The 70,984-nt window shown below is 47.8% G+C and overlaps 1 protein-coding gene across 1 annotated transcript; it reads left to right on the top strand.

Annotated features, from left to right (window-relative positions):
- The first annotated feature begins 11,080 nt into the window (after positions 1-11,080).
- Positions 11,081-67,395, top strand: IGFBP2 (insulin like growth factor binding protein 2). The gene is given in 5 exon segments (XM_030952765.1): positions 11,081-11,099; positions 11,102-11,479; positions 61,797-62,020; positions 63,412-63,552; positions 65,348-67,395. Coding segments are annotated over 5 exon segments (930 nt in total). The 3' UTR covers positions 65,516-67,395.
- The last annotated feature ends 3,589 nt before the right edge of the window (positions 67,396-70,984 follow it).

Below are 70,984 nucleotides of genomic sequence, written 5' to 3'. Positions count from 1 at the left end.
CAGAGTGGAGGCCACTGCCATGCTGCCAGGTGCGTGTGTGAGTCACAGAGCACAACCCCCCCACCCCCAAGTCAGTCTAGACACAGTGAAGTCCAGCTGCCTGCAAACACCCCATCCCATCAGCTTCCCAGCCAGGGCTCTCCTGGCTGGCTCGGGTAATTTGGAAGGATTCCAGCAGAGGATTTGGCAGGCTGATCTCTCACAGTCCTTCCCAGTTCAGACCAATGTGGTGAACTGGTTTACCAAACACTTCATACTGTTCACTGTGCTTCTGCCCTTCTTTGAGTAATGACTGTATTTATTGGCACAATGCCAACAGTCATGAAGTGACACCCCTTGTCTTCATGTGAGAGTTACTGTCATGCTGGAGTGGAAGCATCTACTTGCTTTTGTGGGAGAAAAGTGGGTATAGAGGGCAATGTGGTAATTTTACAAGCAGCAGTGTTGAGTATAGGAAGCCACATGGTTGACCTCTGTCTCTGCCATACCAGAGTGGGTTTTCCAGTGAATTCTCAGCAGTGGGGGATTTTCAAGGTGTCCTAAGAAAGACTCTACCTGCCTGGGAGGATGCAGGCAATATCTCAGTGGCATGTGGATCATGCTGAGCTTGCTCTCAAACCTCTCCAGGTGCTTATCACTGGTGTTGATTTTTTGGACATAAAAAGTTTGTGTAGAGAGGCTGACATTTTCCCAGAGACCACGACTTAAACCTTGTGGGAGCTCATGTGCAGGCTGCTGGTGGTGTGGATATACAGGAATCCTGGCTGGCTTCCATGCAGCTACCTGCCCTGACCTGTTCCATGAAATCAAGAGATGAAAAAGCTATTTCCTAGGAGATCTTTTGTGTTTATGCTCTGCTGGGTCAGGCTGGCCCACAAAGGCCATTGGGCTGGGGTTGTTTCTGTATTGGCTCAGTGGCTGGAGGAATTTGAAAGCTGTACATCTTTTTACAACACCATGTGCCCCCATCTCCTCTCCATGGGGCAGGGTAGTCCTGCTTGGACAGAAGGATGGCAGTATCCTCCTGATAACCTCTTCTAGGCATATTGATGCAGCACTAAAAAGCAGTGGTAATGTCCTTCAGGGAGACAGGTGCACAAATCTTGAGAACCTGAGCTAGAAAAATCTTGTTTCATTGAGACATTGGGCAATTCAAAAGAAACACAAGTGGCAAGAGTTATCCTTCTGTGATTTTTAATTTTTTTTAGCTTGCCCTCCACTAATTTCTGTATCCATTGCAGTTTGTAGCTCTCTCTTCAGCTTTTTCCTGCCCACTCCCATTGCATTCCCAGCGCATGCAGCCCTGCAGAAAGGCAGCACAGGATTGTAAAGAGCTGACTCTACCCAGGAGCTCCTGGTATCCGGCAGAGGGCAAGCGAGCTAAGACAGCGATCCTGTCCCTCCATCCCCCGCAATGCTCCCTGCTCAGGGAAGATCTTTTGGGATTGTTCTGGGTTGTCAGCAGACAAAATCACAGTATCCAACCCCTTTTTCCCCTCTTCACCTGCCTGCATCTTTCCATTTCTCCTGGCCAGTAACACCATATTTTATTTCTTTATACACTGGTGTCCTGATAGGTAGTGGCATGATCTTCTATTCAAAACTTTTAGCTATTTTCCAGTCTGACTAGATACAGGAAGTATTTTTTAATGTTTTTTTTTTTTGTTTCCTGTGTTTATTTCCTGCAGTTTCGGAAGACATCTTCCTCTTTTTTGGGTCCATTTTGGATCACAGGCCCTGGGGTCTTGAAAGCTGATTCCCCAAAGAAGCTGTTGTTTCTCCAGCCTGCAAAAAGTAAGGAGCAGTTCTGTCCAATGTGTGCACAAGCATTACTCAAATGGCTCCTGCTGCTCCTTTACAGCTACAGTACATCCAGACATTCACGTTGTTACCTGTTACTGTTCCAGCTGGCAGCTTCACAGTCCCATGTGCTGCAGGACAGAATCTTTCTAATCAAGTCCTCTCCTTTCTGGGAACGTGCACTGTTCACCCTCACCTGGCTGAGGGTAAGATTTAAGATTTAATCAGCAAATTAAAAAATAAACAAAGCAACTTTGAAGAGAAGCAGATATTCCTATCCTTTATTTTGGGATGCTCTCTCTTTGTTCTCAGCACACGTTAGTGTGTGTGCATCATCAAAGGGAATTAAAATGTGGTTCAACTCTCAAAGGCACTGTGGGAAACCAACACCAGTTGCTGTGCATTTGCTTCCTGTAAAAGGTCAGCACTGGGCTGTACTTGCTGCCAGAGTTAAAAATGCTGAAGGAAATCATATACTCATTTCTCTTTGAATGCTTGTAGTGCACAGGCTCCTTGTTTTCTTAGGTTCTTCTGGAAAATCCCAGTAACGAAGGTAAGTAGGCTTTACTCCAGCTCACAGCTGTTCTGGTAGGTAAAAGAGTGAGTAACTGGTTTATTGCCTTAGACAAGGGTGTGTTTGCTCCTGACTGCTCCCTGTTCCTCCCTGCAGCCACACCAGCAGTGCCCACTACAACAGAGTGACAGCAGGGAGAAGGATGGATACAGCATAGATCCAGAAAATGGATCAGGTTCTGGTTGGGTGAATATCCCAAAAGCCAGGGTATTGCGTAGGGTTTGGGGGGAGGTAGATTTGGACCCTCTGTTCTAGAGCTTGTGGGTGAGGGAGGAGAACCTGTGCTTGCAGAAAGCTCATTAGAAAACAGCTCTCCCTGGTGGGGTGGGTTTCATCTGGAATCTGTGAGAGACAATAAACAGGATGTCCCATAATGACATTTTTATAGAGCTGCTTTGCAGAGTGGGGCTGTGTTTAAAATCCAAATTTAGTTTATTTGAGTGGGAGCGTCCTCAGCTTTAATGTCTGCTTGCTTTCAAAGCAACATGATAGAACTTGGCTCATGCAGCTCAGATGTCCGGGCAAACTCATGATCTGGATCCCTCCTGCTATCTTCCTAAAAGCCCCCTGCCCTTCCACTGAGCTACACTGGTGCTCATATGTTGAGATTTTAGCTGTAATGATTTTGTGAGAAGGGTTAATTAGCAAGCTTTGCTCTGCAGCAGAGATTACTTCATTTTAAGGTTTAGGCATCTTTGTACATCAGGCCAGTAAACTATTCTTGGAAATAGACACAGAGCTATAAACCTAAAATCATGCTCTACTGCTGAATGAGATACAAGAATTTTTAATAAAAGGTCTGGTTAATTACTAGCATGTGATGGCAAGTGATGAAGAGACGGCTGTGTTTGTTCAACGTGGAGAAGAGAGGGCAAGAGCCAATTGCTGTATTTGACTCTCCAAAGGGAGGGTTCAGAGAGGATGGAGCAGGTCTCTTCCTCAGAGAGGCACCACAAATGGACAAGAAACAACAGGGCAAGCTGCTGCGAGGGAAGTTCTGTCTCAATAAAAAGAAAATAATTTCAGAGGGAGAGTGGTTTAGACCAGAGTGGCTGGAGATACTCAAAGCTGGATCAGAACAGATGCTGAACAACCTTTTGCAGCTCTGAAGGGAAACTCTGTATGTCTCTAGCTGAACAGTGTGCTCTGCACAGTATCTCTTTGCTTTAGGTGGGGGATTCCTAGAGCTTTGGTTTGTGGGGTTACTAGGGGACTTTTTCTTGGGATGGAAGGAACATACAGCCTTGGGCAGTGGTGGCCCAACCTTCTTACTTTAGTCATACCTTTTCTTTGGCAGGGTGTCCACATCAGCAAGAAAGTGAAGAGTTTGTTAGTGCAGCTCCTCCTCTGTCACAGCGAGGGTCCAGAGAAGCAAGCCAGAAACCAGCGGTGATGCTTGGAGAGAATGTTGCAGAAGGGGTCTTGCTTGTGGGCTGCATGTCAGCGCTTGTGTTCTTAGGCTGGTACATATAAACATACTGAAGAAATGGAAAGACTCACTGCTGTAGGAGTGTCTCGTGCTTCCTGGCTGTCTAAGCAGGGCTGCACCAGTGCAGGAGGGCTCATTGTGCTACCCTGGGATGAGATCACCCGGATCATCCCCTCCCACACCTGTCTTGACAGGTAGTGTGCTTTAAAGCACATGATTAAATACTGTGAGTTGAGGCCCTGTGCTTTTCTGAGGCCCCTGGACACTTTTCTACAGGGCTGGTTGCTCAGTCTTTCTCCTATGCTGTTGCTGAAGAGGGCAAGGAGTTCTGTCTGGAGGCAGAAGGGCAGAGTTGGTGTTGCCCCAAGGTCCTCTACAAGTGTTTCTGCTACTGAGCAGGGTCAAAGGTGGGATAGAGTTTATCTAGGTCCTGGAGAGCTGTAGGATGAGGACCTGTTCCTGCAAGATGCTCTGTCACTTCCGTTCTTGGCTCCATCTTCCTCTGCCTTGGCCACATATCCAGAAATGAGTCAGGAGAGGTGTAGATCCAGGGCCAGGGAAATGCAACTGGAGAAATTCTTGTTTAAGTTGATAGGGGGTTAAAGGCACTGCAGTCCTGTGTGTTCCCTAGTCCTGGAGTAGCTCCTGTTCTTCAACAGCCAGCAGACTTTTAGTGCTGGGGTTTCCTTTGTGCTAGACATAAAGGTCAGCATACCTTCAAACACTTCTCTTGCCCTAGGAGAGCTCTGTGCTCTGAGTCAAGATCTGAATGGCCTGTCTTGCCCCAGCCAAAACACAACTGTTCCCTGTGTTTCTTCCAGTACTTGTTTTATTTGTCCCCTGAGACGAATAAAGTTACTTCCCTGAGGAGGCTTTGACATAGGCAGCTAGAGACCAGCAGCTGGAGTCCTTTCTTAATATGTAGTCACACTACACTTTTCTTTCCTTCATCCTGTTCCATCCAAGCACTTTCTGTGGACTCATGTAAGCAATCCCTGCTCTCCCTGGGGCTGCAGCCCCTTTCCACTCCATTCCTGCATGCAATGTTGTTACTCAAAGCAGTATCCCAGCATGGTGCCTAGAAAAGAGCTGTTTTCTCTCCTGAGTAGGTTCTCCAAAGCTGTTATTACTTTTCCAACAGCAAATACAAAGCAAGTGGAAATGTTGGCTGATGCTGCTAACAAAATTCTTAAGCATCTATGTGTGCTTTGAAATGCTTTCATCCCACTGTCCTGCTCAAGGGGTACCAGGCACTGATGGGAAGCTTGTCAATGCAAATGTCAAAAGGATCTTTGGGTTCTTATATCTGTCAGGGGGATACTGTCCATTTGCTATTTCAGGGGCTGGGAGGCTGTCCCAGCCTTCTCCAAGAAGCTGGACCCTTTAGCATCTGGACTCACTGAAACAAAGGGATTTTTAATCTACCTTTTATCTTGGGATCTAAATAACCATGGAAACCATGGATCATTGCAAGACTTGGTACGTGTATGGATTGTGGCAGCTCTTACACTCAGGCACATGAGTTTTCAGGAGCATTCCTACTACTGAAGGGGAATCATGGTGGAGAGGTCTGGAGAGGGAAGGTCTCTGAAGCCAAAAGAACAGGTCCTCAGGTAAGGGCTGTTAGTAACTAAATATGAACAGTACTAGTCCCCATTCCCTCTAAGTTACAGCTGGAAATTTGTGATATCTGTAAAGCCACTGAGAATCTAGATCTTTGTAAACAAGTCACCTTCTGCTGATATCCTGAGAACTGCCACTGGGAAACTGTAATTAAGAAGCTGTGTACAGTACTAGGTCCTTTAGCCATCCAAGGCCCACTTCAATCAGATTTGTTTAAAGTAGGAATATCTCTGCAAAGATGCACTGCTACCTTGGCTCTTCCTTCCCCTCCCTCAGTTACATCTCCTTGCCAGGTCCTCTTCCAAGAGCAATTAGTCCTGGTCCCTGCAGAAATCAAGGACAGTCTCCACATAAATCCTCTCTGCTTTTGTTTTATCACCCCTATAAGCCAAGCCACTGTGCCTGATCTGCCTAGGTCAATATTGAACATTTTTTCCTTACCTCCTCCTGCTCAGCTGCTTGGTTTCAAAGTGTTTTAAACACCTGCAACTAATGAAGGCATCTTTGAGGGAAGCTTAGGGATGAGTGAGGAGTGACTATTGGGGTGTCCAAGTGCACAAGCCTCTGGTCTGTATGGCAACTGCAGACCAGACAAACTTGTGACACCCTGCCCCTCTGCCCTGCACCCCTGCAGGAGAGTAGTGGTGCCTGGGACACGGGTAAGTACTGAGCACCTGGCCCCTTAGCATGAGAATCACCATTGCTTTATGCCTTCCAGCTAATGGGTGGTTTCAGCTCTGCTAATCTCTAATCAGTGCTGGAGAAACCTAAACAAACTAGCCTGGACCATTCCTAAGCATTCATAATTACTGGATCAGGCTCAAAGATAATGCATTTAGGGCTGCTCTAAAAACATTTCAGATAGGGTGAATGTAAATAAAGTGGCCTATAATTGACCCTTCTGCTGACATCTGAACCCTGGCTGTGCTGATGCACCTGGGGAAAACAATATAAGGATGGAGAGGGGTGCCTGGGGCATCAGGCAGGCCCAGACCTACCTCTGAGTGTGACCTGTGAAGCAGCAGAGCTATGGGTGTGATCAGAGCTGTAGAAGCTTGTGGGGCACCTGAAACCCTTGCACAGGAGCCAACCAGGCTCCGGAGAACAAGTGCTGATGGAAGTGTGAAACATGCTGATGAGTTTTGGGGGAGAAGATGTGATGCTGGGAACTCATTTCTGGGCCATTTGTTTATTTCTTCGAAAGCTTGCCGTTTACAGTGTGATTGCCTTGGGCAGCAGCTGTGGGGGGCAGGATGTAACAAGAGGGTCTTGCCAGCGCCTCCCTCTTCCCTGCAGAGCCCTGCTGAGCACACTGGCACCACCCCAATTCAATGAGCAAAGCTACTGAACTGGGGTGGCTGAAGGCAGAACAAGATAGCATGGGGCTGGAGCATTGGGACCTACAGTCCTGGGGAGTGTGGAGGGAGGGACGGAGAGCCAATTCCATGGCTGGATCCAACAGCCTGGATTTTAAGGCTTAGTGTTCCTTCTGAGGGGGAGTAAAGGTCCCCTCTGCAGGGGCAGAGAGCAGGGCAGAGCTCCTTCTGCCCCTGCTACTGACTCTCGCCTTGGTCATGTTCCCCTGGCACCCCCTGGGAAGGAATGGGGATGAAGGAGGGAAGACCCCCTGTCATCCCACTCTGATGTGGTTCACTGTGAGCCAGGGGCAATTCCTACCTCCCAGTACCTTTTACTCTTGGCCGAGCTTTGCTGAATCTCCAGGGAGAAAGCAACATTCTTTTATGGCTCTGTCCTTTGTCAGGGATGAACTAGGAAAAACAAACTCACAAACAGAAAGTGGAGGTGCAAATACATCAACCCCAACCTTCGTCCTCACAGCCTCCCCTTTGTCATCACCTGCCCTTCACCATGCCAGCTCTGGGACTCGGGAGACTTTCTCCAGCACCTACCATAAAGCACTTTGTGTCAGTCTACTGAAAAGGAAGACTTTAAAAATAATTAAAACACTGTTTTAATCTTCTTGACTTTTTTTTTCTTCCTCCCCTCTCCTGTGCCCCATTACCCATGAAGAAAAAATGAGGGAAACAAAAAGGCAGAGGGGCACTTTGTTTTCTCCCCCCACGCACTCAGAGCTGTAAAATACTTCTTAATCACTGGTAGCAAGAGGATCTCTGTGCTGGGCCTCCACTTTTTGTTTGTGAGTTTATTTTTCCTAATTCATCCCTGACAAAGGACAGAGCCATAAAAGAATCAACCAGCACGTCTGTGGGAAAAAACTGCCCTGAAAAGGGTCAGAGGAATACTGTAGCATTTCCAAACAATTCCAAGGGCTAAAGCCTGTGTGAGATGCAGCTTCAGCTATAACTTGCCTTTCTAGGAACAAGCCTACATCTGTTTGGCAATGCCATATTTTGTAGGGTAAAATAAACCCTTGAGAACAAACAGGCCAGCTTATCCAGAGGGGTAAATGCTTGGGAACAGAGCTCACTTGTTAATCCTAAAACTGTCAGCAAAGACCCACTGGAGAAATTATAGCTGGCCACGGGCACTCAAGCTGTTTCCCTCTGCCTCCCCACCTCCCCCATCCCCATAACAGCTGTAAAATCTTTATTGTTCTGCTGGAGTTGGAGAGCAGCACAGAGAGCGGTCCCCCAGCCCAGGGCTGCAGCAGCAGGGGCAGGGGGAACATCTGATCCATTGTATCTGCAACGGTGTTATTGCTTTAGTGGCAGACAAAGAAAATGACGGTGATAAAAGGAGAACAGCCCGAGCACCTACTAAAGAGGCATATGAACAGGAAATCCTGGCTCGTTCCCACATCTGAGCTAAGTACGGTTTCTTTCCCTACAGGATCATTATGTTTAATGTCCTTCTGCAATTCAGGCAGCTGAGCCAGCCGGAGCCCCTTCCCTCCCCCTCTTCTCTACCTTCCCTTCTCTCATCAGATTTCGAGCCCTCCCTGTGGAAAAATGATTTGTGCACAAGCAGCCTACACAATGGCGCTTAGAAGGAATTTGCCCTTGCCAGGAGTAATTAATGGCACCCCAGTAAATGCCCCCAGCAAAATGGGCCGCTGCAAGCATCAAGTGCGTGTTGAAAAATCGGGTTTAAATCGTCCCTTGGGCAATGACCTATTGGCCACCTAAAAAACACAGGATTGGTTTGCTGTATAATTAAGTTCAGGCCATCTCTTGTGCTTACACATGCAGAAACCCAGATGTCAGCTTGGTGCGAGTCAAAGTTCTGGGCTCTTTTAAAGCACCAGAAGACAGACTGTGAGGGCATTAACATTTACCACTGGAAGAAAACCTACTTTGAATACTTGGAATATTTAACTGACTGCAACAGATAATTAGCCAAACCCTCTTACGCCTCCAAATATAGATTCATTAGTCATATGAAAATATCTCATTGGAACCAAATGTGAGTCATTAGTGAAGTCAACAGCAGATCATAAAAAAGGTACGGAGAGCCTCCTTCCCGCTATCCCCAAGAAGTTGTAAGGGTGCGGTGAAAATAATTTGCTCCATTTTCTATTGAACATCTGCTGGGAAATCTGTTTAAAAGGGAGGCTTTTGAAGGGCTGCTGGTATGTAGGGCTGTGCATCCCATTTTCCCACTTCGAGATTTGTGGGAGTAACAATTGCAAATCCTCTGCTGGGTTTTTTCACTGCATTTATTTTTCTTTTTGTCTTCTGGAAGAGACTTTCTCAAGTCACCCAGGATAAAATTTGGGTTCTGTAATATAAAAAGATATTTTGTAACATGAAGCAGAATAAAAATCTGTCCATTATTTGTTTGTAATTTCAGGGGAATATGTTGGTTGGTTTGGAATTTTCAGAGTCCCCTGCCCTCAGAGCAATAAGTGCTGCTGCCACAGGGACCCCAAAACCAACTGGATACTTTCCAAAGGGAAATGGGGCTGGTTAACATCAGTGTCCAGCTTAAGCAAGGTGCAAACAAGCAATGGTGTGTTTTAAAAACTAAAGCAAGTGGGTAGCTCCTCTATGGCAAGGTATCTGCAGCATGATGGGCAGACAGAGAAATTGACCATGCTTGATTAAACTCTTGTAAAACCTGAGTTATTGTTTGGGAAGACCCAGGGACTGGGATGGGACTGCATACTCAGTCCCAGGACGTATCACAGATTTCACAGAGCATGCTGAACGCTGCAGTCCATCAACCAACCGTGCAGTCATCAATCTCACAAACAAACATGTTGTTGTATAACTCCAGAGCCGCGAGTAATCCTGTGCCAAAAGTTGTGTTGTGCGAGTTGTCAACAGTGGTGTTCTGCATTTTTCCTAATCTGAAAAAAAATAAAACCAGAACAACAAAAAATTACACCAGCAAATTTAAATGCTCCAAAGCTGTCATTTTTCCTGTGGCTGAGGGAACTTAGGCTGCCTCAGCGCCTGACTTTAACCATACACCCCACAAAGATATGAAATGAGTTTTCCAGCTTCATTAGCTCAGTTGCATTCCCTTGACTTTGTTGTTACTATTTACTACAGAAAACAATGTCACCTCTGTGTAATAACCCTTGTAGTTAAAATCCTCTGTGTAGCCTGTGGTAGTTGGGCAGCAGAAAAAGGAGTGTGATGGGGTTTAAAATGGGCATTTCATACCAAAACCCCAAAGCTCAGAGACCTCCATCTCTGTGCCTCTGGTTGCACTCCACTTTTGGTTACCCTCGTGAACCAGTGCCACACGGGAGGTGCTGAGTCAGCTGCAATTTGATCAGGAGCCAAAATACCCTGTGGGCAGCCAGGCTGAAGACATGGGGCATCCCTATGGGCATGGAGCCCTGGGTCTCCAAGAGGCCTCTCCCAGCTGCAGGGTCCTGTTCCCACGGAGGCATGGTGGCTCCCAGGACCAACATTTGGTGAGCAACTGGGTGTTGGGACTCCCTGTGTCTGGGTGTTGGGACTCCCTGTGTCCAGGTGTTGGCCCCCATGCCCATGGCGGCACCTGGACTGAAATGAGGCTGCTTGTGCCAGGCCTGGCCCTTTTGTGGCAGCAGGGTGAGAGTGGGCCCTCGCTTAACCCCTCAGCTCCCCTCGTTTTTGACGGTGTGGAGATCACCCAGTTCCCCCTCTCGGAGCACCACTGGGTGTTGCTGTGAGGCACGACCCCAGCCCTCTGGTGGGGTGGGATCTCCATCCCTCCCTGTTCCAGGTGTCTCTGTGAGGCGGGTCTTGGCTCCCTTCGTGTTTAGCCCCGCCGTATTCAGCGGGCAGACCCCCATCCCCAGAGGGATACCGTGTCTCCCACTACAGTAGGCCCTCGCCCCGTGTCGGTCAGACTCCCCAGTTCCCCTCTGGGTCATCCCCAATCCTGTGCGCGGCTGGCCCCAGCCTACTCTGGGTCTGATCGCCGCTCCCCACCGGGCGGGACAGCCCCGACCCCCGCAGGGGAACGGGGGCGGGCGCGGAGGCGGCTCTAGGACCCAGCGGCGGCGCGGCGCGCCCGGCCCCACTCAGCTCCGCTCAGCTCGATACCGCGCCGAGCCGAGCCGAGCCGAGCCGAGCCGAGCCGTGCCGTGCTGTGCCTCACCGGGCCGTGCTGTGCCTCGCCGGGCCGTGCCACGCCGCCTGGTTCCGCTCCGCTCCTCTCCTCTCCGCCCCGCGCCGCCCCGCCGGGGGGCCGAGCGGCGCGTCCACCTGCCGGCCCCGCCGCCCGTCAGTCCCGCCATGGCGCTCGGAGGGTCGGGCGCGGCGCGGCGCGGGCCGCCTGGCCGCGGCTGCTGCTGGCGGCGGCGGCGGCGGCGCTGGCGCTGGCGGGGCCGGCGCTGCCCGAGGTGCTGTTCCGCTGCCCGCCCTGCACGGCGGAGCGCCTGGCCGCCTGCCCCCCGGCCGCCCGCCCGCCCTGCCCCGAGCTGGTGCGGGAGCCGGGCTGCGGCTGCTGCCCGGTGTGCGCCCGCCTGGAGGCCGAGGCGTGCGGTGTCTACACGCCGCGCTGCGCCGCCGGCTTGCGCTGCTACCCCGACCCCGGCGCCGAGCTGCCCCTGCAAGCCCTGGTGCAGGGACAGGGCACCTGCGCCCGCCGCCGCGACACGGCCGAGTACGGCGCCAGCGCCGAGCGCCCCGCAGGTGAGCAGCGCCCGGCCCCGGCCTGCGCGAGTCCGGCACGGCGCGCCGAGAGCCGCGCACCGGGGACGGGGCACCGAGCGCTCTGCGCGGCGCGCCAGGGACCGCGCACTGCGCCCCGGGGACCTGGGACTGGGCACCGCCGTCCGGGCTTCGGGCACTGGGGACAGTGCACCGTGCATCGCTCACCTTGGTACCGGGCACTGGGGACAGGTGGGCGCTGGACACCGCGCACTCGGAACGTGTGCCGGGGCAGCGCCGGGACAGCACCGGGGTGGCGGAACGTCCAGGGGACAAAGGAATCCTAAAGGGGGATCAAAGGGGTCCTCCCGGGGCAGAGCGACCCCGCGGGAGGGCAGACATGAGGGATCCCTGCGGGAGAAGGGCGAGAGTAAGTCCAGGGAAGCACAAAGAGGGAGGGAATGAAAGGGGCTGGAGGGGGGACAAAGCATGAGAGCATCCCTGAGGTGGGCATAATGGGGTGTTTGGGGGTGCAGTTACTTCGGGGGTTAGAGAGGTTTCCTTGGTATAGGGCAAGAACCCCAGGGGTGGAATGTAACGAGGTGGGGGGCGGGGGGAATGCAGGGACTGCTCCAGGGGGCAGGCTTGAGGTTGGGGTCTTTTAGGGGAAAAAACCCACCATGGGAGCAGATAAAGGTGAACTTTGGGGAGATGCAGCTGAGGGATGGGGAGGGTCCTTTGGGGAGCAGAGAGAAATGACCGTTCCGATTTGTGTTCGGTGGAAGAGTAAAACCACCCTGAAGGGTGATGGATGCCCCAAAGATAAGGAGAGCGGTGGTGTGGGAGGACCATGTGCTGCCTGGTGGGAAGGGGGAAGCTGAGGAACTGAGGGGGCCCTGCTATGTGAGGAACCTTTTCCCTATGGCCACCCTTCCAGCAGAGTCCACCTTGGAGATGAGGTGACCTCTGCCAACTCCCGTGGGGGTCCTGGCCCCCTCAGGTCCCCCTGCTCCGGGAACTGGGTGCAGGGACAAGAGGAATGCCTCCCGGGGGCACAGCCCCGGGGACAGGGACACCAACAGGCTCCTGACCTGTTGCTGTGATTGCCGTGGGAGGGAGCGCTCTTCGGGTTGCCGGTACAGCCGTGCTGGGTTTTATTAATGCCTCCTTTCCCGTGCAATCGGCTGCAAGCTCTTTCCGTGAGATGTTGAGAATTGACAAATCAGATCTGGAAATAGACACTAGTACTTTCTCCTTTGTAATCACCCCTCCTTGACTTCTGCCGCCTTGCTGGTTTTGCTCCCCTGGCTGTGACTTGGGTTCTTGACCCTATTTGCATGACTAGTTCAGCAGCAGGACTTTGAATTCCCTCCCTTCCCTCTTGAGGCTTGATTTAAAAGCGCTCTGAACCAGGCTGTACCTCTTGGCTTCCCTCTCTCTGAGGATGGGAATGCAGCCAGGTACCTGTGCATGCTCCTCAGGGTACCTGTGCATGCTGCTCCGCTCGAGGAGGAGAGATGGAGAGAGTGAAGGAAAAAGAGCAGCACGGAGAACTTTGCATGTTTCAAGCTGCTGCTTTGCATAGCCAGGCTGTGACGGCTGCTGTCCCCACTCCTGTCCCCTCTCCTGTCCTTGCTCCCTTGCCCAGCTGTGAAGGGCTGTGGAGAGCCAGGACTCTGGAGAACAATGTTAATGCAAAATCTTCCTTGACTACAGAATATAAGTGTCAAAGGAATGAATTTTAGACTCTCCAGAAGAAGCCAAGGGCATTTAGATTTAAGGAATTTGTCACTGACTTCCAGGTTATGCTTTTACAAAAAGCTGGGGTATGTGGAGGTCGTTGCAGTGATGGGCTGAGAGGTGATTTTCTGAGTTAGTGCTTCTTTTTTTTTTCTTTTACAGATTTTAATTCAGAATTATGTTAACTTCACTCAGCATTTTGCTTGATTGGAATATTTTTATTCCTTTACAATGGGTGTGATTTATTTGATTGTATCTCTGTGGATAATACACACACATAAATAGCACACTTTAAGAACCCTCTAATGTATGTGGTGCTCTGCAATATCCATAGGGGGTGAATAATAAAAATACTGGCACATCCTTAACCAGTGTGATGTGAAACATGCAGCTGAAATATTCACAGTTGAGCATGTCTTGGCAGCGGAGCTTGGACATCCAGAAAAGGGTTTGTGCTCTTCAGATTGCAAAACTTTTAACAGGTTATTGTAGCCATTAGGAAAAAAAATCCCAACCAAACCTACAACAAAAACAAAATCCGAATCTGCCAGCTTCACTTGGTACTCTTCCCTTTAGACTGTCATCTTTGATCCCATCTGCACTTGCTTGCTGAACATATATGAGTTTGCTTTTAGTTTTAAGCAGTGACAGGGAAAGCACTCTGGCACCCAAAAGAGCAGGGACTGGAATTTGCTTTCAAATGCTGATGTTCAGCCAGTTTAAAGAGTGCCCCAAGAGCAAGTTTTTGCCTGCAAAAAGCAGGTGTTGAGGGTTTTTTGGTGTGGTTGGTTTTGTGGTGCCTTTTTTTTTTCCTTTTTAAATGTGCTTAAAGGTATTTACCCTTTTTCCCCTTTCCAGCTTGAAAAGGCTCCTTTGGCTGATTCAGGACTGGAATGCAGAGCTCGTGCTATTCCTAAATTAAGAGGTTGGCAAGTTTTTTTGTCCCTGATGAGAGGCAGAAGGATTGCCGAAATGAAACAAGGAATAAAACTCTGCAAATTCTCCTGCTATGGCTCCAGCATTGTTTAGTCTTCCACTAAGGTCTGTAAAGCCAGTGCTGAAATGGTTGTAGGCGGAAAGTAACATAAACCACCATGTAGCTAAGGAGCAAGGGATGTTGCTCATTGCACAAGAGGCTTTGGGTATTTTGGAGATGTTGGGAATGTTGGAACAAAACAGCAGCACTCTGTGGAAATCAGTCTGAGAACTTCTCCCCTCCCTGGGGAGGCGAGTGCATCAACCCCCATCAGTGGTGGCAGTGAGGTGGAGACTCAGCATCTGCAGGGATCAGAGCCTTTTAGGTAGTTTTGGTGCCTCTGGACCTCGTTCCATTGCAGTTTGTTTCAGGTCATGGTGTAACAAATTCCCATACTTCTGACTGGAACCGCCTGACCTGGGGACAGGGTTGTTATTGTGTGTGCGGAGCTGGTCTCGAGTGTGTTTATTCTCTCAGCACCTCAGCAAGATTATGACAGTGTTTTGCAGATGGAGTAAATGATGTTCCCAAGGTCCTCCAGGACACAGGGAGCAGAGTGAGAACTGTCTTTTCATTGTGTTAGTCTGTGTCCTGGCAGAAAATGTCTCAGTCCCTGCAGCCACCCTCTATTCAAAACTGGCCTAAGGTGGCCATATGGGTCTTGTAGACACAGTGTGATTTGAGAGGCATTTTAGGTAGCACTGGGGTCTTTCAAACCCTCCAGTCTCAGCCAGAGGGTGGGGATCCTGCCTTCTGTTTTAGCCATGATGAACTGGAATCAGGGGCTTGTGTGGTGTTGTCCAGCTCTCAGCTCCCATGTCCTTTGCCCTTCCTTCTGCTGGTTCAGCTCTCATCTTATGTGAGAGCAGGCTGGTTCAGGAGATAGTCCTGCTGCAAGCTAGCCCTAAAAAACAAGTGTCAGGTCAATGACCTGAACTGGCTTAAGGTGCAGCAGGGTGCCCAGCAGGATGCCAAGTACTGTTTCCAGGTGGGAACTTATGCTAAGAGGTGGAGCAGGACAGATCTCAATGATGTCAGCAAATGCCCTAGATTGTTTTACCCAGGCTATGAGAATAGTTGAAGAACATATTTTCTCCTAATGGAGACAAGATCCTTGGAATAAAACTTGTTCCACTCTTAAAAAATGTTTCTCGAGCCACTGTTCAAAGCTGACCAGTTGAAAGAATTTTTTTTTCCCTTTGCCAATTTAGTTCAATCGTGTTTGTAGTATTACTTTGTTGTTGGGATACTTGTACTAATTTAGTGGGTTATGTCTCAGAACCCACTGCTAGCTAATGAGTCCTGCTTTGGAATCTCACTTACTTATTAAAACGAATGTGTTTTTTCAGTCCGTGCCAGTGCAAAGTAACCTTTCCAAAGGGAAAGAGCTGTGAAAAGAATGTGGCTGCAAGCAAACTTGAACTTAAAGGTCTGGAGTTGCCTCACTCACCTGACCAGAGTCTCCACTTTGAACTCCCCTGACACAAAAACAGTGTCAAAATAGTTAACTGTTAAAAACACTGCTTGTTTTAGCATCCAACTAAAATCCTTGTTTGGGTAGCTCCAAATGCCACACATCCTTCCTTACAGGTCAGATGTCAAAACCTTCATTTCCCCTTGGCAGGCAGCTGCTAAAAGACAGTTTAATGTATTGCTTGAAAACACAGAAGACTCTGAGGTTGGAGGTAGCATAATGTAACTGGAATTTTAACAGCAACTTGAAAACCATGCCAGTAATGCTATGAATGCATTTTTCATTTCTACTGAATTGCCAAGAAGACTTCTGCTTTTCTCTTGCTTTTATAAGGAAATGAAGCATCCGTCATGATCTGCATGTGCATGTGTGTATCTGTCCTTCCGCCCCCACAACTTCTGACCCTGTCAGTCAAGTGGTGGGTCCAGTGCAGCGGTGGATGTCCTAGAAGTACTGCATTGCTAAAACATGGCTGAGGAGCAGAGGAGGGCCAGGCTGTGAGTGTCACCCTCATCCTGTGCTGGAAGCACATGAGCAAGAGGGAGGTTAGTTATGGGTGCAGCAATCAGGCTTTCAGCCTGGTTTATGCAAGCTTGGACATTACCACACACCAGGGAAGCTGACTACCAGACCCAGATCCACAGGAGTGTCTTAGTATGTCCATAGCCACTACAGCGGCTCTGCCCAGGATAAGCTGAACATCTGCACAGCTCCTTGCCTTGGAAGAAATTATTAAAAGTCAAATGCAATTAGTTACAGCTGTAGGGATTATAGGTGAATGAGAAAACCACACAGTTCATCTGTCCTCGTTGCCTCTGGGGCTTTGCCAGTAGGTGGACCAGGGCTTCACGCTCATCTCTGGCAGCTGTGTCTGGTCAAGAGCTAACCTGGTCATCTTTTAAGTATTAAGACAATAAATAACACCTTTGTGAAGTAGCTTATTGAAAATAATGCTACCCCCTTCCACAGTCCCACTGGAGTTTGCTGTGGTGAGAGTGCTGCTGGTGTGAAAATGGTGGTTTGGAGGGAGAGGGAAGCCTGGGAAGATTTCAAGGCTCTGACCCAAAGCAGAAATGTGTTTTCATGCTGTCCCTTGGCAAATGATCTGTTTCCTTCTTGCCCTTTGCAGTTGTTTCCTTTCCTCTGGATTTCAGGCTTATACTCACTGAGTATGGTATTTGTCAAGGGAACAGCAAGAAGCCCCGTCTGTGAGAAAGTCCATGTCGTTTGTTTTATCCACATCCAGGAATTGAGCTGAGATAAACAATTCAGGAGGCAAAACAGTGAAAACTGGAATGTGAGAGGTGTCTTTGTGTATGGCTCTGTACTAGACCTGGCTGCAGTATCATCTGGGTCTAATTTATCTGCCCAATGGGCAGCTGTCGCTGTTATCCACAAACACAGCTGGATTTGTGAAGGCAGGGTTTCATCCCAGCAGCCAGCGGCATTCCTGTACCTGCTTTTCCTGGTCATATGTTCTGAGCTATGGAACTAGGAGAAACAGTAGTTTCCTTGGTGGATTTTTTGCATTTTTATTTGGATTGGACAATTCTAAGCTTTCTGAACATGGTGACATCTGCCTTTCCTGCTGGGACTCCTTCAGGGAGGATCTTTTGCTCTAAGCAGACAGTAAGAGGAAGGCCAAGGTAGAATATAAAGGTGCTGTATAAAGCATTTCTGTTACAGGAGGAAGGCTGAGCTTGGTAGTGTATTGAGTTTTCAGGCATAAGAATTCCTGTTTTCTTACCTTAAATTGGGGTGAGATATGTAATTGTGATCAAGTGTCTGCTTAGCAGACCCTTTCTGTATTAGAGAGATGCAAATCCATTGCATTGCTTGCACTTCTGCTATCACTTCCCCCATCTTCATCCCGGCTGTCCCCTGGGGAGGTGCTGCCGGAATCGGTGTCCCTGTGAGGGTGTCCTTTAGCAACACATACTGAACACATTGTGCTAGGCTTTCCAACTTGTCCTCTTTGACTGTTTGTGTCTGCCAGAAGGGGCAGGTTAGTCCTGAGGCCTGCATTAGTGTCTTCCTTGGGGAGGGAGCTGTAGTAGATGTGTGCAACAACATGGTACCTCATGGGTGCTGAGTGTGCTTTGGGGTTGGGAGGCTGACCATGCTGCATGGCCCTGCTGTGGACTTGGGAGAGAAGGAAAAATCCTTGCTAGTGGTTCTAACATACTGTGCAGATCATTCTGCTGAGCTGATGTTGTGGCAGCCGTGTGTCACTTTATTCCCCGTGCACATTCTCATGCTCTGTCATGCAGGTCTTGGTCTTTGTTTGGACCCACAGAGCCATGGTAAGAAATTTACCCAACCAAAACTTCACTTTTCTGGAAGGATGAGTTTTCTGCCAATTTATCAGATTTCAAATCTAGTCTTATTATTCTTTCTACAAAGACAAATTACCTTCAGTAGACAAAGTCTGCCTGAAACATCTTTGCCTACTTTCAGCAGTCACTGCCAGCAAGCTGGAAGGTGTTTCTCATTCACAGACTGGCCAAGCGTGACCTCATTAAACGTTGAGTTGACACCTCATTACAAGAAAACGTGATGTGATGGCTATCTTAGGCAAAGGCTGAGGAGAAAAGGGTTAGTGAACAGTTTTCAGAGCTTTGCTACAGCCCGGCATTTGACTGCTCTTTGTAATTGCATTATTGATTGATTTCTGCTCAGTGTTTTGCCAGAAATGTCATTTAGTGAGAAAGATGAAGTCTCTTGTTGCATCAGCTTATGGTGGAAATAAATTGTTTAAGAAAGGAAAGGATCAGGAATTACATGCCTTTGTTATGACTGAAATTCTGGGAGACATCAGGTCATTTTTATAAGCCTTGAACTGTCCTCTGACATTGCAGCTTTTATTCTGAAGAAAGCTGCACTGTGCCTCTTGGCTGGTGAGGGAACAAGTTCACTGCCTGGTGCTCTCTGTAGTCAAAGATCCCATTAATTCTGCCGGCTGCAAGGAATGATTTCTTGGTATTTCATTCTGGACTGTAATTGAGAGTGACACAAAGCGCTGGTGGGAATTGGACTGCGTTGAAATCCCTGCTTTTTCTGTTTTCTGCAGATAAACCAGCTCAGGTGGGATGAGGGTATTTCTAATGCTCTGCCCTTGAAATTTATAATATTTTCAACACCTTACTAGCTGGAGGCAATTTTAGAGAGGTGTCTTTTTGCCTCCTTGCAGCTTGTCCTTCTGCTGCAGGATGTCTACAACATTGACACACAGTGCACTGCATTCACTTGCATAACAACATGTGTGGGATTACATGTCCTGTAATATAATGAAAATTCATAAAGCTTTGCCCAGTATTTTTGCTCCAGACTACAGCAAGATTTCCCGGTATGATGTTGCTGGTTAGACTTCAGCCAGAAGTCTGGTCTCAGCTCTCCTGGCTAGTTGTAGAAGGCTTAGTCCAAGCTGATGAATTTCTCTTGGCTTGGTGAGGAGATTGAAGCCTTCCTTCCCTTGTTTTCTCCTTGCTGTTTTCTAACTAGAAAAGGGTGAGCATCTGACATCCATTTCTTCGAGAGTGCTTGCTGCTCAGTCTGAGCTGACTGGTGAGTTGTTGACTGGTAGGGTTCCTCTTCTTTTGGCTATAATGAACAGGACTGCTTCTATGGCTTCTGCAGGGGTGGTTTGGGTAGGATTTTGTTTAGGCAGAAATATAGGTTGTTACAGACTATTACAGAGATCATTTGGAGCAGAAGATCTGGTTTTCTAGTGGTGTTTAGGGAATATTGCCATTCCTGGGACAGGATGCTGGGTCAGCAGTGCAGGTACTAATTAGAGGCTAACCCACCAATCCATCACTGAATTTAAAGAGCACTCTGGAACTGGGAGAGAAAAGTGAGACTAGAGCAAAATGTTGCCTTCTTACAGGTCAGCTCACTGTGGGAATTCTGAGTAATTTTGTTGTTGTTGATTTTAGTTATTAAAATCAGTGTATTCTCTCCTTTTTTTCCTTGCCAGAGCCCACAGACCCTGTCACCCCAAGCTTTCAGATTCCTTTAATTCTTGTGCACCAAGGGGTTTTGGTTGATTAGATTCTTTCTCTACAGAGCCCAGCTTCCGACTGCCTGCAGATGGGACCTGTAAAGCTCAGCTTCCTTCACACAGCCAGCTGGGTGGTGGGAACACAGCTTCTGATGTCTTCAGGACAAACTTGGTGCCCTGTTCCTTTCAGGGCACCTGTTGCTGAGAGCATGGCCAAGACTGGGCAGGTGGAAAGCAACTGCTCTACTGAGCTTTGAATAAAGCCAAAATGCCTGTTTTGGGCTGACTCTGGAGGTCTAGGAAGGTCTAGATCTCTCTGTACATAACTGAGGCATGGTTGGTCTGTGGGCACGGGGAGGAATTTGGCATGGAGCCCTCTGAAGCAACTGTCTTGTCTAGTAAAACTCGGGCTATGGGAGTCGGTGTGAGGAAATCACAACATCCACTTTGGTTTCTGCAGGCTCTGTCCCGGGGGCTGGTTGGGTGTTGCAGGAGGCCACAGGAATCCTGCTTGTGACCACAGCCAGATTAATGGCCACTTGGGCAGCTTTTCAGAAGTGAGGAATTTGTCCACTTTCACAATAGTGGCTAGAAATTCCACATGAATTAATTAGCTTTATTACAGGATTTGTCCTTCCTGCTCCTCCAGGGCTGCCTGAAACACTGAACTCATTACATGAAGAAATGGAAATAGTACTAAAAATAAGAACTGGTATTCCAAGCCTTTGTGAGGAAACTGAGTATACTGACAGAGTAACTATATATACTAACAGGAAACAGAGTATACTGACATCCTCCACCAGATGTGCTTCCCAAGCTGTGGCTTTTGGCCAGATGAGATCTGAACCTGAGTTTTAGATCAATTGCGGGCACTCAAACACCTCCGCCTGCTCCACGACTCAGTCTTCTCTCATCCTATTATTCCCTGCTCAGTTTAGGCTGTTCATCTAGGCTTTGTAATTACTCACACAATTTCAGTTTGATGCAGTGTTCAGATCTGACCCTTGGATGTTGCACAATGAAGGCTGTGCACTTCAGCCTCCTCTCCCTATTAGAATGGGTTTCCTACCTTGCAAGGACACTGTTGGCTTTTGCTTGGAAGTACCCTTGTGAAAGGGTGCTCTGCACTTGAGTTGTGGTGGCATGGGACTTGGGAAATGTTTGATTGAGTGTAGTTAGAGTAATGTTAGACTGAGTAAATATTTTAGGAAACCAGAGACAATAATTTTCCCTTGCTTATGTTTGTGGGGGGTCAGCCTGCAGAAATTTACCACCTCTCGCACGGCTTTTAAACAAATGTTGTGCGTGGACTCAATCTGCTTTTATTTTAATCCCTTTTTAGAAGTGCTCATGTTGTCTTGAGATTTGCCCTGCTGGTAAGGGCAGGTGTACTGCTTGCTGGTCATTCCAGTGTTTGCTTTATGAACATTGCTTCAGATACTGTGGTTGGACAGACTCATTCTGAGTCTGACCCCTCCTTTCTGCTCAGCCCCACCTTTGTGACCCAGGCTTGGCTTGTGTTTTTTGGATGAAGTGAGTTCAACATGAGAAGGCTGACCAGTGAGGTGGTAAAGTTCGTGCAGGTCCCACAGCACAGAGTGGTATGGTTTCTGATCAGCCCTCTTGAGAATTGTGACCCTTATCCTGGAGTATTGCCAAATGAGCTAAGAAGGACTGAAACGCAGAATTTCCAGCATTAACAAAATGTGCCCTGTACAAAGAGTAAAAAATGCAAATGCAGACATAGTTTCTTCTAATCTCAGATGAGTGGAAAGCTTCTGTTGTTCTAGTAATGTTTGTTGTGGATTTCAGTCACTGCTTTCCCTCATTTTTCTGTTTATTCTGTTTATCACGCTGGTTTCAAGGATTTGTTACCTTACTCCTGGCCATTAGGCTGGTCCTGCATATGCTGAAACTGACCTTTGCCAATTCAGACTGCACTGAAGGTTCCTGGGCAGTGCAGATATGAGCCTGCCGTAGGTGAGCCTGGCCGAATGTCTGTCACATTCATAATCTGGCCTTGGGTGACAGCCAGTGATGCACAAATTGGGGACTTAAGAGTTTGGAGTGAGCCTTGAGAGGTGGGAACAGTGCTATGGAAACCCATCATGCTGCTGATACTGCTCAGCCCACGATTTCAGGGATTTCCAAAGCACAGCCTGGTCTGCTGGCTGCTCACTGAGGTGTCTTCATTATTTGGTCATCTGCCCTGACTTCCAGCAGGGCAGACAAACCCACAGTGATGTCTGTGTACATCAGTCCTGTGTCTTGAGGCTTCTAGTGTGGCAAGAAGGGAGGTCCCATCTCTTGGGCTGTGCCCAGTGGAAGAACAGCCCTGCCCAGATCTGTTTTTATCCTTAGCTATAGGGTGTGCTAAGAGGGTTGAGCCTCTGGCTTGTCGTTGTCAGCAGTATCCTGTCCCCTGGAGCTGATCTGCCCTAGCAGAACTAAAATGTCTCAGCTGACCTAAAAAACTGCTTGTAATTGAAATGCAGTGGCTCCCATAAATATTTAACTGAGTGTGTGTTTTGCTGTGCATTTTTCTTTCCAGTTCTTCTCTTTTGCTTTTCCCTGCCTGTGTGTGGATAGTCAGCTGAATGCACATTCCCTCCATGACATCCTGTGATGAAATGGCATTTTTGGCAGTTAAGAGATGCATCTTGCTTGTCTTCCATCATCATCATCATCATGTTTAAGATGGATATCAAGCTTAGTGTTGAGTGTATGAATGCTCCTGTGGGAATGTTTACACCCCACTACAGGCTGCCCACTGCCATGCACACCACATCCTGACAATCAGTATGCAGCCTGCATTAAGATTTTGCAACTCTGCTGTTGAAGCAGTGGACTTCCATCAGATGAGGGAAGTTACCAAAGTTTTGCCCAAGAAATAGCTGTGGATGGATTGAACTTCAGGTTGTGAGGCAGAAAGAGCCTGCAATGCAAGGCTGGAATTGGTGCAGTCAGACAGTAACAAAGGTATCTCTGTGAGCAGCTGGCACACTGGCCTGAACTTTGGAAATCCCTGAAATCGTGACCTGAGTGGGCTGAGTGCCTGACACCAGTACCTTGTGCAAGGTGTGCAGCGTGCCCTGTACTGGAGTAACCCCAGCTGGGATGCTCTCCTTTCTCCAGCTGTGGAAGCATGCACTATGCCTGAAGGACACGTAGCCAGAGCCTGGCAGGGACTAGGACAGTGCAGATCAGACTGCTCCTGTGGTGGAGTTAGGCTGGGCGTGCTGCAAAGCCTTTGGAAAGGGTCACCCATAATCACAGCTTAACCCGGAGCAAATGTGATTTCCCCACTGTGACAGAGTCAACGGCTGCATTTCAGAGCTGGAGAGGTGGTGTTGGTTCCCCTCTGATCTGAGCCCAGTGCAGGGGCTGATGCAGGGCAGTGCTGCCATTCTGTCCTGGCTGACATGTCCTGGAGAGAGTGGAGCTATGCTGTTCTCAGTTGGGGTCAGACCTTGGGCCAGAATTGCAGGTTTGCCCTTTTCCCAGACAGACACGTGCATCTGTTTAAGCCAGCCAAGGCACAGGGCAAGTGAGACTGAATCTCCCCAAAACTGCCCCTGTATCCCAAGGACCTGAAGTGGGGGCCACAGGAGTGGGATTAGACACCAGAATTTGAGGACACATATGTTGCAATGCTGCCTGGAGGGTGCTTCTGTCCAGGGGCTTTCCTGTGGAGAGACATAGCCGGGAAGCAGAAATAGCAAGTGACTAAATGTCACGGTTACATTCCTGCCATCTGAAAAGAATTCCCTATTTTCTTTTGGCTGCAAAAATTAACTTCCCTTTTCTCTCTGAGCGGGCGAGCTGGCTCCCGGTGGCTGTGCCCTCGTGGCGGATGCACAGGACGGTCCAGGTCAGACTGAAAGGAAAACTCTCCTACTGGGGGCTTTTCACTGTTGTGCTCCTTTCTAAAGAAAATGTGCAGGGCTTTTCTTGGCCCTTGTGAAGGCCAAGATGCAGGTCTGTAGCTGGAATAGGATAAGACTGGCCTCATTTGGGAGCTCTTCTGGGTTTTGAGCTGCTTGCTTCCCTTCTGCATCCCGCTGAGCTGTGTGGGGTGGGGGCTGGTGGCTGGCATCCGGCTTTTTGTTATTCATGTAATTAATCTCATTCCTCCCCGACTGTGGTTCTGCAGCCCCCAGGCACAGACTGGCTGTTTGGCCTCTGCTGCACAGTAAGAGCTCCACCTGGGAGTCAAGGAAACTGAGGCAGGTACAGCTGAGTGTGTTGTTATTGGGCGTGCTTATCCTTTGGTCCTGGAAGATTCAGTAATGTACCTTAGAAGAGTAAGTTCCTTAGACTGAACAGCTTGCTAGTCGCTCCAGTGATGAGCACTACAGAAATGATGATGGTGCCACATGTTGCCTAGTTTGAAAATGCCAGGGAGGGGAAAACATGGAAAAGGCTCCAATGCAAAATTCCCTCCGATTTTAAAAAATTTTCTTTTAATACCCTTTGCAATAGCAGAAGTCTGGACTTTTGTGGATTGAGAGCCTGATGGGTAAGGAATGACTCAGCAGCTGCTCCACTTGGGAGTAGTCAAGAGCTTGGTCCTTTGACTTGCAAAAGTCTTTTGTGGGCCCTCTGGGATCCCCTTAGTGCCAAGAAGAAAATATGCATCATTATACCCGTGCTGACCATGTGCATTCAGGCCAGCATGCTCATCCCAGTCTCTCTTGCCTTTTTCCTTTGCTGTTTTTGTTTGTTTTTTTTTTTTTTTCTCTAGAGCCCTGTAGTTTTTTCCCATTGCTTTTTTTCTTTTTGTCAACAAGTTTATTATTTTCCTGCTATGAGGTGCTGTGCTTTCTTTCTTCCTCTTGTGTTCTTGCTGCATTTCTGCCAGCCTCATCTTCTCTCCCCAGGCTTGGTCTCATATTTACTTCACATATTTTCAGCAGGGTGCTAGCAGGATTACTGTGACCTGTCTGGCTCGGTGAAGACCTGCTGAAACCTGCCATTCATTGATCCAGCGAGAAGAGCCGTGAAGGAGCACTTCTGCCAGGTTGGGAGGGTCGGGCAGAGCTCTCTGCACAAGCATGTCTGGGAGCTGTGCGGGTGACACTCTGGGTTTGGAGTATGATGGAAGCCACGTGTTGGTTCCTGCTTGGGACTGATCCTTTTAGTTTGGCTGCCAAACCATTTGAAAGAAAACAAAAGGTAAAACTAAGGTTTTATTCTGGTAACTTTGCAATATTGACATTTCTCCTTGGGAGAACAAAGGAACCTCAAAATGAGCTTGCAGAGATATTTAGGGAGACCAGCAGCTGAAGAAGTTCACCACTCGAGCATCTTTACAGAAAGAAAAGGGAACGAACATCTACACTTTCAAAAGCAGTGCTGAAGAACATGCCACCAGTGACCCAAGCATATGTGAAAAGTCATCCCAAACTCTTCCTATGCCTGACAGGTGAACCCAGGCTGTCTGGGCTCCCACACTGTAACACATGGGTTTTGCAAAACTCTGACATTTCAGTTGGCAAAAGCAGTTGGTGCTGTTTAGGGGAGAGCCTGTATGAGCACAGTGATCCCTCTGGGCCTGATGAACCTCCTGAGCAGCAACTGCAGGAGCCAGCGAGATCTCTGGTTCAGTGGGTGCGGAAGACTTTATTCCCAAATGGCCAAACTCTTGGTGGCTTGTGTTGTCATTGCTGCTCCAGTTCTTGCTGAAATTGGGCCATAAACGTACCTCCTTGGTGGAGCTGCTGGCACACAGGCTCCCTCCACCCAGCTGGCCCCAGAAGTGACCGCAATCTTCTATTTCTTCTCCTTCTAAAAGGACCAAAAAGAAGCCTTGGGTTTGACCATAAGCCAGCCTTTTTGACTTGATTGCTGTTACTGCTGTGATTAAACCCAAACAAAACCAAAACCTGGAATGTTTTCTGTATGTCCAGTTTTAGTTCCCTTTTTTTTCCAGGTCATCAGCCAAACTAAACAGCTGCAAACAGACCCCAGGTGTTTGCACTGTCCTGCTTTTCATGAAAATGCACAGTTCCTTTATAAAAATTTGTGCAAGAATTTGGAGTTTTCCTACTCACTCTCGTTCTTAAGGGCATTCAAAGAGAGATCCTCTTAGTTATAGCTGTACAGAGATGTCTTTATCCTGGCACTGTCTCTCTCCAAGGCAGGGCAAGGAGAAGCCATCAGGAAGCTGTGGAAAGAGCAGTGTGACTGAGAACCAAAGCGGACTTAGGAGCAGAGCCCTCCAATGAAGTTTTCCTGGGGGTAGTGTCAACCCTCTGGATGGGTTAAATGTCTGCATCTATAGCCACCCTGTTTCGCCCCTCCTGCAAACTGAGTAGGGCTTTGCTGGAAGCCCATCCCAAACCTGAGGCTGGTGGCTTGTAAAGTGGTGCCAATCCAGTGCCTGGACTGCACTTGGACCAGTGCCCATCCACTTTCCAGAGTGGGGGAGCCAAGTCCACAAGGAAGGTTTTCCCAGGTTTCAGTGAGTCGAGTGACCATTACGGCATGTGGGCTGAGACATATGTGGACCTTTATGTCTTGGCTCTTTTTCTCTGATTACCTGAGGTACTGTCTGTTGTCTCAGCATGTAATTCCTCCCTGCTTTGCATCATAATTCCAGCCGGTGCAAATCGCTCTCCTCCTCCGCTGATATCCGTTCTCTGACTTAGCATTTCTGCTGCTGCTGCTGAGTTCTGGCCTTCCCCCTTTGGGGGCTGGCACCCACCAAACCCAGCTGAGAATGTGGCCCTTTGTGCTGGAGCTGCTTGCAGGAGCTGGGGAGCTTTGCCTTCCCTGCTGCGAGCCTTTTTGGCTGGAGAACGCGTGCCCTTTCCTGGTGGGGAGGGATTTAGGGGTGAGGGGGAGGTGAGAGCGCTCCTTGTGCTGGAAGAAAAATGATGAATGACTCTCTTGTGCTTCTGAACAAAACCAGGAAATGGGGGGGGGAAGCAAAAAAAAGAGGAAATGAGAAACAGTAAAGAGGCCTCCCCCGCCTTCATATAAGCAATCACTCCACAGCATCTGGAGCCCAGTAAAAGGGCTGTTCCCAGGAGACCTCACACTCGACAGCCACACAGATCTCCTTTATTGCAGACTCCTGGGGACTGCACCCTCATCCACCTCCCCTGTGCTGACCCTGCACCCCAAACCAGCTTAACAAGGGTGAACTGAAGCTCAGTTTCCATGGCCGTGAGCACCAGGGATGCTCGAGTGTGGCTCGGCTGGCAGGGCATGGATCCACCCCAAGGATGTGGCTGTGATGCTGTCGAAGCAGCTGGAGCACCTGCATGCTGTTTGTGCTGGCATGCTGCCTGGCAGCACCAGGGCACTGACAATTGTGGTACTCTTATCTGGTGTGAGATCTGCTGGAGTGCAGTCCCCTCTCCTGCTCCCTCCCCCAAAACTGTTCTGGATGCATTAGATGCAGTAGGGAAGAGCAGAGTGGGTCACTGCCCATTGTGGTGTTGGATTTTAAACACCCTCCTTTGTTATGTGTTAAAAAACACACCTGGTAGGAGCCTCAGTAGGTTAAGCTCTTTCTTACTGTAACCTTGCTGGCATTACTGGTTTAGCCATTGTGGAAGGGGCTTGTTGGCAGTAGGAAAACTGTTCCTGAGTGCAGCTTTAAAATCACAATACAGGTTTCAGAAACAGAGACCCTGAGAGAGGAGTGGTTCCCATCCATTTCCAGATGGAGGTGATCACATTTAATCATTGAGCATCTTTATGATCCCAGCCAAAACACTGGGTACTAATTTAGTTGTAGCTCTTACTCCTCTGTTGTGTTCATCGAGTCCCAATTGAATTTATATGTTAGGTGGGAAGGGATTTGCTTGTTAGTTTCTCCTTCCTGAGCTGAGAGGAGCTCTTCTCCTGGATACAAGTCAGTAAGCTGTTGTCCTCTAGTCTGGAGATGGGGAGTGTTTCTCATGTGGCATTTGGGTCTTCCCTGGGAATTTTTGGTGTTCAGGGCTCTATAGCAGAATTGTTTGTTACATAGGTAATGGAGATAGTGGGCAACCTCTGTGGTGATGGATGCTTTTGTCGCTTTTTTCCAGAGATTATACTTTCACCAGGCTTTATTGCAGTGCTTATTCCCCTGCTTGTGTCACCCCATTTTCATTCATACAAATCTGGAGGATTGAATGCATTATCTGAAGAATACTTTATCTCTTTCTGTGGGCATGGGAAGAGAAAGTTTTCTATTGTGAAAAGTTAAATCACCACTTCGGATATTTGCAGCTGTTCTTGAAATCCCCTCTTATCCCCTTGTCAGCAGAAGGGAATCCTTATCCTGTTTCACAAATGCAGTGTCCCTGACACATATCTCTGCTTGGCATGCTCCCAAAGGAGTTTCTTCTTGAGGGGCTGAGAGAGGGATGGCTGGGCTCACACAGGTGCTGACGTGGAGGAAAGGCAGAAATTGCAGAGAAGTCACAGATGCCTCACTGTTTTGTGGAGAGACAGCAGTTATGTGACCAGTCCTTGAAGGAGGGCAGTTCATGATTCACCCCATTCTTGCTTTTGCCTTTACATGAGCAATGCTTTTAAATCAGGGGTCTTGGTGGCTGGGGAGGTGAGTGTGCTGAGTCAGCAGCTGTTGCTGCTGCTGGATCAGACCCTGATGGGGGGTGTGAAGTTATGGGGATGCCTCAGGCCACTGCAGCCTTCTCTGCTGGCTGCCCCTGTGTGAGGGGGGACCTTGTGCTATCCTTAGTGCAAACCAGCAGCATTTGAGCCTGGTAAATTTACTTTCTCTGGATATTACTTGGTTGGAAACCCTGGGTCAGTTGACTGGGTGACTGCTGCATTTTGGTCCTGAGCCCTTCAGAGTTAGATGGGCCTACTCAAAGGGAGAGAAATCTTAGGAATTGTCTTCCTTGGGAAAAGCTCCTGAGGGAAGTCTGACTCCTCTGTGGTTTCCATAACAGCATGCTGAGGTGTCTGCATGTCCTAATGTCTTACTAATTTGCCAGTGATGATTTTTTTTGAGTTATTTTAAACAGGCGCATTGTGCAACTAATGGGCTTTTTATTGGTGGTAAACAAGCCGAGCTAGACAGGAATGCTGCCGAGGCTGGACTGGCAGACTTGCCTCTCAGTGCTGTAGAAATAACTTGTTCATTTTTTTCCCTTAAAGAGGGAGGGAGAACCTGTGGCTCTTCTGCAGCCTGATGCTCCTACCAGCTTCCCCATGGAAGCAGTGGCAGAGCAGCTGAGGTGCTCTGTTCCTCATAGTGTGATTTTTGGGTCTAAAGCTGCTTTCTCCATTGGTTTAAGGGACTATAAAGTTTGGTGGGAAGCCAGTGGCTTTGCTCATACACTGTAGCTGGGTGGTGCAGGGCCCAATCCTCTCCTGGCCCAGAGAGCAGCTTCCTGCCAGACAGTACCTGGGATGCTCAGGGCTGAATGCATGGAGCTGGCGTGTCTCCATAGGGGCCGTGGAAAACACTGTCTGTTATCACACGTCTTGCTTGATGGGGTTGAAGCTGTGCACACAGAGCATTTCCTCACTCCTGGGAGGGAGTGAGGGCAGGTTGGAAACAATTCCACCTGGGGGAATGCAGGTACTGTCACAGAGCGTGTGGGCACTGGTGGTGCCTGGCAGTGCTCGGGCAGCGCTCACTGCGGGGCCGTGTCTGGCCTCAGCCTCTGTTCCTGCAGTGTGTGTGCCACCACCGGCCAGGATAACCTCAAGTGAAAAGTATCAGACTTCAGTGGCCAAGAAAAGAGTGCTGACCTATTTTGGACACTTATTTATATTCAAGTTGCTTCTCTCTGTCTCTATGAAAAAGCTGTTGTGACTCCAATACTTCTAAAACGTTTTTTCCCCTCCCTTAGCTTTTGTTTGTAACAGGATATGATCTAGGACTAACATCTGTATTTTTCAGTAGCCAGAATAAATGTCTTATTATCTTTTATTTTTCTTGCTGAAACAACACTTTTACGGAGCAAAGCCAGTTTTGTAATACAGCTAAGCATTTAGTTGCATTGTGTCTCAATTTTTACAGGTTCTCCTTTGAATAAAAGTCTTTACTATAATTCCCAATTTTCAGACCAAAATGGAACAAAGTTGGAAGTATGTCGCTGCTGTTTCTGATTGTGAGCAACAAAAAGTCATCTAATGTAAACTCACCAAACTTCTGGAAAACTGTTTGTTTTTTGCATTTTTTTAGTACAGTTTTCCTTCTGTCACTTATTGGCTGTATGAATTTGCTGGAATCTTGATTTTCTGAAGGATCTTACTGGTGAAAATGTTTTGGGTGTGGTTTTTTTGGGTGGTTTTTATTTTTTTCTTGTTTTGACAGCTATTTGCTAACTTTGTGTGCTTCAGTTCACAGTTAATGTCTTATGTTTTTTAAAATTGAAGCTGTAGTTTCTCTTGACAAAATTCTGCTATTAGAATAATCATGAAATCTAAGCAGCTTGGTCTGGGTAGCTGTGTGCACTAACCCTAGGTGGATACTTGTAGTCCTGTAGGTTTCAGAATTTGCAATTCTGTCAACAGTAGAAATCTAAGTTAGATACTTAATCAGCAAGAAAAACAAAGGGAAATGCTATGAATATTCATCATTCATCCATCCAATGATGGTTGTATCCATAATAATGTATTCCATAATTTTTTCTACTTTAAGGTTGGAGGGTTTTATTGCTTTTTTTTTTTTTTTGTTAGTGGTGTGGTTGGATTTTTGTTTGTTGGTTTTTTTTTCTTTCTGTGTGTGTCTTTAAGACCTGAAAGAGCCAGGGTGAAAAAACTTGCTTTATGGAAATTGCAAATCATTTGGCTTTGCTAGTTGAGCTTGCAAACTCACTGAACAGTGCCAGCCTTGCACTGAACTGTGCCAACCTTGCACTGAACTAGCTGTGCCCTGTGCAAGTGCATCGACATGAAGATCCCATGCAGCTCCCAGAAGACCAGTGGGAGCCTTTCTATAATCCTTGCCTGCAGCTAGATTTGCCCCAAAGAATATCTGAGAGAGATTATGGCAGTTTCTTTGTTGAACAGAATTTTGGTGGCTTTTGTGCTGTCACATCTGTGTTCTGTCTTTAGTGGCTGACATGAAATTACCAGTTTGCGTGCCCAGACAGACACACAGCCACTTGTACCCCCTGTGTGCAGTGAAATGTCTGTGTGCATGCATGTGGCTGCATGGGATGATCCCATTGCACCATGGCAGAAGGGCTGTGCTGGCTCCCTAGGCTGATGGCTCTGTGGCATCAAGTGAAGCTGCTCCTTCAGCATGGTCAGGCTGCAACTGTTGCTGCTGGTGAGGTTGGCCCTGTGCAGGGTTTTGGAGAGAAGGACTACAAATTTTCCTATTCCTAAACTACAGTTTTCCTATTCTGGACATACATAGAAATGGCTGTTACATTTTCCTTGACTCCATCAAGGATCAGTCCCTTTGCACTTAGGTTTCATTATCTGCATGATTGCTGATGGTCTTGTGTATTTGTGGCTTCACACCTTACACACCAGAATGTCAGCAGGACAATTTTTTTATGAAGTTACTGGGGAAAACTTATGGTTCCATGTTGTCAGTTTCTTGGAGACATTTGGATCCAAAGCTGAGGCTTGAGTGTTCTTTCGTTGTGTGGCTGCCACCATATTTGTCTCTAAGCAGGAACACAGATTAAATTACAGTGCACCTCTGATAATGTGCACATATGGCAACTCTCTCAAGTTTCATATTAATTTTTATTTTTCATGTGGTGCATAATCATGCTCACACATCCAGAGGGTTGAGGAAAGAACAGGACACAGAAATTGCTGGATATGAATTTCAAAATTCCCTGTGGAAGACTGTCTAATTAGATTTAATGAGCTGGCTGGTGAGCATGCGTGTGCATGTGTGCTTTCACCACCTCTCTGCAGCCAGCTGGATCAGAAGTGCTTATGTGTGTCCGAGGTGAACTGGAGGAGTATGTGGAAGAGATATTTTTACACTTGGAGAGTGCAGGTTTGAAGCAGACTTCTACCTGCTTTTCTTACGTGTGTGCTGTAATGAGGGATTTCCACCATGGAGGTGATGCATTTGATAAGGCAGGTGGTAAATTGGAAGTGACTTCACTGTGGTTTCAGCTGCTTAGGTGAGGAGAGATGGGAGCAGAGTATCTGTCTCTGTATCGGTGGAGTTGGTATCCCTTCCTCTGTAATGTACTCCTCAGAGCTGCTGGTGCAGGGGGTAGCAGAGCTACAGCAGGTCACAGGATGTGTTGCCACCGAGCTGCCAGGAGAAGGTTTTGAATTAGCTGGAGGCAAATGGTCAGTGGGACTGGGATTTCTGTGAGTGAGGTGGATTACAGCCGTCAGGTTTGAACATTGCTGTGTCTCTGATCTGCTCTACTGGCTGGTTTCCCACCCCTCCATCACTGGAGACAGCCCTGAGGTGATTGTGTGCAGTTTGGCTTTTTTGCAGGGGTCATTGCCATGGGTCAGTGCTCTGTTTCCAAGAAGGACCAGAGTGAGTAGAGAGCTGTGCTGAGAGGGTGGCCATTTTAATGAGGGGCTTCTGTGTGGTTTTTTGTTTCTTTTTTTTTTTTTTTAATATTAATTAACCTTTGTTTTCTGTCAAGAAAGTTGTCCTGAAGCATGACTTAGCAAGGCAAACATGCCTGGACAAAGGAAGCATTAAGCCTGCACAGAGGGAGGGGAGAGGGTTACACCTCTAATTACTTTGTGTGCATGTAATTTTTTTTCCCCTCTGGTGACTGATGGGTCTTGAAAGGACTTGCCGGGGTTGGTGTGTGATTCAGCAGGGCAGAGCGTGTTCTGGGCTGAGGCTGCCGGCTGTCTGGCCCTGGATGCCAAGGGCAGGCGATGCCCTTGTGCTGGTGTTGCTCACGCCTGAGTCAGCACTTGTGCAGCACAGCTGCTCCCCAGCTGGGGGCCAGCCGTGGGATTCAGTGCTCACACCCCGGCCCAGCTGGACAGGAGGATGCAGAGGCTTGGCTCTGCCACGTGAGCACTGTCTGGAGTGGGCTGGGGTGAGAGCATGTGGAGCAACATCTCCTGGTAGGAATGTAGGTGCTCAGAGCACTGGGTGTGAATGTGGGTGTGAAGCACTGAGCTGCCAATGTCCTTATGCCAATGAAGGGGCTGGGGAAGGGGGCAATCCTGAACCCCTTTCACACATCCCTATCCCCAAACAGGGGAAAAGGGATCAGTGCTCTCCCACCCTCCCAATAAGCAGCAGCCTACAAACTACCCAGCCTGCCACCCTGTCATTTTCTCTGGTCTTCCTGCCAGGTCCTGGAGCCCATGGCAGGTACACAGGCTCTCCTGAAAAAAATGGGACCTGAGATTGGCTAGGTGTAGGGAGTTAGAGCTCATGATGTGGGAAGCAAGAAGAGGGAAGAGGGGAACTGAGGTGAAGGAGAAAAATGGGAAATAAGCAGTTGTGGGAGTGGTGTTCAGGGAAGAGGAGGAGAAGCTGGGGCTGCACAGAAGAAAGGAGGAACTTGTGGAGTGAGCTGCAGTCCTGGCCTCAAAGCTGATGGATTAGGAGGGCTTGGCAGAGAGTTGGGGATCTGGTTTTAGGCAAATAGTGTAAAATATGTGGAATTCAAGGAAGGAGGTCCAAAGCCAGTGGGCTTGGCTCCTAAAGATCCCACAGGACCGAATGGATTTTAGTCGGCTTTCTGTAAAGGTTTTCTCTTTCCCACTAGTTTTTGGATCCACTGACCAACTCCCTGCTGGTGGGGTGGTGCAGAAGTCTGACCAATGATTTTCATCTTCAAAGTTTGGTAAAAATAAATGACCAGATAGAGGAGGAAAAGCCCTGTTAGTGTCCACTTGGAGAGGAAGGCTGCAGCATGGGTTCAACTGGAAGATTAGACATCAGGACATCTGTGTGGGTGCTTAAGGGCCAAGATGCACTCTTTGGCAGTACTGCTCCTGAGATGCCTGGCTGTCTTTGGGAAATGGTGCACTTTATGCATGAGAATAATGGAATCATTTTGGTTGGAAAAGGCCATTGAGTTCAACTATAAACCCAGAACTGCCAAGTTCTCCACCGAACCATGTCCCTAAGTGCCATATCTTTTACCTACCTTCAGTGGCGACACCACCACTTCCCTGGGCAGTCCATTCCAATGTTTGGTAACCCTTTCTATGAAGAAATTTTCCCTGATATCCAATCTGAACCTCCTCTGCTACAGCTTAAGGGTATTTCCTCTTGTCCTACTGCTTGTTAGAAGAAGGGCCAGAAGACATTACTGCAGAATTCTGTTTGGCATTTGGAAAAAGCCTAACCCTTCCATGGCAATTGGGAGATGCAGGGGATGGGACCCTTCCTGAGCTGGGTGGTTCCAGATTTGAATCCTGTAATTTTAGATGTGGGGTTTCCCTGCTTCTGGGAATGAAACTCAGTAACTTAAGTATATCTTACTGTTGGAACTTTTTTTCCAGTCCCTTTCTTTTTTTCACCAATTCCTCTTTCCTGATGTTTTCATAAGTCTCGATGCCTTGTGAAGGTTGACCTAGAAGAGAGGCTAGACAGAGTTGTAGGATAAAGTAGGTATTTATTAGAAGGCCTCAGTGGATACACTTTAGGCAGTACAAGAGCCCAGCCAGGGCTACACCCAAGATGAACCAAAATGGTCACAAAATGGACAACCAGTCATGGTGTCTCTCACTTGTGTAAGTTCTGGTCCATTTGCATATTGGAGTTAATTGTCCAATTATAGCTTTAGGTTATGAAGTCCCATTTTTCTTGTTTTTCTCACTTCATTCTGCTGTTTATGCTCTTAGGCCTGAGATTTGGATCAGTTGTCCTTGGTCCTCAGCTAGAGAAGGAGTTGTTTTGTCTCCCCACTCTGTGAAGAGAACTTACCATCCCCTATTATGAAGCTCAGAACTACACACTAAAGAAGTACAGAGTCTGAAAAACATAAAAGCTAAAACCTGAGGCATCATCGGTGGCTTAGAGAAAATATTTTTCATATCTTCCTTCCTTCCCCCCAATGATCATCTATTGTTTTCATGAATGAAAAATTGTCTCTAGCAAAAGAGAATGAGAATCTTTGCCATTTTGAGCAAATTCTTGTCCTGCCAGGGTGGGGAAACCTACCAGTGTCACCTGTTTGGTTGGTTCCACCAGCTCTTCTCTGCTGATAGAAGATGAGCTGCATCTTGCAATTGAATTTGGTTTTGGATGTGGTTTTATTTTTGTTAAACCAAAAAACCCCACCAAAAAAACCAAATAGCCAAACCACCCATCTGTCTGGGAGTTCTTTCATTAAATGGAGCTGAGGGACCTGCAACAAGCTACCTCTTCTGCAGGAATCTCTTCTGGCTTGAAAGAAATTATTCATGCAGTTACGCAATTCACGATGAATTTTCAATTTGTCACAGTTTTTCTCTGCCTCCTCCCTTTTGTCCACCAGCCTAACTAGGCTCCTGCTGAGTCTCTTCATTGACTGACATGCTTTAGCAAGAGTTCTACTGTGTAGGTGCAGTCCTGATCCAGCAACCCTCCATGGAGTGAGGGGTTGCAGTGCACAGTGAGGTTCTAGATTCTTCCCAGTTTAAGGTCACACCTTCTGAGAGGAAAAGCCATCATTTTTCGTCATGAATTCTTTTCTGAGAGCCTGCGGTTGCTTGGTGTCTTGGCTTTCCTCCCTTCATCTGTGTGGGAAAGCCAAGTGGTTCACATTCCTTGCAGGAAGAAATCTTGGAGGCAGAGGACTGTGTGATCCTCTGCAGTCCCAACCTGAAGTGTGACTGAAGTGCACAGGTATGGGGGAAAATCTCAGGAGCCTTCACTTCCTGAGTATCTGCTCAGATGGGTGGTAGCTGAGCTAATGTTTCATTTTTCTCAAACAATTTCACACGTGGGATGGAGGTGTTGACTGCTCATCCTGATGTAGGAAGCTCTGCCACCTGCAACAGGAACATGAGCTGCTGCTGGCACCACTTAAATTTTAAAGAGGACTCTGTGTGCTGCACATCTGTGGTGGGTTGGTTCTGGCTGGATGCCAGGTGCCCACTAAAGCTGCCCCATGGCTCCCCTCCTCAGCTGGACAGGGGAGAGAAAATAGAAATAAAGGCTTGTGGTTTGAGGTAAGAGTAGGGAGCAATCTTGCACCAACTGCTGCTCTCAGGTCAGGGAATTCATGCATGTGCACCCAGGTGGGATGGCAGGGAAGGCTCCTCCTGTCCACTCACTCTCCCTGCAAAGCCTGGTGTTTGCAGAGGATCTGCAACAGGAGTATGGGCATGGGGTTGTCCTGCAAAAATGGTGAGTGTGGCTGCTGAGGTCTCACACTCACTGGCACATGTTGCCCCCTCCCCTCTCCCCAGGGGAGAATGGGTCAATGGGGTGGTCTTGTGCTGAACCATGCCGTGGGAGATGCCTGAGCAGCACCAGCATGTTTAGTGAGGCAAATGTTTGTAGGATGTGGATTTTCATTTTACTCCTCCCATCCATAATATTCTGTTTGGATCAGCGGTAAGAATTACAGCTGATAAAGCTAGCTGTTGCCATTAACAAAGGCATTTTCTTTCAAATCCCTAACAGCTCCAGCAGAGAAAATAATAAAAATTCACTTGCTTGTTCATGTTTCCAGGGTGTTCATGCCTTGGAGATGCACCAAGATGGAATAGAAGATCTAAGGGAAGGTAAACACTCCTGGTACTGTGATCAGGAGTATGAGAATCTATTCACAAAAAATACAAAACAAAATAGAACAAACCCAACCAACACTTCCCTGAAGACCACTTTTGCTGCTCTCCTCTCCCTTGGTGCAGCCCTGTGTTGAACCTGACACCCCCATCCTTCTCTGTGCTGATTTCTGTTACTAATTTCTCTTGCTGTAACAAGTGTTAAATCCCAGCTGCTAGCAGCAGGTCTGGGCTGTGTTTCAGCCCTCTCCTCTTTCCCAGGAGCTGTTGATGTGCCTGTGCTTGCACCCTTCATGCTGTGTCCTCCATCCTGACACAGCTTTTTTCTTTCCTCTCCCTCTCTCACATTTTGAAGGGTTCAGGTTGGTGATGTGTGTGGTGGGGATTTTTTAGGGCGATATCTGCCTTGACAGTGTTCCTTGAAAGCTGGCCCAACCTGGACAGAGCAGAAAACTTGTGGAATATTTGAATTACTAACTGGTTCAATGGTCTCTTGGGTCATGGGGCACAGGGGCAAATGTTGCTACTGGCAGACCCTGGAGCTGGAAGGAGTTATTTGCTGCAGAAGGTACCCCTGAATTCCTCAGCTGTGGTGAGGCTGGCCCAGCCAGCCAGAAGGGTCCCCTGGGCCTGCTGTATTTTGTATGGGTCCTAAAATTACGTGAATTCAAACTTCATTTCTCCTGCTTGATCCAGCCCTCTCCCTGCGTTTCTTCCATGTGTGATATGCTGGAGTCATGGAGATGGGGGAACAGCTCCAGGCCCGGATGGTGTCTGGAGCAGAACCCCCCATTCCTGTGAGTGGGGCTGCTGTGGGTGCTGCGCTGAGCGCGCAGGGCCGCGGCCCCTGGCTCCCGTTGTGCAGCAGCTGGGGGCAGGCGCTGAGCAAACCTTGCCCGCAGGCTTTGCGAGGTGAGCAGCTGGCCCTGTGCTTCCCTGCGGGCTGCTCCCTAACGAGTCTGTCCCTGCTCGTTTGTGGCACCGCCCGAGCCCCAGGGATGGGGCGGGCAGGATCCCCTGCGCTGCTCCAGGACCTGGCACCGCAGCGCTCCACGTCCCCGCTTGGTGCAGGAGAGTGCATGCATGTGTTTTACGAGGCTGAGTTCACTGTGCCCGTTCTTTGTCTCTCCCCTACCCCTTAAAACTTCCAAATCTTACCTTTTTTTTTTTAATCCCTATCATATGAATGCATACTTCATGCTTCCAGAGCATCTGAAGTGCTCTCTGTAGAGTCAAAGTGCAGGTCTTTCCCCTTTAACGCCTCTACAGTGTGCCATGCCATATTAACTGTGTTGAGAGGGCATCCGGGCAATAAAGTGCAAACATGGTCCTTGTTTGGCTCTTGCACTCAGTAAAGACTTCTCTTTCTTGCTTTAAAGCAATGCACTGGCTGTCCCATTTTGAGTCTGGCTTTCTTCCAAATGAGCCTGTGTGTGGGCACGTGTGGATTATCTTTGTCTCTATGGCTACCCTGAAAACTTTTGAACCGGAAAATTCAGTTGAGGGATTGAGCTCTAAGATACTGGTTTCCTATGGCTCTTATGGAAATAGTTGCTGGGTGGTGGGACTGTACCTTGTTCATGTCTCCTTAGGGGTTGAAGCAGAAACTCAGCCAGTATTAGACGTCAGAGAACCAGCAATGTACTCACAAGCACACTCTCAGGAAAGATACATAGAACTCCTTAAAAATCAATCTTTGTTAGTTATATCACTCAAGTGTATTAATATTAATTAGGTCATTCAACTAATTACCTGTTCATCTGCATGTAAGGGGCAATTGATAGCTTGTTGATGGGTCCCATCTGGAAACTGTAGAGCATGAGAAACAGACCTTGAGAGTCACATGTGGGCAAGAGGGGGTTGATTATCACTTCCAAGAGCTCTTGTTTGCTAGGGCTTTAAATCATTTTGGCAATTTCTGAGGTTTCATGTAGAATGGAGAAGTGCTGTCTCTGATGAGGGTTAAACACATGCTTTTTAAGAGAGAATTAGTGCATGTAAGCTATTCACTGGTGCGTGCTTGCTAAGAGATGCTGTCAACATTTTGAGTTGATAACAAGTAACAGCACTTGCACATATCATCATCATCCTTATGTTTTGTCTCTTTTCAGTCACCTCCCCAGCTGGGGATTTAAAGATGTTTCTAATTAGTCACTGTTTCAAGATCTGGGAGATGAGAATTGCTGAGGCTCCGTTGCAGAGATGTCTGTATTCTGTCCCTCCCTGGATCTTATTCTGGGATGAGCATTGTCTGTGCTCCCCTCGTGAAGGTCGTATACTCTACAGTGAGTGTGAGGAGATAAAGCAGGAGACACTGGAAGGGGAAGCTTGTGTTTGATGTTTCCTGTGGGCTTTAGGTCTCTTAGAAGAGAGACAATCACTGAAGACTTCCTGGCTAGTCCTGCACCATCATTAGGATGTGCCAAGTGCTTTTTCTTCCTCTGCCTTGTCCAGCTGCAGTGGCACACAGATGCTGCCTGGCACCAGTAGGTTTTCCAGCCCAACTGTGTCTCTGGGTGTTTCCATGCTAGGCTGGACAAGATTTGGTGGTGAGCAAATGTGTAGTCGCTTGTCAGTCTCTCTAGACTGACTGTGGGAGTCATGTCCTATGGGTGATTTTTTTCAGTGTGTTTTTTTAAACATAAGTGGTGACATTTCCCATGTTTCAGTCATCTCATGCCTGGTATAATAATCTTTGGAGCCATTCAAGCTATTTGTTACTCATTTAATGAAAATTGGCAGAAAGGCTTTTAATTTTTGTACTTAAAATACTACAAATTTGATGTTGGAAAGCCAAATGGAAAGAATTCATCCATGCCAGTCCCCTGAACAGACGACCTCCTTGTTCTGCTCCCTGGAGAATCCTCCAGTCCATTGTCATTTTGGGCAGAAGAGATGTTAGAGCTGGCCTCATCCTCCCCCAGTTCAGAGTATTTTGGTCAAAATCTTGACATTTTAATGCAATTATTCCTTTCTGGCTTGTCAAGCCTTTCCTTTCCTATTGTTTGCAACCTCCTGAAAGCTGTTGCTTACACTCTTGCTGATGGCAGGTTGATGTCTGTCAGACTTTCCCGATTCCTTCCCCAGCTCTCTGAGCCCAGTTCCCTTTCTCCAAGTCTTTCTTGATAATGCAGCACAACACAGCCCTCAAGTTCAGATTAAGCTGCCACAGAAAGTGGAGTTCCCAGAGGTCTCCCATGTGAGAATTTTGATGGTGGAATGGGTTTGAACTACTGCTTTTTTTCCATCAGAGTGTAAGGAAGAACAGGGTCTGTCAGAAGTTAATATTGCTCTCAGAAAATACAATGAAGGCTTGGTCTGAGATGGGGAAACAAAGAGGGGGAAGTGTGTCCTTACCTGCAACAAGAGCTGCTGTTGCTCAAAGCAAGGATTGAAATAAGTTGAAATATAAGTGATGATGTGGCGTAAGTGGTGGAGACGAGGCAAGGAGGCAGCTGCCTCTGGACATCTGCACATGAACAAACAGCTGTCTTGGGAAGAAATTCATTTGCCCTGGGAAGAAACTACTCTGTATGGGAACTGGTTAGGGCAGGTTTACTTCAGTACAAGGTTGCATCATGCAGCCTTTTTTTCCCTCCCCTTGGGCCATCTGGGGATTTCCTGGCTGATCCTGTTCCTGCTGCTTTCTCTGGGTGCTTGAGAGATCTCTAATAGGTGCTCTGAACCGCTGTGGGGGATGAGGATCAGGCTGGCCTAGCTCATTAAGGGAAAATGGGTTCAGAGCAGCTGAGGCGATCTGGGGGCATTAATTGGTGGAAGAGGAGGACAAGATTTTTCTTTTTCATCGCAGCAGCGTGCCGAAGGCATGCTGGGATCTGGGAAGATAGGTAAATGGCAGCTGTATTCATGGAAGCACTGAAATAAGATTCTCACTTCTCTTGGCAAGGGTCCTTTGCCCTGCTGTGTTGCCTCAGCAAGGCACACTCATCTTCCAGTCATTAGTCATTCGCTTGTTATTTCATTTTGTGGAGGAGATTATAACCAGCTGAGGTGATATGGCAATGTGAGAGACCAGGCTGCTGTCTTAAACTGCTGTATTGTCCCTTTGTTTTGCTTTGTCCTCCTTCCAAACCCATGGCCATCCAGCCCATACAATGGAGAGCAGGCAAGAGCATTCCTTAGGGTGGGAGGAGCAGACAGTCTGGATTTTTGCAAGTCAAGTTGCCCAACACTGGAGTTATGTTATTCACTGTGGAGCAAACAAGGGCTAAGCATTGTGATGGTGCAGTGTTGATTTCAGAGAATTTATAAACTGTGATGAATTTATGGAGAGCAAAGGCTCAGGGCTGGAGGAGTTCATCATGTGGCTGCTTATTGCAGTCTTGGAATCAGCCAGGCCTCAGGATGTTCAGCAGGAGCAGGTGGATTTGAGGGAGCTCAGCTTCAGCTTCTGGACCTGAAGATCCATATTACCTAATCCAGTCATGAAGCAGTGAGATTAGGGATGCTCATCCTTTCCCTTGGAGCCCGAGTGTTGGTCTTTGATGAAAAAGTCTTTAGGAGACAAGATTATCTCTAAATTAGCCTGTTGAGCAAATTGTATACTGGGACTGTTGTCCTGGAGGGACCTCAGGTCAACACACTGATTTTAAGTTGTAACAATAACATTTTATCAAGTGGCTCAGGTGCAGAGATAGATTTATCACTTCTAGGAGTCTGACCTTTGCTGCCAGGCTCTTACAGTTCCTTCAGGACCAAGTCTTGGCCCTTCTGAAGCTGTTCACTGCCTGGGAGCAGCACAATGAATGAATAGCTTATTACTGCCTGACGTTTCTCAAGGGCAGGTTGCAGACTGCTGTTGCCTCTTACATGCCTAGGCTCACGTGTGTTTTGGCACGTACACCTCTTTGATATGAAAAATGATTGGGTTGAGAAAATGCAAATCCCTTCTGCAAAATTGCTGATTCTTGTTATATGAGGGAGGAAGGAAAAAAAAAAAAACCTAATACACCCAAATCTTTCCTGAAATTTCCAAGTTTGAGGAGTGTCCAACCTCTGCCAGGCTTGGTAATCACCTGTGCCTGATGCCAAGCAAGAATAGGAATTTTTCAGCGGGTAAGAAGGTAACAGTGAGGTCAGTTGTGTTTGGTGCTGTGGGGGAACATCTATGTTTCCCCCACCCATCCTACTGTGTGGTCCAGAGTGGGGGTCTGTTAGGGTGAGTATTTAGAGGCAGTTGTCTGTATCTCCTGGGTTTCTGCATAGGGTCAGTTTTGCTTAATCCGCATAGCATGAGGAAAAAAAAAACAGGTCAAATGCACAGCTCAGGATTATTATCTAGAGTTGTCTTAGTTTGTGGAGCTGCAGTGCATGAGGTTTTTTGTGAAGAGGCAATTTTTGGAGCAAGGCAGGTGAGGTAATTACCACAATTCTTTTTTTGGATTTTGCTGAACACGTCTAGCCTTTGCAGGGCTAAAGAGAGAAGGGAATCAAAGTTTCCCCCAATCCCCTGCCCCTTTTTACTTTAACCTGTATGTTCAGTGATAATAGCATGACAAAATAAAGGGGAATTATTTATGTGGCACTAAAAGCACAGTCAGTGTGAGAGTAAGGGACTTGCACCTAAATTATCTATTCATTTTAGCTATGTGGCTGTCCTTGCCATAGTTACAAGGATTTTTTCTATCTGCTAGCCTGATGCTAACAGTCATTCTGTCAAGGATGGGATTTTTATGGTCCCTTTTTTATAGATGTTTAATGCTGTATAAAGTGATACAATGAATGCCTCAAGGTCTCTTAAGGATCAAGAGGCAGGGTAGGAGGGCTCAAATCCAATTCTCTTGAATTGTAGTTCACGAACTTGGCTCTGAGACTGTTTATGGGACCTTCCTGGTGTCAGGATTGACTTCCCTGAAGTCAGCTGTATTGTACCACCATAAATTACCTTAAGCAGATTATGGCCAGGGCCACATTAGTTGCTTTCAAGGACCTCACTGTGAAACAGAGCACACAAAAATTGGAGTAGGATCAGGAACGAAGAAAGTACTGAAAACAAAACTCTTTGGTCCCACAGTCAGTAACAGAATGGGCACTGAGACTTTCTTAGTCTAATAGAATCCATTTTTGTTTTAGTCTAATTCATCCTCTTTCATTTGCATTTCCCCTTTTTTTGGCTAACATTGGTTTTGATGAAGAAATGTGCCAGCCCCTGTGACATCCATGACAAGTCCATTCACAGTCCCTCATGTTGAGCCAACACTACTGACTCCCATCTCAAACAGACCAAAGATGAGGCCACAATTAGAAGACTTAAGTGTTCTGCAGTGACAGGGTTTTGTGGTGGTGTTTTTCTCTGATGGTGTGTTTTGTTTTCTTTTATAGTATCCTCAGAAAGGAGGAAGGTCTGGGTGGCTGTGATCAGAAGTCAAGGACCCAGAATTGGTGATACCAGAAGCACTGGCATGTAGCCTATATGGACTGGTAGTGATGCTGTCCTTGCTATAGCAGTGTAGAGATGAGAAAGGCAACATTTGTGGGGAAGGTGGAATTAAAAATGAAAATTAGGAAAATTAAGAAAATTAATTCTATGGGGCGACAGTGATCGTGTGGATAAATGTCTCTGTAATGTTATTGGAAAGATAAAAGTTTCCAAAGTAATATTTCTGTGGGAACTTAGGAATGTATCTTAATATCTAGGAATACATGTTAACAAACATGTTTTATTAATAAGGTAAAACATAGATATGCCTGGATATGGTAGCCCAGACTTTTTCATTAAATAGAGCACCAGCAAGTAGACGTGCTATTTTAGGTTTTGTTTTGGTAACTAGTGTTGATGTTAAGAGAGCCTGATTGTACAGAGGAATCTCAGACCTAGTGCTCATAAAATGGATTCCTTTTAAATTAAATAGAAACCTAAACAAAAGTAGATCTGGAACTAGGATGCTTGTCTTTGAAAGGGCAAACTTTGGAAAATGAAAAAACCCGGTGAGTGAAGTCATCTGGGCAGAGAATGGTGAATGCAAAATGCAGAGGATACAGAGCCTCTGAATTAGAGGTGCAGAAACTATCTGGACCAGGGGTCTTAGGCAGAGGAGGAAAAGAGGGCAGGAAAGGGCACCTTGCTGAAAGCTGGTGAATAGCCACCTTAAAAAGGATAGCTGGGATTAAACAGAGTCTGTAAGGAATGGAAAAAAAGACTAATTGGCAAAAAAGCAATGTCTTAGAGGTCAGGAAGGGTAGGGATAAAATGAGAATTGCCAGGAGTCATGCTGCGTTAGGTCTGGCAAAAGAAATTAAAACAAATAGCAACAGGTTTCTCAGCTACATAAATAAAATCAGGCTTGAAGCTGCTGTGCAGCAAGGACCAACTGGAAGATCAAAGATGATGTAGGTATGGATCCAGTATTAACCAAATTTTGCTTTGTTGTTAAATACAGTTGGAGGGGATGAGGACATGGAAATCTTGGAAACTGAGGGTAAGAACTGAAAGTCAAAAAATCAAATTGATTGAAATTAGTCAGAGGGTAGGAGCACAACCCCTGGTGGAAACTGTAGGTGTGAAGATATTGAATACATGTGGTTTCACTGTTAGGCTCATTGCTACGAAGAGAGAAAGCCCAGAAAAACTCTTTATTATCCTAAAACCATCCTATGATGTGGATGGGTGAGAGAGTCAGGAGCGAGAGAAAACTGAATAGAACGGAGTGCTGGGATGGGCAGTGAAAGACCAGACTGAAGACTTCGATGAATGGGACTTCTGCTAGTGAAACCTGCCAGGTTAAGCCTGGACAGCTAAAACCTGCATGTGTTAATTGATCCCAGGGGGAAAGGGGCCTTCCATCCTGCTTTGAAGAAACCACCCAGGCTCACCCTGTATCCACAGAGAAGTGTCCCACGGAGAGAGAAGCTTTAGCCCCCTGGAAAGCAGCTGGCAAGCCCTCAGCAGCAGTCATGAGCCTGACAAATGGATGTAGGCGGGCGCAGGTGCAGGGAAGAGCTCCAGGGGAGTGAGAGCTTGTGCCATGGGGAGGACTTGGTTGCTGTGACGAGTTACAGGAGGAAAACAAAGACAGGGAGGGGAAAGAGCACTGTGAGCGAGAAAATAGTGTTGGCATGAGGACGTCATACCATAACTCAGCCCTAATAGTATCCTGTCTAGAAAATATGGCATCTTCTGCTGACTGGAGCACTGCCTTTCTAGAGTGATATCTCCAGGATACCTCAAGGGCAGGGCAGATAGTTTTCTGCTCCCGAGGAGGTTGCTGTGATGTGGCTCGTGACAAGTCTCATGTCCAGTGATCAGGAGGCCCTTGCACTAATCTCAGGGAGGATTTTTTTCCTTAAAAGAAGAATTTTCTAAAATGTTTTAGTTCTCTTCATAAGCCAGGCAGATTTTGTCAACACACAGGATGTAGTGCTGACCCTGCCATGCTAATGCTCCTTTAGCTTGGCAGAAGGCAGGTTTTGTCATGGGAGAGTGGTTGTTAAAGATCATTGTGACCAGTTGATGATCAAGACCAAATTCAAAATAAAATTGTGCTCAGAAGAGTTTGGGGTTTCATTCACAGTACAGTTGGATTGAGGCTGAAGCAGTATTCGTGTTTCACAAAAAGTTTTATTGTACTGAATTTTCAAAGAGAATGGAGAGATCGTTTTGCTGTTGTTGTTAATACTGTTTATTAGGTGAGGGTCCCTGGTCTGCCTGTTTTTTAAATAGATTTTATTTTAAATTGTAGCAAAGCAAGTGGCCTGACATTCTCTGACCTAAAGCGGGTTTCCATCTATTTATTTATTTACTGAGATTTTATTGCTCAGCATTTCAGAGTAGCAGAAGTGTCCTATGTGTTTGTTTTCTTTAGGCTCTAGAGTTTACTCTGCAGCCAAGCCAAACTACTCCAGCTTTGGGGGGAGCTGAAATGAGGAAATCTGTACTTTGTGACCTTACACTTTAAATGAAAGGGGATTTGGGAAATGGAGCAAGTGATCAGAAAGTATTTGCAACGGGTGAGCAGGGGGAAGGCTTTAAAACAAAGCCTTTATTCAATGCCAATGACCAGATAATGTGGTAAAGTTGGGAACAGAGATAGAGAATCGGTTGCTCAAGAGGAGGTATCAGGTATGTTGTCTGAGGCCAACAGCCCTGACAGAAACAGGGAAAAGGATAGCTGGCAGCTCTGATACTTTAATTGCAAATGAAACAAAAGCTGGTAGGGGAGAATCTGAGAAGTGTCACATGCCTTTAAGGCCTCCAAAAGGCTCTTCCCCAGCTTACAGTGGGCCTTTCTAGACTGATTTATTCCTGTGACTCAGTGAGGGTTAGATTTTAGGCATTTGCTTCTCTCCACTTCCAAGCTCCCCTCAGCATGGCCATGCTGCCTTTGGGGCAAAGGAGCAAGATGCACTCCAGACTATTTATGGCTCGTTGTACTGTTTCATTCTGGGAACATCCTGGGGAGGCTCATGGCTGTTTCGATGCAAAATATTCATCAGCCTTCTGCCATTTTCCAAGTTAATTTGTCTGGGTGACTTCTCTGATGACTTCTCACATTTTCCACCAGCTGATGCTCTATTAAGGGTTTGTTCCTTTGTTTCATTGTATGGGTGCGTTTCCATTTTCTGTCCCAATTTAAGGATTCAGGCTGACCTTGTGAATTGTGGCAACTGATGAAAGCCACTTTTGTAAGGAATCATCATCTGGACACCTCTATCCCAGCTCCACTGCAGTAGGTGTGATCGGAGCACTGCCCTTTTCTTTGGTGGAGGTTATTGGTTTAGGGATCATTCCACACAGTGCAGGTCATCTCTCAGGGCATCCATCTCTGATGCTCTCAGGTTAATTTTTCACACCTCTGCAGCCAGAAGGACACTGTCCCATTGTCAAGCCTGCTTCCTGGTCCAGTTCAGACCACAGATTTTTGGTATGTGAACCACTGTTTTGATTAGAACACTACAAAAAACGTTTGGTCTTGACTTTAAAATCACTCATAACATGATACACTATCACAATCCTTTTGTAAACGATACCAGTGACTAATTATTTGGATTGTCCATGTTTCTCTAATCCAGTAATTTTAATCTCAGTAAAAGTTGCATATTTATAAGAGTTCTTTTGGTCTTCCTAGACTTAACTATAGGTGTAGTCAAATTTTCCCTGGTTGCCCTTTTCCTTTCTAGTATCTTATCTGACCAATCTGTCCTACTTTCTTCTGTGGTGCTCCATTACCTATTTTAGGTACAAGAAAGATGCTTGTGTGGAATTATCTCCACAGGTTTTATTCACTTTTGCTTTTCATTATTCATAAGTTTCCGTTCTCCTCTTCTCTTACACCTCCTTAATAATAAATATTTATGTTGCCCCATCAGTTTACAAAGTATTCTGCAGACCTCAAAAGAGGCAAAGTCCTGTCCCAACGATTTCTTGTCTTTCCATGCACCTTCCATGTTGCGGGCACTAGAAGCAGAGATGATACAGCTTTGCAGGGAAGGACTCACATACTGCAAAGGCTGGGTGTATTTTGTTCCTCTGGAGCTCACTGGGAATGGAAGGCCTTCCTAATTCCCTTTCAAAGAGGAGATGACATAGAGCTGGTGGTATTACACATGGAGAGAGTGTGAAAGTGCCCTGACACTGGACATACCCATTCTGTCTTCTCTGGTCCTGTAACAAATCCTGTCTTTGAATGCAAAATTTGCATTACTCCTCCTGTGAGGTTTTAAATGCCACCAGTGACTCATCCGTGCTCACTACAAACCCCTCCCTCCAGCATTACCTGTTTGCTGCTCCTCCAGGCGCGCTTTCTACGCTTTCTATGTGATGGAGGAGGGAGTAGTGAAATGAGGTGTTAACTCAGCTCTACTGGTGTTAGGGATCTCTTTGGTCTGGAGGAACTTGATGATGAAGAGATCTATGGTTGTGTAGGGATCAGCCAAATGAAGCTGGTAGAAATGAGATCAACCCAGGGCTTTTCTTACTCTGGTATTCTTCCTACTGGTATTCAGTAGGAAGACTCAAATGTAAATATGATGATTGCAAGCATATGTGGCTGTGGCTGTCCATCTTGAGACCTCTTCAGTGAAAACTGGATTTATCTGTTTGCCAAGAGCAACTTGCTTTTCCCTTTAACCCTCAGGAAGCCTTTCAGCTTTAGTCTGGCTGACACCATCATGGTTTATTTAGCAAGGCAAAGCATGGTGAGGCTGAGGGAGGGGTGTGAGAGGCCACAGCTGGGCTTTGTGAGACACTGGAGTGGGGCAAGGGAGATAGGAAAATAGCAAGTTGTTCTCGTGCAGAGTTTGAGTGGGAACTTGTAATGTTCAGTGGTAAATAGCTGGTTAATCAATGCCAGATTGTCTCTTGGAAGTTGTCTTAATTACTTTAGCCTGTGCCAGACACTGATATCCTTGAAACCTGAAAAATCCCATTAGAAGGTGCTTTCATTGGTCCTCAGCCAGCATGTTTCACTGTGTGACAAGAGCGAGTGCTGATGGGCTGGAGATGGGCCGGGGCCTTGGGGCAGCACTGGGGGTGTCACTGGAGGGGTCTCTGTGTCAGGGCACTCTGTGCAGCTCATCAGGAGCTTGCAGTGAGCTCCTTGCTCTAGGGTGGTGTCCCAGCTCTCCACTTAGGCAGCAGTAAGAACTGCTGCTGCTGTTTTCCATGTGCTTTGGCTTTGTTCCTGTGCCCTTAGCTCATGCCAAGGCCTTCTGTAGTTGCAAAAAGGCTGGGCATTTTTCTTTCTTTTTAAAGAAGAGGTGTCCTGGCTCCCAGCCCCTCACCAGGGCTGTGGTTGATTTTGGAGGCATGCATGGCACACAGCAGGTGCACTTAGCATTCTGAAGGTCACCCCTTGGCTAAGGGGTCTTCAAAGCCTGTCTCAACAGAGTATAAAGACTGGCACTGTGGTGTTTAGGTCTTTCTGCTGACTTGTTCCTGTGGGCTGAGGGGAAGCTATGAAGCAGGAACAAGAAGATCACTATTTTTCAGTTTCATTTGGCATTCCATGAAAAGATCAAGCAGGGCACAGAGCTCAACTATGAAGGTCGCTCCTGTAAGAAGTTGGAAATGGCCTTGATGTATAAATGGCATCTCAAAGGAAGTACAGAAATTGATAGATGTTTGGCTGGCTAAGAAATGTGATGATCCATGTGCAGCCTCTGGCTTGGAAAGTCCCTGTGTCATTGGTTTCCAGAAGCAGAGGAGATGATCAGTCATTACAGTCCTGATGTCAGCTGCTGGTCACAGAGGAGCAGCTCATTCCCTGACTGCTCCATTTCCCTGGGAAGCAATGCTGCAGAAGCCATCTGCTGATCTGCTGTCCTCTCTCTCTGTTGTGGTTGAAGGGGGTGTCAGTGTGGGCTGTACAGCAGCACCTAAATTCTCTGCCTTCCCTAACTGTAGATGATGGGGTGTCCTTTGGAGGATAACTTGAACTGGTGTTCCCACAGATAGAGTCCAGCTGGGTTCAACTGTAAAGCCTAAAGAGGGATTTTTTCCTAGGAAAGATGTCTCTGCTTTGTGCATACAAGCTGTGCTGGAGGAAGAGAGGAGGACAGGGAGAGGTTTGGAGACTGTAATTTGCTCACTGCCTTCCTCTCAAGGAATCCAGAAGTTTGTTTTGTTAAAGACAGGTCTGTTTTCCTCTCTAGTGAAACAAGAGTGCCTGAGTGATTATCAAACACACAGGAACATCCATTGCCAATTTGGGATAGGAAGTGTGGAGTTTAATTACATTTTGACTCTCTTTCACTTCACTATTCAGACATTGCTTTTCCTGGGTTTGAAGTCTTGTTGGACTGGGACAGGAAGGAGCAGGGGAGCTCATTCAGCTCCTGCTAGTATGCCTTGCTTTTTGCTCGCTTCAGGGCTGGCTTTTGTGTTTAGACATTGGAGAAAAGATACCAGGCAGCAGGGATAAAGGATGGCTGGACTCAGCACTGCAGCATGAAATCAAACTGGAACACAGCACTGGGAGAGCTGACAGTGCTTTGAATATCTTATTCTCGTAGGAGGGGGTCAGGCAGGACATTGATGCCTGCTTCCATTGGAAAGGTTGAAAGTCACAGAGTTCACAAGGTGTGACACTGGCTGAAGAGGATTCTCTTGTACGTGGCAGGCAGGAGAGCAGGGAGCTGAGGTCAGGGCAGGACACTTGGGAGATGGCTGGTGGGGGTGGGGAGCATATCTGCTGGGCACAAAGAGCAAGTGGTGGTGTAACTGAGGAGCTTCCTTCTGGGTGCCTGAAACAGGTTGTGGGGATTGCTGCATCATAACCATGACGTGTGGTGGTGTGATGAAACATCACTTCAGCCACTTAGCCTGAAGCTCCAATAGTCCTGATTTCAGCATGTATAGAGCTCCTAGGCTGCTTGTGTGGGTTGCATTCTGTGTTAGTATTAAGCAGCACAATGTATTTGTGTGCATTTGGTGCCCCATGACAGTCAGGCGGCAAGCTAAGCAATCTCAGCCTCTGTCTGCAGGGAGAGAAATACTGTCTGGGATGGTGCCCATCCCACATCATGGCCTGAAAGCTGTGGAAGGATGCTGGACATGGGCCCTTGTGAGGATGCCACCGACCAGTGAAGGTGCCCAAACTCCTTGCCCCAGGAGGCACCAAAACTGTTTTCCCAGTGACTGCAAAGTACTTGGGGTGGCTTAGTGGGAAAACAGCTAACTTTACAGCCAGTGCTCCTCTGTGTTCCTAGCTACTGTGTGCCTGGCTTCTGATTTTACAGGGAAACAGGCATATAGGAGCTGGCAAAGGGCATTTCAGGTAACCTCTCCTCAGTCTGGGGGCATGAAGGACCCTTGTACTTTCTGGAAGGGATTCAAGCGCTGCATGCATCAAATGCAGGCTTCCTGAGCTGGGCTCTTCTGTTCTTCAGGCCACCTGGAAGGATGTGCCAGAGGAGTCTCGCAGTGTGATTGTTTGTGAGCGGTAGCTGGCACCAGCACAGCCTGCACTGGGTGGTTGGAGGGGTACATGGGGGCTGTGTTTTGATTCTGCTTTTCCTGTTTGTTGTAACTTGGCAGCGGCAAAGTTTCAGAGACAGCAGGGGCAGCAAGATCCTTTTTCTTTCTTCCTGACATGTACTACACCACCTTCTGCCACTAATTCTGATTTTTTGCTGGGAAAACAGTGGGAAGGGAGGATTGGTGAGGTTTAAGTCTGCAGCTTTGAAGCACATAAACCAGAATATTTAGCATGGGGTTTATTGCCTAGAGAGGAGACTTTCCAAAAAGCAGCCCCAGAGATTGTGAGCAGCTGTCATAGTAGCTTTTGTTCCTGCTTCAGGTGGGAATTTAGTGGGGAAAAATTTTAAAAAGGAAGAATGAAGAAAGACACAAACTGCAGCCACACAAAGCCCTTTCCCCAAGGCCTGTTCAGAAAATGGAGATAAAGCAGCAATAAAGTCAAGTGCTCAATTAAGCCAGATGTATGTGCTTTAAAACACTAACAGATGTGGCAACAGTGGCTCCAATGAAGTGGAGCTTTATGGACCAAGTGTGGTGGAGGTTGGTGCCCATTGCTTCCTGATGGGGAATAGTGCAGCAGTGCTTTTGTTCTGGGGACTGATAAAAGGGGGTATGTAGCTGCTGGGGTCTGTTCCCCACTGTCTCCTTGGCTCCTGCCCCCTTTCTTCTGGGCTGGCTGTGGTTACAGTGCTTTCCAGTTGTGGTGGTCTGTCTGAGAGCAGAGCGAGTTGCAGCACTCTGGGCAATCTACCTACTGACAGCCTCCCACCTTAGGGCTCCCGGGATGGTTTAGTGCCCCCTTTGATGAGCTCCTTCCCCAGACCCTGTGCTTGGGGGCTTACACGCCCTTAAATGACTGCTGCATTTTGCTATGAAAATTTGGAGGTTCCAAAATACCATAGATACAGGCCAGGTAAAACCTGTGTTGCATGCTGTACAACATAAGCAGAGTACAGTGTGAGCCGTACTTGTGCAGAGCAGCTGTCTGGGCTGTGGCTGGGGAGGCTGATCCATGTCAGGTGTGCATCATGTTCAGGGCTGGTTTGGAGTTGGGACGTAAACATCCATATGCTACAAGCCAGCTTATGGTGTTCGGCATTTTGATGTGGGTTCCATGGGAACACCAGTCCTTCTTGAAGCTAGGGGATTCCCTGCACTTCCTTGCAAAAGCTCAGTGTTTCACTCTTTGGATTGTTTACAAAGGCAGGGGTGGTTTTCTCTAATTTGGGGGCCATCCCACCCAGTGTATCATCAGATCCCACTTTTCAAGTGCTCTTTGCCACATGCCTGGATCTCTTCCAAGGCTTTAGTATCCAAATCATCTGGCCAAGAAAGGGGTGCTGTACAGATCAGGTGTAAAACAAACACACCAGGGTGCTTGGTGATGAGTGTGCTGGCAGGCTGTACACAAAATGCTTTCTGGAGCTGTTTAAATGGAAAACAGACTGATGTGCATCCCAGCTTCTGTTCCAGTGGTCCAGCTGGGTTATCACGTTTGTCTCAGTCACTGTGTTCTGAGGTGGTCTGTTTCTTAAGCTTTGCAATGCCTCCATCCTCCTTGGGAATGCAGCTACTGATGTTCCCCTGTCTTTTCTTCCTTCCTCTACCACAGTTTTATGACTCTCTCTTCCTGCCTTTTGCTCAGCAGGAGTCTACAAACTCCCGAGGTTTGAATTTGGGCAGCTTCATGGGTGGCCCAAAATAGAGAGTCTTTTTCAAACAAAATGAGATCCAGCCCTTTATAGAAAAAAGGCAAGAGACTAAAGCAATATCATCAGAGTGAAGGAGCAGGCTGTCTGGCACTGCTTCCCTCACACCTGTGGGGAGGAATCTTCCCCTTCTGAAGGCCAAGTGACATGAGCTGTAGGCTCTGGAGGTTGGAAGTCACTGAGGTGACTTCCATTACTTGACTAAAGGTGCCTTGCATTACTTGACTGTGCATTCATTATTTCAGTAGCAGTGCTGTATCAGTACTTGAACACAAGGGTTCAAATTCAGCTCTGCCTCTAGCTGGGAGAAGGGTAAAACAAGAGTTAAAGAAATTGAGCAAAGTGACTGCAAAACTGAGTGAAATACTGCCCCAAGAACAGATGGCCAAAGTGTTTTGACATAACCTGAAACAATTGTGGTGTTGCTTAGCTTGGATGTCAAATGAGAAAAAAACACAATCTGGGAACAGCTCATCTTGTGGCTTAAATCTGGGATATAGCAACTAAGTAATAACCCTCATGAGGAGGGAAGATAATGACTGTGAGTGCTGGAGGCAGCTGGGAGATGCTCATGGGCAAAAAAGGCTCAACTAAATTGCAGCAGATACTCCCTCTTCTACCTACAGTTCAGTGCTCTGGTTTTACTTGGAGGCACCTGTGCTTTGTGCCTGGGGAACTGGCAGGTTTCTGGGGAAAAAGCAAACAGGGTTGGCTTTAAAGGCTCAAGGGCTGCATGGGGACAGTGTGTCCAGCAGACCTTAAGGTGACACTGATGGTAGTGGCTGTTGGGCTCTGCCAGAGTTTCTGAGAAGTTAGGAAGAAATTACTGTAATAATAGTGTGTTTTGAAAAAAGCAGACTTTTAGGAAATGTGCAATGAGATTTGGGTGGGTGGTGAGGGGTGCCCTGGCCTCAGCTGCTGTCTGGAAAATTGACTTTGGAAAAGTGAGATGTTATTTAAAAACTAGTAATACAAATTACTGAAGTTCATTCCATTTGTCTGCATAATAACTGGAGAAGCCAATGTGGCTGAGAAGGGAGCAGAGCAATAGCAGAGATAGGTGAGAGATGGCTCTCACAGGCAGGATGAAGCACCTTTTTGCATTTAAGTGTTTTTTTTGCTTTATTTGTGGGTTGTGTTTAGTTTGATTGGGGGTTTTTATTCCTAGTTTTGAGGAATTTTCCACCTTTCTTGAGGGTCCAAGGTCAGACTTCTGGTTGTGCTGTACACAGCCTTCCCAGATGGTGCAGTACTCTGCCACAGACTCCTCTGCTCATGCTGTGTCCAGAGTCACTTCCCCACCAGTCACTGATCCTGATTGGGTTGTGAACAGGCACCAAATGGTTACTCACAAATCAGTGAATTGCAGTTGGGCTTCCAGAGCCAGCGGACATCTTTTTGGTGAGCTTTTGTCTATCCTTGAGGAGCCAGAACAGGCAGAGGGCATTTTCAGAGACTATCTCCCTTAGCTGCTTATATGAAAGAACCCACAAAATTTCCTTCAGCCACCTCTCCTTGAAGCAAGACGTTTTGTATTTGGCAAAAGTACCCTATCCAAGAGACATGGACAGATGTGAGTACTTCCTCTAGTAGTCCATCTCTCTGCAGGTCCAAACTGATTTTTGGCAGTCTGTCTCCAGCTAGCGTGGTGTTTGCTTGTTGCTGCCTGCACCTATAAAGGTAATAATTTAAAAATAGGAGAATAGTCTGAAAAGGACACATATACTATAATTTTTCCCCAAATATGTGATGGAAGCAGAAACATTTAGTACAATTTTGAAGAGTTTCTTGTTTGTGATTGTGTCCATCAGATCATAAGTCCTTCATCAGTCCTTCCTGGCAGGCTGCAGAGTGTGTACCTGGGAATCAGCCTTGTTGGGATTCACAGCTCCTGTCATTCTGGCAGCATCTGGCTCTTCTGCAGGAAAGAGAGGTGCAGCAGCCCAATGCCAAACAGACATCATCTAGATATTAATGAACATGCAGGCACCCTCATGGAGGCTGTGGTAAGGAAAAGTCTCCAGTGGTTGCATACTCTGGACTGTGGGGTGCAAAAGCCCTGACAGATTTGGACTTGGGGTTAGAGATGAGCCCATGTTTCCATTGTGGAAAGACATGTAATTCAAACACAGCAGTTAAACCTATAGGAAATGAATAAGGTAGTTTTGTGATTCACTTTTAATCTGGAAATTCATAGGAACCAAGGATTTAGGTGCTGATCTTATACTAGAAATCGGTTCTGGCTTTTTGGGGTGCCTGAAGACCGCACAGATGCACGTGAGTGAGCAGGGAAGGAGAGCAGAGACTTGGTCTGGTAGGATTAATGGCTTCTTTCATTCAGGCAGAAGCCCCTAATGACTAAGTAGTAACTACTCTGGGGATTTTACAGACAGGGTCAATGTCAAATTGGGAAGCTGCAGTGCAATTAATTTAAGCTGGGAAGTGTTTTCAAGTTAATTCATTTGGTTCTGCTGGGAAGACTGGAGCTTTGCAGAGGGCTAATTGTAGAACTGTGTTGAAAAGGCTGAGATACGGTTCACTAACAAGGGGGAATGCTTTTATGGTGGCAGGGAGCTTGGAGAGCCTCACTCAGCAAAACCTTCCAAACCCGTTAAAGGTCTTTCCCCTGAGCATGCTGCCTTCACACATGTTGAGGTTAAGTACCTGCACAAAGACACTGTCATCAGCCATGAGACAGACCCTCTGGCTCCTCAGCCTCAGCTTTTCGCTAAGTCCAGAGTCTCTGCTGTAGGTGTGCACTGGGATGCACACTAGCTCCATGCTCGGGAGAAACTGTGAAAGAAAAGCAAGACTGTAAGTGGAAGCTTGGTAAATGAAGGGACTTGAAGCATTTTCCTGCATTTTTGAGGGTCCTGAACAGCGTTCTCACCATTCTTGGCACACAGTGAGCAGCTGGTGCGGGAGAGAACAGGATCTTGCAAATAATACGTGCAGGCTCACTGCTGGCAGGAGGAGGGCTGGAGCAGACCTTCCCCGGCAGTGGTTTGTGCTTTGCTGGGTCTGCACAGAGTGCACTGATAATGTGCTACACGGCCCTTCAGTCAAATAATTTGGAAAGAAAACTAACAAAACAAACCCTCCTATTTTGTCTCTCTTGAGCCCGGTTGCACATTTCCATGAAATGGTGGAAACTTACTATTTTTGTGAATTATGTTCCTGTTTGAGATGCAGTTGGCATTTGCTGACGTGTTTGTAGATATATTGAGAGGTGGAGGAGGAGGAGAACTAATAGGGAGACAGGCAGTCATACAAACATACATGCAGAAACACAGAGGTAGGCTGGGTAATTGCACAAGTGCTGTATCCTTGGGAAACCAGTCTACAAACATGGTTTAAAAAAAAAGGAAAAAAAGACTGTTTGAAGTAAAGCCTGGGGGAAGGGACATTTGGTCCCTCTTCTGTCCTCATCTGACATCAGCTTCATGTCAGCATTGCTTGTCCCATGGTCCTGGAGGGCTTTGTGTGCAGAGGTGCACAGGTGTGCTACGGGGCACTGCACAGTTTTCCTCTGACTCTGGACCTAAGTGCGTGGAGGAGGGAAAGTTGAGCTCTCCAGCCACCAGGAATAGGCAGAGAAAAGAGAGCAAAGCAAGCTGCTGAAAGCTGTGCTGCCCAGAGTCAGTGTCCCTGGCATTTTGGAGGAGCATAAAGCATTTCCTGTAGGATGCCGGAGTCAAAGGAAAGCACTGGGTGCCCCTTGGATCACCCCTCAGTGCCAGCTGCTCAGGGTAGGGAGAGGAGCTTGCTAAGCAACCCCTGGCCAGAACATGCCGTTCCCTGTTCCCTCCCCAGTCCTGCCTTCCCTGCTAGTAGAGATGGGCTGAAAAGATCTCATGGCAAAAAAAAAAAAGGTATTTGCAGAGCCCTTAGGGCTTTTGGCCCCAGGAGATGTGAGAGTGCTTTGTGGACAGCTTATCACAGAGGTAAAGCAAGCTCTTGGAGACTAATGTGGGAATTTTCTGGCTGTGGTGTGCAATTCCTCACTGATACTGAGCAAGTTGGTGTGATGAAATAACCCTGGGAGTGCAGGCAGGCAGAGAGTCCTGGGGAGCTCTTGAGCAGATGGAGAGATGCTCTGAAGTGATCAGTGTCCCATGATGGTAGCCTGTGTTTCTCAGAGATTGGGATGCTGATCTTCAGGCCAGTCCTTGCAAAGCTGGGTGGCACAGAGGACCTCTGGAAGTCCTTTGAAATCAAATCAACAGCTTAAACATGACATGTTCCCTGTGCAGAACTGGATGAGGCTAAGCAGAACAGGCTGCTGGCTGAGGAGAGGGGACAGCAAGCAATATGAGGGTGTCCCAGTACTTGAATCCAGAATGGGTCATGCACAGCTTTTCCCTCTTAGGTCTGTCAATGGCTGTTAAACCTAGTCTAGATGAAATAGCCTTGGTTTCTGAGCTGCTGATGGCCAGGAGGAGAGCAGAGGAAGAATTACTTGGTAATTGTCTTCTTTTCTGCCCCTCCCCTGAGCATCCATGGTTGCCCTCTGTGAGAGATGCTGTTCCAGGACAGGTGATGCTGCTTCTCTGATGTGTGCCCTTCTCTCATTGCTCCCTCTCCTACACAGCCCATTGTTTACGCTCTCTCGGTCGCATTTCCAGATGCACTTTTTTGCAAAGTGAAGAGTGAAACTTGAGTGGGTGCTTTCGTTTCATCTTCCTCTGGACAGCTGCATCCAGACTGGCTTGATGATGATGATAGGGCCAGACCGTGTACTGGTGCTCCCACATTTTCCCTCTGCTGCCAGCTGAGTGTGGATGGATGCTGTGCCACGGCTCAGTGCTTTACAGGTTGGCAGTGCTAATCAGCAAACCCTGGGTCCTTTTTGGGGGTAGGGTGTGGGCCAGAGGTCCTGGGCGTAGGTGTGGGCTTTGTTCTTGGCAGCTCCTGCTGTGAGGAAATCGCAATGCCAATATAATCCTTGTTGGCAAAGTTTTTCTGAGGTTTCTGAGTTCCAAGTCATAACACACACACCAGAGCTGTTGCACCTTTGCCCACGGCTCTTCTTGAAGTACTTTGCAGATTGATGAGGCAGAGGTCACTGGGGCTGTGGTTGGGCTTTGTCTGCTCCTTACCTACCTTCTTAGAAGTAATTCTTCCAGTGGGGCTGTTGTGCGTATGAAAGCTCAGGCTTAAAGGCTCTGTCTACTCTCAGGCTGCACAGGACAAGCACTGGCTTCTTGGCAGCCTGGGACAGGCAGTTCTGCTCCTTAAAATAAAAAGTGGCAAGCAATAAGGCATTTACATTATGTTGAAATGATAGAACTTGCAGACACAAAAAGCTAAAAGATGCAAAAAACCCGCCAAACCTAGATAAGACAGATGACACTGCTCAGGGTGGAAAATCTATCTCTTCATGGATGATGCATTCCTGCAATCCCAAGTGTGCTTACTCTTGTACATGGTGCAGTGCCAGGCCAGGACTTGAGCTTCTGGATTTGCCCATATATTCCATGCATGACTTTGGGCAGCACTCTCAAATATTTCTGTGCCTTTTTTTTTTGTTTTCTTTAACCATGTGCAATTCAGGATGAGCACCTTTCTGTCTTCAGGGTAATTAATGAACTGCAAAGGCCTTAGGAGTCTTCAGAAGGAAAGTGCTGGCCAGTGGAGACTGTGATTGCTGCAGGAGGGAGATGTAAGCCCTGTCCAGCCCAGGACACAGCTGGGACCCCCTGATAGTGGGGTTTCAGGCAGGGTGTTGAAGGCTACTTGGGTGAAACTTTCTGTGGGTCTGGGACCTTAATCAGCATTTAAACACTGTACAAACACCCTGGGCAGATAAGCAAATGCACGTGAAACCCTCTGGGCAAGCTGTTGATGAAGGAAAGCAACTGCAGAGAGAGCAGGAGCGGCACTGGCGAGGGCAGCTGCGGTCCTTGGCATGGTGTGTGCTCCCCGTGATAGAGCCTGGCTCTCCTGTGCTAAGTGAGTGCTACTGGCTCCATCCTGTTCTGCTGCCCAGATACACTTCAGGGCTCTTCAAAGGGATAAAAATATATTTTTAACCTGAGGCAGCTGCCTTTTTTTGTGTGGTACATTTTTTCTTGTAGCTCTGGAAGTGACAGGTTGTTTTTCAGCCCCTCTGTTTCTCAGCTGTCTCAGTAAAGGTGCCTAGAGGTCTCAAACCAGATTCCCGAAAATTTTAGCACTGGAAATTGGTAGTTGCTTTTGAGAATGTTGGCGAGACAGTGCAGCTCCCTACAGACGTTAACTGATGGCCATTTGAACAGGCTTTTTCTTCAGCCAAGTCCTCGCCCCATTGAAGCAAATGGGAATTTTCCTTGAAAAAGGCCATAAAGAAATTGTTTTCTTGGCAAGTAGAGAGGTGTTTCATGGACTCTGCATCAGCATTCAGGAGAACTTCAGCTATCTGCTTTGATTCCTGCCACGCTTGTCCCACCCTGCACAAAGCTCTCTACCTTTTGATCTGAAATAACACAGGAGATGTTTTCCACATGCCGTAAGAAAGAACTATAAAACAATTGTTTTGGAGTTTGGCTCCACTCCCTTACAGATATATTTAGTGTGAATTGAAATTGGTCAGCAAAAAGGCGTTGGTCAGGGTGACAGATTAGGGCTCTGTATCTTGAGGCTATTACATACCTGCCCATCCCATGCTAGTAGGGGTGGTAGGTGGCTTCATTAGTTCATGGATTGTAATAAACAAGCACGACTTGCAGCTTTTGGGCAGCATTAAAAAGCATTATCTGGCTGTAAGAGGGGTTATTTGGCCTGTGTCATGCTCTGTGCTGACCCCGAGTCTTTATCTCTCCACTCTTCTTGTTGCTCCCCGGCCCTTTTGCTCTTTCAAATGCGGTCCATCACACCTGGTGCTCAGCCTTCTCCTGTGCATGCAGCTTGTCCTGAAAGTAATGCTGGTGCTCTGCACATGGGGCCAAACTCTTCGGTCTCATCGCCCTTCCCCTGTGATGAAGCCACCTCTGGAAGCTCCAAGTCAGGATAGCTTCTCTTAAGAGCAGCACCAGATTTGGGAGAGGGAAAAGCTGCAATGGGGCTCTGCCATCAGCCCCAGGTGGACCAGTCCAGCTTGGCAGCAGGGTCAAAGGCATGGCTCACCGTGGCTGACTTGGCCTCAGAGAGGAGAGCTTACAGTCAATAGCAGCTAGACCTTCCTGGCTGCTGATCCAGTCTTGCTCCTGTGATGGTGCCTGGGGAGCCAAGACCAATCTCTCCTGTCCCTGGGTGTGTTCACGCACATTGACTTGCACACTCCACTCCCATCAGTGGTTTTCTTTGGGCTGATACTTGTTAGCATTGGAAAGTGAGAAAAATGAACAAAAATATTATCAGAAGCAGGTTTTGTGAATGAATCAGCCGACAAGAGGCTTACCAGCTCGCCTGCATTTACTAGTACAGTGCTTATTTGGGCAGATGTCTATATGTTTTAGTTGGAGGCAGGAAGGAGTGAGAATGGATGGGGGAAGACATCACTTCCAGTTTGCTGCTTTTCTCTCAGTTTGTACCTTCTTTTTCTGAATGAAGCAGAGGAGTACAGTGTGTCTGCAGCCCTGCTGCTGCCCTTGTTCTGCTGTTGTTGACAACATGGGGGCACCAAGGAGAGGAGCACAAAAGAGGTCAGAAGGCTAAAACTCTCCTAAGTCAGCCTTGCCTCTCCAGCCTTGCCCATCTCTTCATGGTGCTTTTGTAGTTGATTCTCTCTAAAGGCGGCCTCATGGCCTTCTCTCTTCTCACTATGTGTTTCTAATTAATGGGGAGACTGGTGTATAAACAGAATATTCCTGCTCAAAATATTGCTTGTCTGACTCCTAGGATGATGGCCAGATGGCAATCACCAGACAGCAGCCTAGACTTTGAGCTTGCCCATCTGGCTATCAAACCTGGTCTCAGTTCTCATCTGGAACCAGAACTGAGGAAAGTAATGGGCTTTGCCAGATTGGTTTTGCCCCTTGTTTGCTTTTCAGTTGCTACCTAAGCAGCTAAAAACCTGCAGACCAAATGCATTTAGTATTTCTGGAAATCGTGAAGAAGTTCAAAAAGATACTGGACAAATCCACTGAGGGATGGGTCTTTTGGTGGCTTTTCAATCCTGTGGGTCAGATGCAGTCTTCAGCCATGAAAGTGCTCTTACTGCTGGTCTGCAGCACAGATTGGGAATGGTTCTTCTGCTCTCAAGCAGCTGCTGATGGTCTCTCATGAAAGGCAGGCTGGGCTGGATGGCTCCTTGATCCAGCCCACCTGGGCCATCCTGGCATCAGGCAGCTGCATGTTTGCTGAGTAAATTCAGACAAAACTCTTCTTGCCGTTTATTCTTTGTGAGCTTGGGGTTGTAATACCTGAAAAGAGCTTAGAATGCTGTGGCAGAAATAAAACACTTTCTATTATGATTTTTCACTCTGTCATGACAGTAGGGCTATGCTGACAATAGGGATAAACAACATCATGCAGATTCTGAAAAAAGGAACTGTTAACATCTGTAAATGCTCTGTATGCTTGGTCCTCTGAGAAGCAGGAGAGATCCATAAATTAAGCACTGTTACATGAGCTAAAGCATTGCTTGCCCTCGATCATGCACAGTTTGATATGATTTCTTTACCTCTAGATAAGTGCCTGAGTTCCATAATGCTGGAAAGCTGAAATTGGAGGTGCCAGAGAGAATTCTGATGCTGGGAAGTTGGGTTCTTCCTTGGCAATACTGAAAGATACTTCCTGTTAGTCACCATCACCAGAACAGCCTGGTCTGTCCCCTGGTATGGTACCTGTGGAGCTGCTGAAGAGGTTTTGTGTAGAGATATACATACAGAGACATACAAAGCCTGGCCTGGGTTATTGCACTGGGAGGTGATGTGCATATGTGGGTTCAATCCTAATTTGGGCTGGAAGGGACCTTTGGAGGTCTTGCTTCAAGTCCCATCTTAATTCAGGCTCAGCTTCAATATTATATTTAGCTATAGTATTAGATGTGCTTGCTCAGCCAGATCAGAGCAGGCAAAAAGGAGTGATCAGCTGTCACCTCCTAGGTGTATGGAGCAAACAAGAGGAATTGAGATCTGTCCTCATTGCCGCTGCAAAGTCCAAAGAGGCTGGTGGCTGCAGCATTGTGACCATGGTGTCCTGCTGTGGCAAGGTTTGCTCTCACAAATTCCTGGTGAATTGGGAAAATGCATAAAGCACAGAGCAAAGGAGATGGAAAAAGTCCAGAAATCCCCATATTTCCCCTAGCTGATTTTGAAATGGCTGAACTGGCCGGGATCTTGTGGAGTTCAGCAGTGGCAGAGTTGTGACTGTTCCACTGTCAGCAAATGCAGTAGTAGGTAGAAGCTAAATGAGTAACACAGTGTATGAGAGACAGTGGGAAAGATGGTATGGCAAAGATGATGATCTCTGAAATGGCAGGATCTCCAAAGGATGTTAGGGTGGCCACATGGCCTCAGTACAGAGGTGAGGTATTTTTGAAAGCAGAGCTGAGAATTTATTTTAGCACATGAATGTTGAGTAAGTATTCCTGGAGATACTCTGGGGGATGACAGATGGACTCAAGGTATTGTTACTAATCACTGTGGTTTTAAGTGTTGGAGCTGAAGTACACTTGGCATCTCTAATCTGACTGGACTTCTAACGGGAAAATTGCATTCTTGGGAAGTAATTTAGAAGGTCACAGAAAAGCCAGAAAGAACTTCTCCAGCAGCGATTTCCCTGCTCTCTAAACTGTCTTTTAGAGTGGTAATAACTCCAGAATGAAAGAATCTATTCTCACCTTCCAGATGAAAGGGATAATGCAATTTAAAATTTTTGCATGCAAAGATTTTATGGCTTGGTAACCAGCCAAGTCTGAAAATGATCCAGGGCAGGCTGAACATGTAAGGCAGTGCCTGACTGAGCTGGACACTTTCCTTGTCTGCCCTGTCTCCTGCAGATAATGGTGATGACCGCGCTGAGAGCATTCTTGCTGAGAACCACGTGGATGGCACCGTGGGGATCCTGAGTGGAGCTGGAGGGAGGAAGCCCATGAAGACGGGCATGAAGGAGCTGGCAGTGATGAGGGAGAAGGTGAACGAGCAGCAGCGGCAGATGGGCAAAGTCAGCAAGGCCCATCACAACCACGAGGACTCCAAAAAGTCACGGCTGTCGACGGGCAGGGTGAGAGGGCAGGGCTGTGGGGAGCTAAGGGGGGCAGCTGTGGGCTCACTGGGAAATGCTGAATGCAAATCCTAAGTGGAATCTGCAGTAAACTGTCTTAAAAACAGAAAAAATAAATTGAAAGAAAAGAGTGGGGAGAAGCAGAAGAGGAGAAGCAAACATTTTTGGCCTGATGCTGGGGCTGAACACACCATCTGATGAACTTTGATATGCTGGTCAGGAGGCATTTTTTTCATTGCAGCTTCACCTCTAGAAGGGGGGGCTTCTGCTGGCTCAACATCCACCTCTGCAGGAGTGCAGGCATGCCCTTTGCCCATGGACTGGCTTTCTCACACCCTTTTTTCCTAATCAGGCACGGCCAAAGGGGATTTGAGGGGCTAGAAGCAGGGCTATCTGCCTGCTGCAGGGCAGCCCTTCTAGGTTAAAGAAGGCCACAAGCCCCGAGGATGACCTGTGTGACTGTCCTGTAGCAGGGAGAGTGCTCTAAGACCTCCCAGTCTACTTGCCTATCCCTGTCTGTTATCCAGTTCTTGGCCGTGGCTTCCCTCTAGTGGGAAGCTTGATCAAGGCAACTAGATGGGATGGGAATGGGGATGGAGATTGGAACCCACCCCAAAGAGTCCACAATACACATCCCTGTAAACATACAGAATATTAATATCTGGGGAGCACAGGGACAGAAAGGAGCTTTAAAAGAATCCTCATGCCTTCCAAAGACTAGGCAAAACAGAAGTTCGAAATTAGATGCAGGCACCATCAATTTTGAGAGCTCACACACTACTGCTGCTCCTTTGCAAAAAAAACCCTCACCCACTGCAAAAGCAGAGAGGTGTGGACGTAGCTTGCCTCACATCAGGCATATTTCAACCACACTGCCTTGGGTGGAAGCCCTGTCTGGGAGCTGCTGTGGAGCAAGAAGGATGCCTCCAGAGGCTGGCTTGGGGTACTCCCATTCCCAGGTCTTCCTCTCCACTCCCATGGAGTCTCACATGCTTTTGAGTTGTACTTCTGGGCCAAAACTGCATCACAGGTGTGTGCTCTGGGCTATGCTTTTGGAAACGCTCCTGATCTATCCGGACTAGCCCTGCTTCATGGCACTTGCCACCACCAGTGGGAGCCATGGTAGCCTCTCTGAGGTTTCTCCTCTGTATCCAGGACTTGGGACCTGGTATTATGTTGGCTCTTGACCACATCAGGTACATGGGAGACGTGCATGTCTATGCACAACTCTGATTTTGGGTGACTGGAGGTGAACTCTGGAGCAGGACCTGGGGCAAACCTGTGTATTTAGGGATGCACATGTGTTCATCCCTACTGGTGTTCCCATTGTCCACAGTGTTGATGCTGAATGGTACCATTGTCCTGATAATACATTTTTTCCTGCTTTTCAGACCCCTTGTCAGCAGGAGCTGGATCAGGTCCTGGAACGTATCTCCACCATGCGGCTGCCAGATGAGCGAGGGCCCCTGGAGCACCTCTACTCCCTTCACATCCCCAACTGTGACAAGCATGGCTTGTACAATCTCAAACAGGTAAGAGGGGACAGTGAGGGCTCTGGGGCTGTCTGTGCTTCCAGCAGCAGCCCTTGGCTCACTGTCTGTCCCCACCATGTGCAGACACAGAACATGCATAGTTCAGGGCTGGGCTGATAACCTATGCATGATGTGAGGTGTGGGGTAAATAGAAAATGCTGCACGTGGCATGGACAGGTTTAGTTACACCCCTGTGCATCTGCAGCCACTAGTTTGCAAGTGGAGATGAAATCCACATCCACACACGGCTGTGGGCAGTCCAGAGATGGAGAAACAGTTAGTTCTTCTTCCCCACAAGAGCTGCTTATCTGTCCAGGTCTATTTTCTTGAACTTTGAGCCAGATCTTGTACTGTCTGGGCCCTGCTGCAGGAGGAAAGCAGAGAGGGAATGAATACTGACCAGTCTTGCAGACAAAGCAGAAGGCGCTTCTGGGAGTCAGGAGGGTTTGTACTGTACTTTACTGGTTTTCCTCCACAAGTCAAGGCTGGTCCCCCAGCTCCAGGAGGGATTCCTTCCAGGCAGGGTGGGGGTTGGAGTGCAGCATGCTTTTGAAGGTATTTATGGGACCCAGAAGAACTCAGAAAACTTCTGTGTCTGAATTCTGACTTCCTGGCTTCATTCATGCAAAACCACAAGGTGTCAGTGACTGAAGAATGGGAAAAAACTGCTGGGAAAAACAGCTGATGCAGGGTTGACTGGAGTAATCTGTGAGTAGTACCTGTATATGAGGATTTCTTATAGCTGAGCCTTTGGAAGGGACCCGTGCTGTTTTCATGGCTAGGCCTTTTACTCAGGGCTACTTCTACCCCCTCATCAGAAGCACTAAAAAAAATAAAATAGGATGCTCTGAGAGAATCTTCCTCTGTCTGTTCTCCTGTCTTTGTCCCACTTGGGCCCTCACCCATTCACCCCTGAAGAGCCCCATGGGCTGGCTGGATCCCCCAGCATGGGCACACTTGGAAGGGTTGGATGGAGCAGAGGTAGCAAATTGCCTGTAAGATGAGCCATGTCTGGGGAATGAGCCTGGACACTGGTGATGCTTTGTGTGCCACAGAAGAAGAAACAGCCTCTGCTGCTCCTTGTGCCTGAGGAACAAGTCAGTCTGCACTGGCCTGCTTGGAGTAACCTCTGCATCTCCCACTGCAACCTGTTCAGAAATGTGTCTGCTGGGGCTGGAGCGATGAACATCAGGTTCAAAGTGCCTGCACCACTGCAGGGCAGGAGGAGGACAATAACTATTAGACCAAGAAACTTTCTCTACAAGACTGGGAGGACAGAGGCCAGGTCCAGATGCACAATGGTCCCTGCCTCTGTTCTGGGATAAGTGAATCTCTGTTTGGTCTGGCTGTGGGGGCCTTGATCTGATGTTTGTTTAGCCTAATCTGCAGGTGAGAAGAATCTTATACAGCTCCTCTGTCAGTCTGTCTCATCCCTCTTTCCCAAGGGATCTTTGTCTCTTTGGATGCTTTCATTCACAGTTGGCAAAGGGTGATGCATTTCAGGGACACTTGTCCTTTTGGTTCATTAAAATTGGCTTCTTGGTCCCTGGCACAGCCCTTGGGGAAAGAGGTTCAGCCCTCACCCTGGACTGCTGGAGTAACACTGCTGGGGCAGCATAGGCCCTGGGGGGTTTGAGTACAGCATCCCATGGATTTTGCCTGAATCTAAACTAGTGCCAGATCACCAGAGAAATGCCAGCTCCGCCAGTGCTGGGGCTTTGGACTGGTGACCTGGGAAGTGGTTTGTTCGGTCCTTCTCTTGACTCTGACACCTGTCCTGTCTCTCTCCATGCAGTGCAAGATGTCGGTGAATGGGCAGCGTGGCGAGTGCTGGTGCGTGGACCCCATCCATGGGAAGGTGATCCAGGGCGCACCCACCATCCGCGGGGACCCCGAGTGCCACCTCTTCTACACAGCCCATGAGCAGGAGGACCGGGGAGCGCACGCCCTGCGGACCCAGTAGACAGATGTGACCTTGCTGGCTGGAGGTGGCTCACTGTGGCCCCAGTGCTGGATTTTACATGGGTTTCAGCGTGTCTCTTTAGGCTCTGGAAGAGACTGGGTGCTGCCCTCCTTCCTCAGCTGCCTGGTTCCTGGGGAGGGGAGGGATAAGGGGAGGGGAAGGTGGTGAGGGGTTTGCAAGGAGAAGGGACTGCTTTCTTGGTCTTTCACCCAACATAAACCAGAGAACTGGTCTTTTTTGCTCCTCGCCCTGCAGCCCTGCCCTCCCTGCTGCTTTGCGGCATCTTTCTGCACCCTCCAGCACAGAGTGCCATGTGCTCCCTGACCCCTCCCAAGGGACAAAAACCCTTGCTATGAGTGGGAGAGGGTAAAAAAACTGAAAGAGCCCAGCCTTTTCCCCTCTTTTTCTCTCTTCCCCAAGACCAAAGACTGTAAATACTGTCACCTGCCTCTTATGTCCTGCCAGTCAGTCTCTTGTGCCCCAGCCCAGCCATCAGTCCTGGCATGGGATGTGGTGTGGGAGGGAGGAAAGGAAGAAAGACCTTGGATTCCCAGCTTGAATATATCACCTCAGTTGGGATGTGTTCCCCAAGGAAGCAGCAGTGAGGGAAAGGGCTAAAGATGAGACAGCTGCCACCTTGTCCCCTAACAACACTCTTGGGTGCTTCCTTTGCTTGTGCTGGGGCACAGACAACTCCACAGGGGCCCAGCTTCAGCCACTGGTGTGGGAGCATGGGGCCTTTGGGTGATAGCAAAGCTAAATGCTTGTTTTTCCAAGGGATTTGAAGGGCTTTTGCACAGTATTTCTTAGGATCAGCTTATGCCGAGGGACCTAAAATGAACTTGCTGAGGCTGGGTGGAAGGATGCGTTTGTAGATTTAGGATAACAAGCCAGGGAATGTCTCTCTTTCTCTCATTCATTTTTTCTTTATTTCTAGATAGGAAAAAAACAAAACAAAACATCTAAAACCTGTGTTCCCAAGCAGCTGCCCTTGTCCCTCCATTTTTGCTTGGGACTGAAATGAGCATCTGTTATTCAGCACATAACTTTTTCTTTTTGTAAGTAAATTACAGTATATATCTTGCTTTGTAAAGGCCCTCACTCACACACACACATACAAACACACACACACAGACACACACACACTCACACACTCTCACACTTCTCTGCCCACATACACATTTGTATAGATGAAATCCAAGTGATTCCAGGTGCTCTGAGAGGTTCTGTGCTGGACATACTGGGGAGAGATGTGTCTCTGCTTTTAATTCACCTGTTGATTTCTTTCTGTACAGAACACACTGATGCTGAGAATAAATAACTTCCCCATTGCCTAAGCAAGGAGGTTTTATTATTTTCTTCCTTTTTTTTTTTAAATATGGATGTCCTTGTTAGAGCAATTGCAAAAACCCTCTCCTTGGAGTAAACATCTTGGGCTTTTCTTAAATGTTTTGTTGTTTCTTGTCCCCTTCTTGGACCTACATTTCAGATCTGAAGTGTGAAGGGTACAGGTGGGCTTTCTTAAATTAGGGCCCTTGTGCCTTTGCAGGGGTTTGGACATGGCAGTGGAGGAGACTAGGGAAGAAGCCCCTTTGGAAAGTTGGGGATGGGCATATGTGGATGTGAATGAATGGGAGCAAATGAAAGAAGAAAACACACCTCCATGCAAAACCAAGTGACTGTAAAAATGATGCTGTTTTCTGTTAACATCTGAGGGTGTTCTGCTTTTTCATATAAAACTTGCACACGCTGGCTCTCATCTGCAGTTTATACTTTGTTTTGTTTAGGAATAGGGAAGTTTTCTTATTTGTTTGCCTTCTTCCCTTTTAAGAAAGCTGAGCTACATAAAGTTGGAATAAATTAAATAGGATGCCACAAAACTGTTGTCTTTCCCCTTCACACTGCACTTAGGGGCTTTCTTTGCCTGATGCATCACATGCAGATTTGTCCCTGTTCATCCTTTGTCCATGGCCGACAGGCAGTAATGGGAGATGAGCTTTTATTGTTACTGGCCCTGGTTATGTGGGCAGGGAGGAACTGGTGTCACTCCTCCTTTGCCTGGCTATATTCCTGCTATACACATGGGTCCTTGTGAATCTGTTGGGAAGTGCAGGGAGGTACAGGCTCTGTGTGTGACCAGAGTGGGCTGAGCTGCTCCACTCACGTGGCTGTGGAGAGACGTCCTGCACCCTCTGCCAAGGTGCGAAGTGATGCCAGAGGGAGTGTGACAGCAGAACTTGGTGTTTGGTCATCATAGAGAGGCAAATAATAATAAAAATAATAATAAAAAAAACCCACCCCACACTACATTCAATTAAAATTGCAGCACTGAAGGAGAGGCTCTTTGCTGGCCCTAACATCCTGCATCCAGCTGGCTGTTGTTTTCCCTTTGGACTCCCCAAAGGGAGGCAGCACCACTGGGCTTCTTCCCCTTCTGTTTTTTTCTATGCCCTGCCATGAATTTCAGACTGACACATGTTGAGGGACTTGCCAGTGCTGAGGAGCACCAGGAAACTCTATGTGGGCAGGAGGCAGTGAGTGCAGGGGGCTGCAGGGGAGGGGAAGGAGGTCAGGCATGATGGGAGGGTGGGATGTAGACTGAAGAACATGGGAAAAGTAGCAAAACTACTGTCCCGTTCTGTGCCTCTGGGGTTAGCTGGAGGTGGCTCAGGTGCTGCCATGGGGGGGAATGCTGACTAGCGGGGTGGGACACAAGGGTGCTCCAAGCCAGGTGCTGCCCGTTTAGGGGCTAGAGGGGAACAAACACGAGCTGTGTGTGACAGTGTGTGACACCTTCCACTAGACCAGGCTGCTCCAGGCCCCAGCCAACCTGGCCTTGAACACTCCCACAGCTGGGGTATCCACAACTTCTCTGCCCAACCTGTTCCAATGCCTCATCATCCTCACAGAGAAGAATTTCTTCCTAGTATTTTTAGTATAAAAACTTGCACAAGAGTACAATGATATTTAATATAAAGAACATCCTTAGTGTAAAACTGTATGACCGTATCTGTGCACAGCTGTAGCTACTTATACACGTGTATACAGCTCCAGCTGTCCCTAGGGATGTGATTATCAGCCCGTAGCTGAAGGCAGCGATAACTTTTTGCACGGAAAGCTCCATTTCAGGGCCTCTGCGGCTGCAAGCGGCAGCACCGCGGCCGGGCCCGGCCCTGAGGGTAACGCGGGCGGGGCGTGGCGCCGCCTGGTGGCGCCTGTGGCACCGCGCGGCTCCGGCCCCCGGTGCTGCCTGAGGGAGTCGGGCCCGGCCGTGTGGGGTGTCCGGGGGGGACGGGGGGTCCATCGGGGACAGGGTGTCCGTCAGGGACACGGTGGCTGTGCCGTCTCCATGTGCTGCAAGATGGCTGCGGGATGCACTGTCAGCACAGCCCTGGCAACCCGCGGTCCTCAGTGCGGGGGCAAAGGGGATGATTTTGCCTCCCGCCCCGCTCTGGGTGCACGGGGTGATGCTGGCAGGTGAATGGAGGGGAAGAAGGGCACAGGAGGAGGGAGATCGCGGGGAGTGGGAGAATGAAGGGTGATGGCTGCCTGGGCGGTGGGGCAGGGTCAGATCCAGCACCGGGGAGGGCAGTGGGATGACCCACCACGAGCTACCGCAGAGTGTTTGAGGACACGGCCTGGCTGGGCTGAGCAGCTCCAGGGATGTTCCTGCCGCTGGGACATTGGGGCAAATCTTCCAGCGGCCCCAAGAGGTCTGAGACTCAAAGAGCACGTGTGCTCCCAAGCTGTGGAGCTCAGTTTGAGATGGCATTTAGGGGCTTAACGTCACTGGTTGCTAGGTACTTTGCCCTGATAAACTGGTTGAATGTGTGTGCTGTGCCCCACTGCCATATCCATGCAAAGAAAATTCTAAAAAAAAGATTAAAAATTGTAGCTCTGCTTGCAGGAAGCTGTAAAGTTAAACTTGCAACTTTTACCAGCCACCTAGCAGATTGTCCTAGTATCAAAAGCTCCCCTAAAGCACTGCCACCGTTTTACCCCATGCCCTGTACCTCCCTGAGCAGCCTTGTGGAGCTGGCTGAGCCCCCCAAGGGACCCAACACAGGCGGCCATGGGATGCTCGGGGTTGGAGCAGCTCACTGGCAGGCCCTGGCACACAGATGCTCCACGAGGGTCAGGCACGAGCTAACTGAATGCATAACTTTATTAAATAAATGCTTTGTCATGAGAAAAGACAAAGATCAAAGAGTAACATAAATTATAAGTTGAATAAATAGTATACAGCAATCTTCACTTTTTAATAAAATGTGAGATTTTTTTTTTTAAGTACAAAATGCTAAACAGAGCATTAAGCTCTTCTTCCATTGTCAGTTTTTCACAAACTGCTTTTTTTTTTCCCACCAGTAAGATTATGAGTATTTCTTGTTTACTGGAAAAAAAAAAAAACCAAAACAACAAAACCAAAACGAAACAACAGAGCTACCGTATGTATGTAAAGCTATAAAAAGCTACCGTAAAATGTGTAGTGAGTATTGCTTAAAGATAAAAACCAGGCAGGAAACTCGGAATCTGGTGTGTTTTAACAACTGTGTTACAACGGTGGGTAACGTGCGTGGTGACGTCTGTCCCGGTGGCAGTGGCGGTGGCTGGTGGGGCTGGGGAGGGGGCCACAGCAGGCAGGGATCCTAGCCAGGGCCAGGACAGCGGTCTGGAAGCGAGGTGAACTGACAGTTCTTTAAATATACAATGCTCCATTTGGGGGAAAAAAAAATCAACAATGACAACAAAACAAAACAAAACAAAACAAAAAAAAGAAAACTAAACCAACAGCAAAGAATTTTCATGGGGAAGGCGGAGAAAAGGGGAAGGGGGAGAGAGCGGAGAAATAGTGCAAAATGCTCTTGTACTAGTGGTTTTCGAAGTCCACTGCAGTACAGACAAGGGGTAGCCCAGCCACTGAGCGCCGCTCCCTGGGCAGGTGTGGTGGAAGGGCTGTCCTGAGCCATCCTTGTCCTCTCCTTCCCAGCTCACATCCTAGATACCAACGTGGGCTCAGTACAAATACCATAGCCAGAGACCCCTGAGCCTCATGACCCCCTGATGCACAAATTGCCAGCATCTCCTGGTGTGCCTCAACCCTCCCCAGCTTCCAAATCTGCCCCTTCTGGTTCTCTCATCCTAAATGCAGAGGGGTGCTGCTGGGTGCTGAGAATGGGAGCACCTCATCACTGCCACCCCACAGGGTGACCAAGCCCTCCTGAAGTCACTCTCAATCCCAGCCCAACCCAGGCTCCAACCCCGGTCCTAAATATTAGTGCAGCCTGTAAACAGCCTCGTCCTGCTGGGCATCCTTAAGGGAGTGGGCAGCTGGGGGGGTCACTTGGTGCCCCATCCTGGGAGCTGAGGTGATCTGGGGGGTGAGGGTGGTGCACCCCAAATATCCATCATCCTTTCCCCCAGGTTCATGGGGACAGGACAGGCAATGCCATCCCAGCATGGGGTGTGCAG

Source organism: Camarhynchus parvulus, chromosome 7 (genome assembly GCF_901933205.1).
Source record: "Camarhynchus parvulus chromosome 7, STF_HiC, whole genome shotgun sequence".
Classification (NCBI taxonomy): domain Eukaryota; kingdom Metazoa; phylum Chordata; class Aves; order Passeriformes; family Thraupidae; genus Camarhynchus; species Camarhynchus parvulus.
The sequence above is the reverse complement of the archived record's forward strand: the minus strand, read 5'-3'. Positions and strand labels throughout refer to the sequence as shown.